The following is a 70,979-nucleotide window of genomic DNA, read 5'->3' as shown; positions in this document are numbered from 1 at the left end:
CAACGGACTGAGCCACCCAGGCACCCCTTAAAATATGACCTTTTAATGATAAAAATAATACCTCTGCTTTGGCAAATATAGACTATAAGGAAGAACAAAAAAAATGCCTTTTATCTGTTTTCAAAGATAAGCAGTTAACACTTTCCAGTCCTCTCATTAGCTTTTCATCAAGTGGTTTCCATCATGTGAGATATACCCAGTTGTCTATCCTGTCTTTTCATGAGATGTTCTAACACCATCACTTTTCAGATTACCCATTTTTTGTATCTATTTGCATAATTTTTTATCAAGAAGGGTGCTCTGGGTAACCATTCTCCTTTGATAGGGCATACTGTATTGTGTTTTACCTTGGTTGATGAACTTTGGCATAACATTTACTTCTGTATTTCTTACGTTTCCTTATGAGAGATTCTTTAGGCCTTGTTTTCCGTTGAGGGTCGACAACCCCCACTCCACACATGGAAGTCTGCTAAGCAAGCTAGCAAGTCCCCACCTCCTGGTGAGGCTAATGACCCGGCTCCCGCCAGCATCGGCCAGGATTCTAACTGTAGCTACTACTTTTGACTTTTTCATCCCCTGCACTATTCACTCCTCAAACCCTTCTGATCTTCAACCCCCTACATACCCTTCAGAGATCAGGTTATTCCATGCACAGCGCTGCCATAGAATCCCACATCTGCTAGGACTCCTTTACAGAGTCTCGAACACAAAGTGAGAGCTTGATGCTGACTGTGCCCAGTTACCATGTACGTTTCGTAGACATGAAAACAGACTGCATGAGGTTAAGTCATTTCAGCAGTGAGCAGTATGTGACAGAGTGAGGATTGATTCCAAACCTATCGAGCTCCAGAACTTGCCCTGCTAATTTATAAGTTATGTAGTAGCTATTAAGCTATGGAGGCTGGGTATCCCTGGCTAGAACTGAAAAACTGCCCCTGCTTCTTGCAAGGAGAAAGGAGTAGAGAAAGGTCATTTCCAAATATTTGGTCAGGTGTCTGCCCCGATTAATGCTGTGCCCTTGATCAAATGGTCTTTCTCCATAGGAGATGATTTAAATAACCAGAGCCCTTACCCTAGAGAGGCTCAACTTTCCCCTGGTACCCCTGGGCTTGATGAAACTTAAACAGCCAAACAATCATGGCACCAATGTCCCTCTTGTTACCCCCCAATGAAGGTGAGGATATGGAACCGCACCAAAGAAAATGCAGAGAAGTTTGCGGACACGGTTCAAGGAGAGGTACAGGTGTGTTCATCGGTCCAGGAGGCTGTGACAGGGGCAGATGTGATCATCACAGTCACCATGGCAACAGAGCCCATTTTGTTTGGTGAATGGGTGAAGCCAGGGGCTCACATCAATGGTAAGTAGAGTGGCTCCATGAGCATTGGTAGGTGGTGGCCAGAGTTGTCCCTAGGCTGGACCAAGTGGGTGCATCTGCAGGGCTGTTTTACCCATGCAAAATGACCAAACTTTTTAAGGTCCTCAGAAACATGTGAGCCCTGAAAAACAATATTCACTCAAAAATATGAAACAAAAGTCACAAACCTGAAACTTGTAATAAATTTAATTAAATCTCTATAAAATGTAACATTATGGCAAGTGGTCAGTCACAGATAAGTTCTTAAATGTAACGAAATTTAAATCACAAAAGCCAAATGATTCATTCTTTCTTTCTTTCTTTTTTTTTTTATTTGAGAGAGAGAGAATGAGACAGAGAGCACATGAGAGGGGGGAGTGTCTGAGGGAGAAGCAGACTCCCTGCCGAGCAGGGAGCCCGATGCGGGACTTGATCCAGGGACTCCAGGATCATGACCTGAGCCGAAGGCAGTCGCTTAACCAACTGAGCCACCCAGGCGCCCAATGATTCATTCTTAACAATACTTAGAATTAACCCCCCCCCCGCAAAAAAGTTTTTTAATTACGGCACAAAAGATATTCAATGTGACTTGTGGATGCTCTTTAGTATGTGTGCTCGGATGGGTGGGAATCCAAACATAAGAGTTCCTGGGGCTTCTGAAGATTCTCAAGTGGCTCTGGAGTTTACAGCAAGAACTGGTCTATATTAAATACTTACCATTGCAGGTGCTGTTCTAAATTCTTTATTTGTATTCTATCATTCAGTCCTTACAACAACCTTATGAGGTAGGAGCTATTATTATCATGACCCTCATTTTATAGGTGGGCAAACCAAGGCATGGAGAGATTAAGTAACTTGCCCAAAGTCAGAGGTTCTTAGTGGTAGAGCTGGGATTTGAACTGGGGCGATCTTACCCTCAGAGCCCAAGCTCTTAAATTATGTTCTATATTATCTTACAGTAAGAAGACTGGAATCTGATGCATAGGGAGGCAAATACTAGGGATTTAAACATGTTATTGGTGGCCTATGTTTTAGTGACAAGCATATGATGTGATCTCAAAAGCTAAGAATTCTGTACACACTGGCAGATGAGCAGGCAGGAGCCAAGTGTCATGATTACGCATCTAATCACAAACGTGTACTGAATTCCTACCATGTGCCAGGCACTGTTCTAGGTGCTGGGCAGACCAAAATAAGCCAGCACTCAAGGTCATTGCTTTCCTGGTACTTACATTCTAGGGAGGGGAAATAGGTAACAAACAGGTAAACAAGTAGATGAACAGATGGTTCCAGCGAAAGATTAAGTTCTGTGGAGGAGACAAAAGTGTGGCACGTCCCTGGAATGGGCCAAAATGAAGTGACAGTCTCAGCCCGTGTGGGCCTGGTGTTATGATGTGGGTCCAGGGGGTAAGTAGGCAAGAGATGGGTCAGTTCTGGCTTTATGGACAGTAACACCATTGTGGAAGGTCATCGGGAATCACGAGAAACCAGTTCTTGGTGAAACAGACAAGAGCTGAATCTTCAGCAAGACAGACTTGATTTTATTTTTTTCCAGCCTAAAGCAGCACGTATTTATTATTTTGCAGTTTCTGTGGTTTGGGGAGTCTGGGCAGGGTTCAGCTGGGTCCTCTGCTCACACAAGAGGGAAATCAAGGTGTTGTCCGTGCTTCGGTCTCATCTAGAGCCCAGAGAACCTCTTCCGGGCTCAGGTGGTTGTGGCAGATTCTTTACATTGTAGGATAAGAGTGCCCGTTTCCTGGGGGTGGTTCTCAGCTCCCAGAGGCCGCCCACGTTCCTTGTAATGTGGATGCTCCGTCTTCAAAGCCAACAACAGGGAATCTCTCACACTGTGAATCTCCAGGAAGAGCTGCCTTGATTGTGAGTCAAGGCATCTCTTCTGTTTCCCTAGCCTAAAGACAAAATTGGTTTATGTGTTTACAGAGGCATCAAATATACTTCAGGAAAGTATGTTACCAGTGCGGCTGACAGGGAAACACCAACAACAGATTTTACTTACTTTGCAACTTGGCTAAGACATAGGCCCAATTCCACCCTCGCTCGCATTTCCCTCATCCTGCCCCCGCAGCCCCCCTTCCCCAGCCAGGGTCTGACCCTCACCCATTCTAGCTCCCCTGAAGCAAGGCCAGGGCCCGGTCTAAGTCAGGCCCCTCCCTTTGCTGCCTGGCCCACCTCCATCTGCCCAAGTGGCCTCACACAACCCTTTGAGAACTCGCCCTGCTCAGAAGAACTGGGGCAGCGAGGGTTTGGGGGGAGACACAAGGGTAATGAGAAGAGGTGGCTTGAGAAGCTAGGGTTTTTCCCACCAGCTTATGATTTATTTACGAGCTTCATTTAGTTCATGCTTTTGTTCTATAGAACTCCCCACACAAATGACCTTCAAGAAGGACATTTTTACACCCCTCTCTTTGAAAATTAGAGTGAGGGACAACAGCGGGAGCAGGAACAAGCAGAGAAAACTGGATGCAGTGTGAGAAGGCACATAAATGCTGCCTTATGTTGGCGTAAGGCTTTATAGCGGTTTCCAAAGACTAGCTGGCCATGGCTGGATCCAACCAGCAGATGTGTTTTGTTTGGACCATAGTGTGCTCTAAAAATTGAGAAATAACACATGCAAATAGATTTCCTGCTTCTCTTTAAAAAAAAAAAAAAAAAAAGGAGGAAGGGGAGACTAACGGCAGCCCTGCATTCTCACATGGCCACAATTAGCCGGAGCTGAAGGATGATTGCCTTCTTGACAAGGGCCTGCTTTCTTCTGTGAACTTAGGTCTCCACCATTTCCAATGCAGTCCCTCTGACCAGCTTTGCCCCTGTCCATTAGCTTCCGGGCCCTGTAGGCATTTGGTGGCAGCCTCCACCTTATCTTATGTGCCAGGAGGCATGATTCCTTGGATTCATCATTATGCCCCGGGCTCTCAGCAAAGGATGTGAAATCTCGGGGCCAGGATGGAGCCAGTTTCCTCTTTATCAGGGCTTCTCCATGACCCTGGCACTGGGCTCTTTTGTCATGAGTTAACAGAGAAATGGTTGGGGGTGAGGAATGAGAATGATTCAAGAGCAAGCAGATCGGCAGAAGATGGAGGAGCATGGGGTAGGAATAAGCTGTAGGTGATGTCTCTGTTTCAGGGTTCTTATAAAGAAGTCACTGCCCCAGATAAATGGAAGAGGCGTGAAAGGCAGGGCTCCCTCTGAGCCGTTAGGTGCACTTATCAGATACAGAACCATGGCAAGCACCTTCACTTCTTTGAACCTCTGTGTGTGCATCTTTTAAGTGAGATTCAGACACGAAGCGTACTTGTGAGGACTATAAATAATATGTGTGAAACATCCCACGGCTAGTAGACAACCAATAAATGAATGTTAAGTTGACTCAAAATCTTTTAGAAAGATCGTGATATGAAATGCAAAAAAAAAAAAAAGGCAGGCATTCTTACTGATGAGTGTTCATTCTTGCTGATTGGAAGGGGTTGGCATGGGGAAATGGGGCATCCCAAATCTGAATGTTCCCGTGTCCTAGGTCACCTCCTTTCCCCCCACCCCTCTTCCATTCGTTGGCATGTGTAGTGTCCCTTGCCGCTGTTTCCGGGCTCACGGTCTGTTCTGCTGTCTCTTAGCCATCGGGGCCAGCAGACCCGACTGGAGAGAGCTGGACGACGAGCTGATGAAACAGGCTGTGCTTTATGTGGACTCCCAGGAGGCCGCCCTGAAAGAGTCTGGAGATGTCCTGTTGTCAGGGGTGAGCGCCTCCTCCTAGCGGACTGCTGCCCAGCTGGCCTCACAGGGATCCCAGGGTTTCATTAACCTCCCCTTCCATTGGACTGCTCCAGACCTCGGTCACCCCCACCTCATTGAAGGGGGGGGGGGCGGTGACAGCTCCTAAAACATCTCTCAACCCTTTCTGATCCCCTTCTGAAGTAATGTGGCCACTGTGGTATTGACATGTGTTTTCCTGTCCCCCTTGCCTGGAGAGAGCAGCTTGATGGACTTTTCCATCAGACTGAGCTGTCCCATGAGGCAGTAAGATTGGGAGATAAGTGCCTGCATACCTTTGCAATGTGGCCAACAAGATAGGACTGGGGTTGGCCACTTTCTGGCCTCATTCTTTTGTAATCAGAGCATAGGAGCAAGAAGAGGGCTGCCAAATTGAGTGTTTAGATAAGAACAGGCTGATTTTCTGACACACTGTCTTGGCTAGACATTCTGCCGGCCACAAACTTCTATCTCTACATTCATGGTATCATAAAGGCAGATGCTATGCAAAATGGGGTAGCCAGTTTACACATGGTCTTTTTGTCAGGTTTCTCCCTTACCCAGTTGTGGGTGCCCTCCCTGCCTTCCCTCAGAAGCTGGCTGGAGTGGACATGGGCTCCATGGCCTGGGTCAGTGTGTGTTCTTTTCACAGACCGAGATCTTCGCTGAGCTGGGAGAAGTGGTGAAGGGAGTGAAGCCAGCACACTGTGACAAGACCACAGTGTTCAAGTCTTTGGGTAAGGACTCTAGCTCCCAGAACATACATCCAGCCAGAGTACAGGGCAGGTTTGCCCATTGGCGGAAAGAGGAATGAGTCACCCACCTCCATAGCTGAGTCATGAAATACGTCATTTGGGTCAGTTATTTACATGTCTTAGAATAGTGGGTAAGCCCGTGAACTCTGGAACTGGGCGGTCCTGGGCTGGCTTTCCTTCTCTGCTACTCCCTGGACATGCATCCCTGGGCAAGGGACCTCACCTGTCTAAGCCACGGTCTCTTCACTGCCTGTTACCTCCAGTGTTTATGAGAATTCAGTGATGTGTGTAAAAGGATTTGCACATAGCAAGTGTCAGCAGTAAACCATTTAGACTTAATGAAAGGCAGAAAAATCAAATAAGATTAAAAACAGAGAGGGAGACAAACCATAAGAGACTCTTAATCATAAGAAACAAACTGAGGGTTGCTGGAGGGGTGGGGGGGGATGGGGTAACTGGGTGATGGGCATTAAGGAGAGCATCTGGTATAATGAGCACTGGGTGTTATATAAGACTGATGAATCACTAAACTCTACTCCTGAAGTTAATAATATACTAGGTAGTTAACTAATTTGAATTTAAATAAAACCAAAAAATAATAATAAAACAAGTGAAAGTCAGAAGAAGGTATCCTTCAGAGGTGGGGGTGGGGGAGAAAGTTGTTACAAGACAGGGAGCTTAAGGGAAATGGAAGGGAGACCCACTGGAAGAGACCCACGCAGAAAGTACAACCTGAGACCTCTTTTTTTCTGTCCGTCCCCACCCTCCTACTTGCTGATTTGAGAAGGGCTGCCATGGGAGCCCTCTTGCCACCAGAGTTGTGCAGGCAGAAGCCCAACCAAGGACGGGCTCCCAGTGGCGGGTCTGCCCCTCAGCCCCACCAGATCTAAGGAAATGGACACACATGGTAACGAGCTGATAGTCAGCTGTCACACCTAAAATATTGAAATTCTCCCAAACTGGTTGATAAATAGTTGCTTCCCCGAGCCCCTCAGAAATGTCTTCTGCCCTGCTCTCAAGATCTTCCCTATTTCCTATGATCAAGCACCCAAAGCTTTAATGCTTGGCAGAACATTAAGAGTGCTCTGGCCACCTAGCATCCATGTCAGTCAGTCAGTATCCATGCCTTGCCAGCTTTTAAATATTTTAAAAATCTCTCATGCACAGAGAGACAGGCCAAAGCAGGATAAACTTTACCCAGCGCCTGGTTCAAAGACATTATACTGATCCAGTTGTGACAGAAAGTTTCAGAGTTCAGAGCAGATCAGAAGTCAGCAACCCCTTCAGGAGACAACACTACAGGTCTGCTCTACCCTTTGTGAGCAATGTTTGTTTTCTTGCTTTGGGGATTGTTTTACTGGCACATCTTTTCATCTAGCAGATGCATATTAAACACCTATTATGTATCAGACTCTACTGGGTGCAGTGGTGGCTACGAAAATTAATAAAAATCAGCCCCTATCCTTTGAGAACATATACCCACTTGAGGTTAAGTTATGTATGCCAAACAAGACAAGTGGGGTTGCTGAAGGATGCACGGTTTGGACTAGACCAAGGGTCCACAAACGATAGCCTGTGGGCCATACTAAGCCCACCACCTCTTTTTGTCCTGCCTTCAAACTAGGAATGGTTTCTAATGAAATGACTGGGGGAAAAAAAAAAGAATATTTTATGACAGATAAAAATTATATAAAATTCAAACTTCAGTGTCCATAAAGAAAATTTTATTGGAACGTGGCCAGGCTCATTTGTTTACCTATCGTGTAGGACTGCTTTTGCAGTACAATGGCAGAGTTAATTGCAAGAGGCCATAGGGCCTGCAAAGCCTAAATATTTACCATCTGGCCCTTTACAGAAAGTTTTCTGATCCCTGAACTAAACTTTGAAGGACACTTAAAAAAATGTGTTTGGTGGGCATTGCTCACTTAGCATCTTTTCCCTGCCTCACCCTCTCCCATCACAGACCTTCCAAGCCTAAGCTCACCTCTGGATATCAGTCCATGTTACCCCCATGAGCATTAGCAGCACGGACCATGTATTGGGAAACTGCCAGTCACAGGGCCTGGACTGTTCCAGGAAAAGTTGTTCTGACAAAAAGTGAGCCACATTTCTGTCCATTCCAGGAATGGCGGTGGAAGACATGGTTGCAGCCAAACTAGTGTATGATTCCTGGTCGTCTGGTAAATAAAACGAAGGAACTTTGCATTGAGGTAGAAGCTACAGCTCAAGGGATGTTGTTACCAGCTGTCTTGCAATTTCTAGATCAAATGAGGGAGCCCAGTGCCTAGTGAGCTATAGTTTTGAGCTTATTGTGTCTTACCTTAAACAATGAGATCCCCATTTGTGTGTGTAGTTGGAAAGCAAAACTAGGTGGCCATTTCTTCTGTTTCACCTGACTATAGTAATACTCCCTTTCCCCTGTATTTCACTGCATTTTGTAATTCCTTGAAATAAAGCATTTTCCCATTCTGCAGTTCTTGCTTTGGTCATTTCTGTGCTTCATGGCAAAGAAAGTGAGGGGAGCATGTGCTTCCATTCACTCCCTGGGGGAGTTTCAAGGACTATAATTAAATTTATTTCTATTTTTTTAATTAGCATACAATTCATGTACCATAAAATTTACGAGTTTAAAGTACACAATTCAGTGCTTTTTAGCATGTTTACAGGGTGCAACCATTACCACTCTGTAGTTCCAGAACATTTCATCACCCCCAAAAAGAACCCTGGTACTCATTAGCAGTCACTCCCCTTTCTCCTTTCTTCCCAGCCCCTGCCAGCCACTGATCTACTTTCTATCTTTATGGACTTGCCTCTTCTGGACATATCACATAAATGGAATCATACATTATGTGGACTTTTGTTTCTGGCTTCTTATAATTTAAATCTCAAGGCACAGTGGACCTTCTGTATTGGTCAGGACTCCTTTGGTCACAAGTGGTAGAGACCACAACTCAAACTACCTTAGGCAGAATGAATGAATGAGGAATGGAATGTATTGGCTCTTGTAATTAAGAAGAACACAGCTACAGCTGTATCCAGGGCTCCAAGTGTCCGCAGGACCCAGTCTTGCTCTCTCCATCCCTCAGCTCTGTTTTCTTCAGTGTTGGCTCCATTACTAAGTAAGTTTTCCCCTGGCTGTTCTCTTCAGCAACCCTAGCAGAAATGGAGATTATCCCAGAATTGAGACTCAGGGGACCGTGTAGGTCATGTGCCCATTTCTGTGCCTAGCATTGTGGCTAAATGAGATGGAATACTCTGGCCCACGCCAGTGCCATGTTCATTCTATCCCTGAAGAAACATCATCCAGGGGAATCTGATATCCCTATGATCTAGGCCTGGATCACACGACCCCCTCTTGAAGTCAAGAGTAGACTTAGCCCACCTGACCACATGAGCTGATAGAAGGGAAGGGGTCTCTTAGCAAAAAGAGGGAGAAATGGGTATTGGGTAGGCAAATCTACAGATGTCTACTAAAGTATCAGTGTTGAGAGGGTCATTAGGAATCATCTAGTCCAACCTCTTCAACTTACAGATGGGGAAACTGAGGTGTGTTTTCCCCAGCTCCCCTGAATCACTAGCAGAGTTGTGTGGCCCTTGGCCTGTCAAAGACCCCATCCAAATCCAACCCCATTCCTAGGCTGGTGATCAGATAAGTCACCAGCAAAGAAAAGCATTTTCTATTGCTTTGTTTTCCTACCCAAACTCCTCCTAACAGGTCCTTTTTTCATGCTCTAGGTGACCTAGCCCCAAATTTATCATGTTTGCCAGGCTGTCTGGATGGGGGCCTTTGCACTGGAATAAAATATCCATGTGATCTGCTTCTGCATATCGCAAGTGACTGTGAAGTCTTTCTGGGGAACTTAATGGTCACAACCCTAAGGCATGTGTAGAGAAGGGTGTATGATAATGGGATTATTAAAATTGCCTTGATTACAGTAATTTCTCTGACACTGGCCATACCAACTTCTTTCTAGATGTGTCTCCTGAGGCAAGGGAAACAAAAGCAAGAATAAACTATTGAGACAGCATAAAAATAAAAAGCTTCTGCACAGCAACTGAAACAACCAACAAAACTAAATGACAACCTACTGAATAGGAGAAGATATTTGCAAGTGACATATTTAATAAAGGGTTAGGATCCAAAATATATAAAAAACTTACACAACTCAACACCAGAAAAACAAACAATCCAGTTAAAAAATGGGCAGAAGACCTGAACAGACATTTCTCCCAAGATGACATACAGGTGGCCAACAGACACATGAAAGGATGCTCAACATCACTAATCATCAGAGAAATGCAAATCAAAACCACAATGAGATATCACCTCATACCTGTCAGAATGGCTAGAATAAAAAACACAAGAAACAACAAGTGTTGGCGAGGATGTGGAGAAAAAGGAACCGTTGTGTACTGTTAGTGGGAATGCAAACCGGTGCAGCCACTGTGGAAGAGTATGGAGGTTCCTCAAAAAATTAAAAATAGAAAAAAAATTAAAAATAGCACTACCATATGATCCAGTAATTCCACTGCTGGGTATTGACCCAAAGAAAATGAAAACACTAATTCAAAAACACATATGCACCCCTGTGTTTATTGCAGCATTATTTAGAATAGCCAAATTATGGAAGCAGTGCAAGTATCCATCAATAGACAAATGGATAAAGAAGATGTGGTGTGTGTGTGTATTTAATGGAATATCACTCAGCTATAAAAAAGAATGAAATCTTGCCATTTGCAACAACATGGATGGATCTAGAAGATATAATGCTAAGTGAAGTAAGTCAGTCAAAGACAAATACCATATAACTTCACTCATATGTGGAATTTAAGAAACAAATGAACAGAGTTAAAAACAAAAAAGAAAGAAAGAAACCAAAAAAAACCAGACTCTTAACTATAGAGAATAAACTGGTGGTTACCAGAGGGGAGGTGAGCAGGAGGATGGATGAAAGAGGTGAAGGGGATTAAGAATACACTTATCCTGGGCGCCTGGGTGGCTCAGTTGGTTGAGCAACTGCCTTCGGCTCAGGTCATGGTCCTGGAGTCCCGGGATCGAGTCCCGGGATCGAGTCCCACATCGGGCTCCCTGCTCAGCAGGGAGTCTGCTTCTCCCTCTGACCCTCCCCCCTCTCATGTGCTCTCTCTCTCTCTCTCTCAAATAAATAAATAAAATCTTTAAAAAAAAAAAAAGAATACACTTATCCTGATGAGCACTGCGTAATGTATAGAATTGTTTAATCACTATATTGTATGCCTGAAACTAATATAACACTGTACATTAACTATACTGGAATTAAAATTTTTAAAAAATGCCTTAGTTCATAGATATCTTCTTTTGTTCTTTCTGAAGAGCCCTCACAATAACTCTGTTCTAGGCCACCAAGCTATAACAGAACGGAAACAGTCCTCATGAAGGTAATTAAGAGGTACAAACTTCTAGTTATAAATGTAAGTCATAGGGATGAAAAGTACAGCATAGGGAATATAGTCAATAATATTGTAATAAAGTTGTACAGTGACAGAGGGTGATGACACTCATCATGGTTGCACATTTCATAAAGTATATGATTGTCAAATTACTATGTTGTACACCTGAAACTAATATAATATTATATGTCAAGTATACATTAATAAAAAACAAAACAGTCCTCACCCCGAAAAGCACACAGTCTAGGAAAACAGAGATGTAAAAAGACGATTACAGTACCATGCTTCAGTGTTTTGTTTTGTTTTTTAAGATTTTATTTATTTATTTAACTGACACAGAGAGAGAGACAGCTAGAGAAAGAACACAAGCAGGGGGAGTGGGGGAGGGAAAAACAGGCTTCCCGCCAAGCAGGGAGTCCAATGCGGGGCTCGATCCCAGGACCCTGGGATCATGACCTGAGCTGAAGGCAGCCGCTTATCCAACTGAGCCACCCAGGTGCCCCCGCATGCTTCAGTGTTAACAGGAACATACAATCAGGGTCCCAGCAGGAAATCCATGCCACACTCAAAAGGGATGATTGGAGAGAATTTAATGAAGGGATTGTTAAGAAAGGAGAGAGGAGAGTTAGTTACAGGAAGGAGAAAGGGATGGTGAAGCATGCCAGGGCCAGCAACAGTAGGAAGCTGCTACCACCCCTCACTGACTTGGCATGAGCAGTTAGGGAACCCAGAAGTACTGGAGCTACAGCAGAGGGCTGCCAAACAGGGGCTGTGGGCTTAGATGAAGGGAGGCAGCTGCTGCCCCACAAGGAAGAAACAGGTGGAGCAAATGTCTCAATCTCTCTTTCCTCCAACCCTCTGGTCTTGTGATGGTGCCTCCCACTGGCCAAACCCAACCAGAAGTCCAAGGGCAGTCCACAGAGGTCACCACTGGGACCCAAAGGAGGGTGGAGAATAGCAGAGGGAGATTTTGGAGATTAAGCAGAAGATGGCCTGCACAGCTACGAAGAGTATCCAACCCAGACTAGGGGTGGGCGGTGAGGGTGAGTCTCCCAATGGGGTTGGCTACATGGAGGAAGGGTTTTCTAGGAAGACGGATGATGGTGTGCAGAGACACAGGCATACGAGAGGTATGCTATACTCAGGAAGCTACAGGAAACCTGGTGAGGCTGTAATTAGGGGACAGAGAGAGGAAGGGCCAGAGAGGAGATCAGAGGCTTGTTAAGTGAAACTTGCCGTTCCTCAGAAGAGGAGTAGATACAGCGCTGGGCTTCTCACTCGGTCTCTGCACTACCGACATTTGTTGAGGCGGGCTGTCCTATGCACTGTAGGATGTTTAGCATCCCTTGTTTCTACCCACTGGATACCTGTAACAACCCCCCTGCCCCCAACTCATGATAATGAAAAATGTCTCCCAACATTGCCAGATGTCCCTGGGGCAAAATTATCTCAGTTAAGAACCACTGACTTGGGAGAAGATGGGTTTACTTCTGGGCATGTTGAGTTTGAGGTAACTGTGAGACATTCTAGGGGAGGTGTCAGATAAGCACTCGGGCTTATGGATTTGGAGCCCAGAACAATGGTCTGGGCTGGTGACTCAGATTTAGGAATTGCAAGCATACAACTGACCTGTATAACAGGATGGCCTGACACATAAGCATGATATGCATTTGCACACTGTAACTTCTCAAACTCCTTCAGTGAAATGTTATTTCTTCTCTTTCTCATTGACTTTTATGTTAGACTACAGAGAGAGAGAGAGAGGGAGGGAGGAAGAGAGAGAGAGAGAGAAGCAAGGGGGATGGGGAGTTTGATAGCACTGGACTGAGCTAAGCTAAGCATCTAGCTTAAGGGATGGAGGTCTGAGTTCAGTGAATATTTAACCTCATCCTGGCTCATAATCCTCTAATCACTGTCTCTAGACAAGGTGTTTATATTGCTCTAGCTTCTTCTCTTAGGTCTCTTTTGTTTCATTTAGTTTGAAATATCTAGAATTCTTAGAACACTTATAACCTTTTATAATATGGGATAAGCCTTTTTTATAGCAATGCTGCATGAGAGGCTATGTCCTTGATGATGAGAAGTTGGGAGAACCCTCACTTACTGATTCTGTAAATAAATCACAAGAGGCCAAGAGCCCCACAAGAAGAGCATAAAGGTGCCTGGTGAGACCTCCCCCCATGGCAAATGTCTCCCCAAAAGAGGTGGGAATTTCATGTTCAGGCACAACCTGGCTTCTCTGATAGGGAGGTGGGCATAAGAGAGTTCCCAGTAGTGGGAACGTTTTAATTCACCTTCTTTGCTCCCTGATACATAAGACCCAAGGTAATTCTCACTGTTTCATTCATATATTTTGAGCCAATTTTTGTGACAATTGTACCTATGGTATTTACCCCTTAAATGAAGCAACAGGAGATGTTTGGGGAATGGTAGATGAGCCAATCGAGTCTAGAAGCTGGGTTACCTTAATAAAAATAAAATTCAGCTGTTGAAAAAAAAAATACAACTCTGACAACCCATTCTGGCCTCACAAAGGTTTATGATTATTCATTATGGTAACATAAAGGGATGATGTTTGGTCCCTTCTTTATAATCCAGGAATTTTTGATGGAATTTTTAGGTGATTTTTTACAATCCACATGTCCTTCAAATACACATCCCTTTCTCTCATCACAAAATTGACATGAAGGCCAAGGGGGTGGTCATGGTGAGAGCTTCCAGTTCTACTGGACAAACAAATGTTCCCCTTCCTGTATTTTCTGAGCCAAATGCTGCCCCTCCAATAGGACAGCATGGAAAATTCCAACTAGAAATGAGGCATTCCCACGAAGCACTTAGAACTAAATCCTTTAAAGCTAAGATCCAGCAACATTTCCACTGGCCTGCCTTTTCTCATTCTCCCAAAGAGGTATCTTTCCATTTCCATAACGTGATATTCTATCCTCCACACAGCAATGTTGGTTTCCAGCTCAAAATTCTTTGTACCAGAATGCATCACGAGGCTTTCTATATTACTTTTACCTCTGACAATGATGTACAAAGCACTACTAGAAAGCATCCTTTTTGTTAACAGCAGCACTCCCCTGGTGGCTTCTACTTCTCCTATATCCTAGGAACCAGGATCTTATTAGGCAGATTCTGGGAAACATGTGGAGAGAGGATCCTGGCGTCTAAAATAATGAAGTATGATACAGACAGGCTCAGACACAACAAACTTTTTCTGGGTGTCTTCTATACGCCAAATGCTTTTGTGCACATTTTTTGAAAGCAAACACAACCTCAGTTTATTCCAGACCAACAAAATGTGGTATTTGTAAACATAATCATCCCCTAGGGCAACATATTTATTCCATGACTGACAATCTTTCTGAATCAATCCATTGAGGAAGAATGAGCCAATTGTTCATCAGACGTAAACATCTGTATCCTCCTTAAGCTTATCCTCTCCATGGTGCCTCTTGAAGTAACCCAAACAGATGTGCATGGGAACCATGCTGAAGATGAACAGCTGTTTCTATATTATACATACAATCAATGGTAAATTCCACTTGATGTAAGTCCTGGCTATAAAAATCCAGTGAAGCTTAGCTATTCAGTAGGGCTTCAATTTGGATGTGGGATTGCCATTCAAAAATGTCAGCAGCAATGCTGCCAATTTATATTTTAGAACTTCCTTGTATTCAGACATGTGGTGATGGTGGCAGACAACAGTAAATAAAAGATATGCACATAATAAGCATGAAAATATAAAATTTCCTTTTACCATCAGCTTTCTCCTACAAATGACCTAGATTTTTCCCCCTTTTTGAAATTTCAGAAGCCACTCACCTTTAGAAAAATTATGAAGTAGGCCAGACTTTTTTCACTATCCTTCTTTTCTCACTCTTTTTTTTTTTTTAAGACTTTATTTATTTGACAGAGAGAGACACAGCGAGAGAGGGAACACAAGCAGGGGGAGTGGGAGAGGGAGAAGCAGGCTTCCTGTGGAGCAGAGAGCCCAATGCGGGGCTTGATCCCAGGACCTTGGGATCATGCCTGAGCTGAAGGCAGACGCCTAATGAATGAGCCACCCAGGTGTCCCTTTTCTCTCCATTCTTACCCTCTTGCTTCAGCACTATGTTAGACTGCTAAGACTGCCATAACAAAATACCAGAGACTGGGAGGCCTACACAACAGAAATTTATTTTCTTACAGCTCTGAAGGCTGGAAGTGCAAGATCAAGGTGTTGAAAGGTTTGGTTTTTCCTGAAGCCTCTCTCTTCGGCTTGCAGGTGGCTGTCTTCTTGCTGTATCCTCACATGACCTTTTCTCTGTGCATGTGCATCCCCGGTGACTCTTCCTCTTACAAGGACACCATCCATTTGTGTCCCTTATGACCCTTATAACATATTTAACCTTAATCACCTCTTTAAAGGTCCTACCTCCAAATACAGTTACGTTGGGGCTTAAGGTTTCAACATATGAATTTGGGGGAGATACAATTCAAATTATATAAAAGGTACCCCGTATTCTATTTCTTTCTTCACTCTCCCTACTTGCCACTCTATCTCAGTTCCCAGGCAGGAGTATTATAGACCCATGTCCATTACTTATAAACATGTAAACATCTGTTAAGGGGTTAGGCACATTTAAGTTGGGCATGAAGTCTCAGGCCAATGGAGGAACTCAAGTCTCCACCAACAGACAAAGTCATAGAGCTAAGGACAGAACTGGAGTTGGGTGTCCCTAGGCTTTGAGAATCAGAAGTACACAGCACACTTGTGTGACGAGAGATTATAATTTTTAAGTCCAGAGCTGGAAAAGTAAAGAAAGTTTTTCCTTTCTCTGTCATCCATTTAACCCTTTCTATATACAAAAATATCAAAAAGATAATTGAAGAGAAACACCATTTTCTTATTCCCAGGTCTCCTTGAGTTGCTCACTGGTGGTCAGAGTACACAGGTATAGAGTATTTCTCAGAGTACAGTTTGGGTCTCTTTCTTAGGAGGGTATCTCTGAATCCCTAGAAACCATTCCTGGTGGTCTGGCATTGGGCAGAGGGGGTGTTGCCTGAGTGTTTCCAGTGGGCCACAGCATCACCCCATTGCTGCAGGCTCACCCTGTGGACCCCAACATTCCATCAGAGGCTGGTGTCGACCAGTTGCCCAGCCTGCTGTAGCACCTGCTTCCTTCTGTTTATGGCATTAAGAACTTTCTTCCTGGGACCGAGCTGCATTTGTATACTCTGAAGGTCCTCATCAGAGCAAAGCAACAGAGCTTCTAGATCAATCTGCTCTCTCATGAAAATGGGAAGGAATTCTCCCAGATGATGAGACTGCAAAAATACTTCCAGAGGAGTAGCATCAACCACATCTTCCTCCCACTCCACTTCATCCTCATCCCAAGGCATCTCATCTTCATGGCTATTGTCCTCTTCCTCTTTATCAGCCTCAGCTTCATCAGCGTCTGCTGCTCCTTGTCTCTGTAGCAATTCACTGCTCATTTTAAGCCCTAACTCCCTCTTGCTGTCTGAGATGTCTTCGGAACTTGATATTTTGTTCCTTCTAAAAACAATATTTCCAAGACCTGGACGGTTGAGAATGGATTCATGTTGCACACATCCATTCTCCTCTTCTGAGAACTGGAGCTTATCTTGGAAGTTCCCTGAGAATGCGTCTTCTTCCTCTTCTCTGAATACTTCCATCACATTCCTCTGCCCACTTCTGCTCTCCTTTCCTACCTGCTCTGCTGTATCTTTGTTCTTCTTGAACTTTATCTTGAAGGTGTCTTTAATGCCCTTAGACAGTGACCCAAATGTACCAGAAGCAGAAGCATTTGAAAGGGATGACGTGGAGAAAGTGCCCTTGGAAGAAGAAAGAGTCCCAGATTCCTCCTTGCTATAGTTGCGAGCCATCTTATTTTGGTGCTTCTCCTGGAGCTTCTCACATTCTTTGATCTGCCTCCTAGCATTCTTCTGAGCCTGCTCCTTCAGCCTGATAACTTTTTTGGGGTTCATGATATTCTGGGCAGTGGCAGCCTTATCCAGGAGAGCAACACATTCATTTTGCTCTCTGCTGGCAGCAGCATCCAGTGGAGACTGTAAGTTGTTGTCCAGGGCAAAGATGTTGGCACCAAAGTTGACCAGGAATGAAACACAGTGGGTATGACCATTGGAGGCTGCATAATGCAGAGGAGTATTTCCCCAGATGTCGCATCTATTGGGGTCCCCTCTAGAAGAGAAAATATCAAAAATACATACAAAAAATAATTTTTCTTAGAACTGAGGTACAAAAAAATAAAAATAAAACAAAAATGAACAAAATACATGTTAATCCTGCCTTAGCGTTCTTAAAGTCCAACTATGTCACATCTAGACATCACATGACCAGACACAGAAAGAGCTCATCTCTACCTTTCGTCTCCTTTTTAGAAGCAAGGAAAGCTTTCCAAGAACTCTCCCAAAAAAGCAACTTTCATGTCTTGTTGTCCACAATTGGGTCACATGCCTATAGGAAGAGACAGAGGCTACCATTTTCAACTTAAGTTGATTAAAATCCACCCCCACCCCCACCCCCACTCCTGCTGCAGCTAGGGATAAGATTACCCAGTGGTGTGCTGGTAAATGTTTAACAACTGGTTTACCCAGGAAAAAAGATCAAAGCTCTGATCTATAGCATGTGCCAATTTTTGGTTATAAATACACCCACTATGGCAAAATCCAAGCTACTAAAGTGATATTACTGGACAGGGAGTTTGGAAGAGATGTATAGTAGCACACCTTTATAAATTATTCCCACCATATATGTAGATATAATAGACATGCAAAATCTTAAGAGCATAGATAATAGAATGTACTCAAATAATTAGGAAGTGTTAAGTTTTGAGTATTTAAAAATATAGTTTGTTAAATTATAAGTTTAAATACCTTTATTTTTAATAATGACTGTTTAACAGACTCTCAGACTTCTGAAAATTTAGCAATCATCTCTCATGAGCTGGTAAGAGCTGGTTCCCAGACGAACCATGAGAGACTGTGGACTCTGAAAAACAAACTGAGGGTTCTAGAGGGGAGGGGGGTGGGGGGATGGGTTAGTCTGGTGATGGGTATTAAAGAGGGCATGCTCTGCATGGAGCATTGGGTGTTATATGCGAACAATGAATCATGGAACACTACATCAAAAACTAATGATGTAATGTATGGTGATTAACATAACATAAAAAAAAAAAGAGCTGGTTCCCACTCTAACAGTGTTACCCCACCAGAGTCACATGTAGGAAAATAAATAACTGAACAAAACTGGGATCCCATCAGCAAAAAAGAAGAGTGGAATGGATGTTGGGTAGGTAGCAAACCGTGTCTGCTATAACCATTATTCATAAAAAGGGTAGAACATCTCCATTGATTCCCCAACTTACTTCCCTGTAATTACAGTGTCCTATACGTGAATAGTTCTGCAACAGTTTGTGGTAGAATTGGGGGCACTCTTAGATGGCCAGAGACCCCATGCCAGCATAGAAACAGGCACCTGGTCGATGCTCAGTCAACATTTGTGAGATGACTGAATGCCTAATGGAATCTTGCCCCAGGCTACAACCGCACCCCTCCTATGAGATGGTGAGTTACAAACAAGCAGAAACAGAAAGTAAAGTAAGTAGTAACTTACTGTTAATATGGCTCTGGCCTCAAGCCCAAGCCCCTGCTGAGAACTCTGGTAATACAGATTCTAAAGGGCATCTTCCCTCACCCTAGACTAGACCCCCAAATCAGGATCTCACTAAACTTCCCCCAGGCTGGCCCCATGGGAGGACAGGAAAGAGGGTCTGAGAAGGGTCTTGACATTCTTGGTGAGTAGGATCTGGAAACAGGAGAGACGATCTGTACCCTTGCAACTGTAGCATCAACGCTCTGCGACCCTTCCACTATTCTGTGCTACTCAAAGTTTGGTCCCTGGATTAAAAGTAGTGCGGCAGCTGCTAGTTTGCTACAAATGCGGAATCTTGGACCCCAGCCCAGACTTCCTGAGTCAGAATCTGAAGTTTAACAAGATCCCAAGGTGATATATAGGCTCACTGCAGATTGAGAAGAGTTGCACTGGTCAATGCAGCCCAATTGGTGTCCTGTAATTTGATGAATCAGATTTGTAACTCCTCTGTGGGAACCCTGATCTCCTCCCACTCTTCAGCTATGAGCATCTACACATTCAGTGCCATCACCACCAAAAACTGTCACCATCTCCTTCTTAGAGAAAGACCAGGATAATTATCAGAGGGGTAAAATAGGGCTCTGAGTGCCTAGCTTATTCGTCTGGTGTTACACAGGCAGCCCACTTGGGATCAGGCCTCCCTCCAAGCCTGATGGTCTCCAACACAACACAGTCCAACCTTAACACACCTCGCTTTTTCTACTTCACCAGCTACGAGGTCTCAAGCTGAACTTCCATAGGACTCAGTGTCCTCATCTGGATGAGGATAAGGATGAGGATAATTTTCATGGAGTTGTTACGTTAATAAGTTAACATAAATCATTAGAAAAGTGCTTGGTACATGGTGAATCTTCAATAAACATTATCATTTCCCTTGTCTCTACACTCATAATCCTTAATTTCATATATTTATTTTTTTCTCATACACTTCTAATAAAATCCCATAGCACTAGAGTTGCTCCTGCAACTTTTTAACACTTGAAATCTTACTTAATTTGCAACTTTTTAACACTTGAAATCTTACTTAATTTGTCCAACATTTATGCACCCATCTCCCTAATTAGATAATATGCCTCAGAGGCATATGCCCCAAGCCTGTGTCTTTCTCTCCTTTGTATGGTATCTCCTAGTAGAAGTCTCAGACTCAACCTAAAGAAACCAAGCAGGTAATGTAAGTAACTGCATGGAGCCAGGTTTCTTCTTTCGACAAAGTCATAGCTGAGTGCAAGCTCCAACGAGAAAGGACAGCTGCACTCAGCAGCCGCTGCCCGCCACCTCGAATAAAAGCAGACACAATATAGCCAGAGCTTCCATTTTCCAAACAGAGCCAGAAATCCAGAATTTCATGTGGGATTTTTGATTTTTAAATGTTGGCTCCAGTTTAAAAGAAAAATACAGTGAAGTCCAAATAAAACATATTTGTGGACGAGATCCAGCCCATAAGCTGTCAGTTGGCGACTTCCTTCTGAGCGGAGAACAGCAAGAACAGATGCACATATGGGCGATGTTAAACACGGCATATCTGGGGAACCAGGAGTACCTTTCAGCGTGACCAGAGTGCATGGAGATGGGGCAAGAGAAATCCAGGCAAAGAGGAAGGTAAGAAAATGAAATTTAATCTAAGGAAAGCAAATATTAAATAAGATAGTTCTGTTGGGCAGCCACTTCCAAGAGGTCTGGTCAGTACTCCTGATTTAATTGTTTTGGATCCAAGGAAGCCTCTTTCAGCCTCAGCACAGTTGTGTACCTTAGGGGGGCATAGTGCCTCACCCCCAAAGATGTAGTTTTACTTTTTATTTATTTTAACCAAGCACCATATTCAAAAGACTCCTTAAGTACTCTAGACATCAAAGAAGGATTGTAAAAACATCCAAGATGGTAGTATAAACCTAAACAAAAACATACTGGTTAAATTTGCCTGAAATTATTGTTGGATTGGGTAACTTAAAAAAGAAATTACTGAGAGTGAGCTATGGTGGGGATGTTAAGGGTATTAAGAACTTTAGGTTAAATCTACATGCTTTGGGACATATAAAGTAGTGGAATTTTCCTTTCTCAAGAGAACTTACATGATCCTTTCAAGATGGGAGGAAGAACGTGAAGAAAACCTTGAGATGACCCCAAAAATCGGTCTCATTTTAAGAAAATTTCAAATGCAAAATTCCAAATTTATAGATGAAACTGTTGGTAAGATGATTCAAGAGTTTCCCTCATACTTTTAAGCTATTTCCACTTGCAAAAATTGTACTTAAAGGCAACTTTCCAAGTTCGTGTATAACTTAAATCAAAATATTTTCTGACAAGTTTCATGAGGTCCTTCTAAATTCAATCTTTGTCTTTCAATCCTTGGTGTCTTTCATACTTCTTGATAGAACCATTACACATACCTGCCCAGGTATTCATGAACTGGTCCCCCCTCATTTGATGATCTGAGTCCTATATTGATGCTGTATGGTTTGCCTGGGCTAAATTCAGTCTAGCATTGATTTCTTTTCCATTTTTTTTCCCCCAAAGGTGAAACTCACTGAAGAGATTTTAAAATAATCCATATTTTGCCCTTGCTTTTTGGTAGGTCAGTGCATTTGGGCAATGATTTTTAAAGCTGGATTGGTATTGTCACTAAATAGGCAATTTGCTTATATTAACTTACTCTGAGCATTGGGTCCATTTCAATTTTTTCTTTTGGAGTTAATTTGATTTTTTTTTTTTTTTTTTGGTGAAGCTGTTCTCAGGAAAAAAAAATCAGTTTTTCAAAAATGTTTTTCTACATAAAGAATATTTGGACTTACTAGTAATCAAAGAAATGTTAATGAAAACAATGCACTACAATTTTCTTGCCCATCAGCTAGGCAAGGATTAAAAAGAATAGTAATACCCAGTTTTGACAAGAGTATGGGAAAATGAACAATGATGGAGGAATCGTAAAGTGGTTCAAATTTCCTGGCACAATGTGTGCCAAAAGCTGCTAAAACATAGCACCCTCTTGAGTCAACAATTCTGCCTTTAAGAATTTATCCTAAGGAAATATTAGACCTTTGTACAAAGATGAATAAGCAAGGATGTTCATTTCAACTTATTTACAAGTTAAAAGACAGGATTCAAATTTAAATGTCATAAACAAGCAACTGATTAAATTATGATGAAACCATAAAACAGAATACCATGTAGTCATTAAAAAACAGTGGCACAGATTTCTCCTTTAAAGTTACAAATGAAAAAAAAAAAGTGCAAACTGTCCATAATCTATTGTTAAATAATTAGAAGCAGGTTTCAGAATAGTTGAGGTTCCCTTTTATAGCTTGTAAAGTCAACTACTTCATCTAAGAATCATGGGCTTGCATTAGGATTGAATATTAATAAAAGGCTGTGGGATTATAATGGCACAGACAAAAAATAAAATAAAATAAAAACACATCATTTGTTCCAATCAAGATTGACATCTTAAAGTCAAGTAGAATAGTGATTCATTTTTAAAGAGTCAACCATTTACACTTCATGGAAAAGTTTTTAAAAGCACAGAATTAAAATATATCCCCCACCCCCAAGGCAGATAACAAAACCTTAAAGTTCAGAATCTTTCTATGTGTGGCTCATAAGGGATGAGCCATCCCCATGGTGCCAGTTCTTAGTGTGAAAAGAGCACCTCTAGGCAGTTTTCTCTCTTTCTCTAAAAAGACAATTATTTAGACAGTCTATAAAGGACAGAGTTTTCACTGACTTCCCTGTCTCTTGCTGCTGTCTGCAAAATCTTACCAGAAGCACCGTCTCCAATCAAAATTAGCAGATTGAACTTACCCTCGGCTGCAGATGATTTCTAGGGCTTCCAGATTCCCATGGTAGGCTGCCAGGAGTGTGGGAGTCATGCCATCTTCATCAGCAAGATTCAGATCTCTCTTGGTAGCCTCTTTCAAAAGTTCCAGGTAGCTATCACTAGCAGCTTGGTGGTAGCGAGTAGACATTTTTTCTGCTCGCCAAAGTCTGGCCAGGTATCACTCTCCAGGCAGAGCAGGTTGTCAGTGCAGCAGCCTTCCTACAAAGCTGGTTAATCAGTGACAAGGAAGAGTGTCACCCCAGGACAAAGCTCATTCCAGCCTCCCTCCATGGAAGTCAGCCAGAAAGGTTCATGGCACTGAACTTGGACCTTTCCTTTCTGGCATGGCCATGACATTGAGTATTAAGGACTGCTGTGTTCATCTTGAGTGTTGTAAGGCACATTTAATTTCTTTATATCTGTTAGCAATGTAATACTGGTCATCTAGGCACAGAATGTACAAAATAATTTCCAGACAATTCAGAACTAGTCTAGTTCACAGGGGAGGTCTATTGTTTAAAACTGTTTTATTGAGGTATAATTTATATACTATGAAATTCACCCATTTTAAGTGTTTAATTCAATGATTGTTAGCAAATTTACAGAGTGGCGCAAGTATCATCATAGTCCAATTTTAGAACATATCTATCACTCTCAAAATATCCCTCATGCTCATTTGTAGTCGATCCCCATTCCCATTCCCAACCCCAAGAAAGCATTAATCTGTGTCCTATCTCTATAGGTTTGCTTTATATGGGCATTTCATATAAGTGGAATCATAAAATATATAGTCTTTGTGTCTAGGGGGTTTTTTAGCTTCACATAATTTTTTGAGGTTCATTCATTTTTTAGTATGTAACAATACTTCCTTTTTATTGCTGAATAATATTCTATTATACCAATATACCAAATTTTCACTATTCATCCAGTAGCTGATGGACATTTAGATTGCTTCCTCTTTTTGGTTTTATGAATAATGCTGCTACGATCATTCACACACAAGTCTGTGTAGACATATATTTTTATGTCTCATTTTATGTCTCATGTTTATACCAAAGAGTGGAATGGCTGGGTTATATGGCAATTTATATTTAACTTTTTCAGAAATTGCCAAACTGTTTTTCAAAGTGACCATACTGTTTTACATTCCCACCAGCAATGGATGGTGAGAATTCCTCCATATCCTTGCAGCTTCTATTGTCTTTCTGTTTATGGCTATCCTTAGTGGGTGTGAAGTGGTATCATTCTGGTTTTAATTTGCATTTCCTAATGAATAATGATGTTGAGCACATCTTTATGTGCTTACTAGCCATTCTTACATCTTATATTTAAATTCTTTGCCCATTTTTCTCTTTGGGATATTACCTTATTAATGAGTTAAAAAAGTTCTTTATAGATTTTGGACAAAAATCCTTTATCAGATTTATTTTCAACTGAATGAAAATGAGAACACAACATCTCAAAATTTATAGGATACAGTTAAAACAGAGCTTGGGGAAGAAATGAGCAGTTTTTATACCTGATTCAGAAAAGGAGAAATAAATCAATAATTTAAGCTTCCACCCTAAGGAAAGGAGGAAACAATAGAAAAATTAGTGTAAATAAAGAGCACAATATTAGATCAAAAACATGGTCCAAATCTATCTGTAATAAAAATAAATGTAAATGGATCAAAGTCATCAGTCAGAAGACCCAGCCATATCTTATTTACAGTAGACACAGCTAAAATATAAAATTGCAGAAAAACTGAAAGCAAAAAATGGAAAAGTTTTATCAAGAAAATGCTGACAGGGGCACCTGGGTAGCTCAGCTGGTTAAGCGTCCAACTCTTGATCTCCTCTCAGGTCATGATTTCAGGATGGTGAGATCGAGCCCTGCTTCGGGTTCCGCACCTGTCATGGAGTCCGCTTAAATTCTCTCTCTCCCTCTCCCTCTGCCCCTACCCCCCACATGCATGCATGTGCACTGTCTCTCTCTTTCTCAATAAATAAATATAATCTTTAAAAAAAAGGAAAATACTGACAAAAGTGGTATGGCTATATTTACATCAGACAAAATATAGTTTAAGCCAAAAAAATTGCTAGGGATAAAGATAGATAATACGTAATGATAAAAGGAACAATTCATCAAGAAAATATGATAGAGCTAAACTTGTACGTACATAACAACATAGCCCCCAGATAGAAAAAACAAAAATTAATAGAATTGGAAGAGAAAGAACAAATCCACAATCACAGTAGGAGGTTTTAATACACTCTCTAAATGTTATATATCAATCAGACTAAAGATCAGTAAAAATACAAAAGACCTGAACACAATGAAAACTTGATTTAACAATCCTATGCAGAACTCTATACTCAATAGAAAATACATGTTCTTTTCAAGCACACAGAAAATATTTATAAAAACTGCCCACCTAATAGAACAAGGGCAGGCCTCAATAAACATCAGATGATAGGTTTCATGTAGACCCTGTCCTCTGAAGACACAACAATAAAATTAGAACCCATCAACCTACATAGCTGATGAACTATTAATATATTCTCTTGTGGTATATATTTTACATAGTTTTTACCATCAAATACATACCATTTTGCATTGTCTTTTCCTCTCTTTAATCCACCATAAGTTATTCCCCATATCGTTTCTTCTTTTTTCTTTTTAAGAAAGAAATCTTTCTTTCTTCTTTTTAAGAAAGAAATCTTTCTTTCTTCTTTTTAAGAAAGAAATCTTTCTTTCTTCTTTTTAAGAAAGAAATCTTTCTTAAAAAAGATTTTATTTATTTGGGACGCCTGGGTTGCTCAGTCGTTAAGCGTCTGCCTTCGGCTCAGGTCATGATCCCAGAGTCCTGGGATCGGGCCCCGCATCACGCTTCCTGCTCCAAGGGAAGCCTGCTTCTCCCTCTCCCTCTCCTCCCTGCTTGTGTTCCCTGTCTTGCTGTGTCTCTCTCTGTCAAATAAATAAAATCTTAAAAAAAAATATTTTATTTATTTATTTATTTATTTGACAGAGAGAGAGAACAAGCAGGGGGAGCAGCAGAGGGAGAGGGAGAAGCAGGCTCCCCGCCGAGCAGGGAGCCTGATGAGAGCTCGATCCCAGGATACTGGGATCATGACCTGAGCTGAAGGCAGATGCTTACCCAACTGAGCCACCCAGGCACCCCACAAAAATCTTTAATATGTTTGGGTAATAGTCCATGTAATTGAAGTGAGGAAGACCTATTTTCAAAGTCTGTAACGTTTATTCTTCTTATCTCTTTTTGTCTAAGCCTTTATTCCAAGATAAAGTATCTGTTCACTTTGAGAAAGTACAACGCTTTCATCTGCAAGCCCCTCACAATAATGAGCTCCAAGGGTCAACGTTTGTTCCTTTTTGTGGTTTCTATGAGAACACCAGTAGAAGCTGTATAAGCAACCTGGAGGGCAGCAGCATTATTTATTTGTAAAGGGGGAAAATAATTTTTTTTTAGCCCAGAGAGAGTGAAATATTCAAACATGATTGTGGATACTTTGAAAACAAGGTAATGTTCCTCAACTAATTTTTGCATGAGCCACTTTAAACATAATTGCATTCATTAATGCACTCTAAAATAGAAAATCATATGTAACCTGAGAGAGGGCTTCTCAAAGATGGATTATTTGTAGTAGAATGCTAAGTGCCATTAAACAAGGAGTCCATTACGAGATGAAGATGATGATAGTGATAATGTGATAACAATGATGGGGAGAAGGAGAATAAGGATGAGAATGGAAGCAAAGATAAAGGAGGACAGAGTAATTATAGACAAGAAGAAGAAGGGTTGAAAATGGAGGAGAAGGAAGAGTTTCTCAACTCCAGTAGTACTTATGACTTGGACTTAAACTCTTCTGTGAAATGGTAAGACATCTGAGCTGTTTTTTGTTTTTTGTTTTTTTTTAATGGTAAATCTCCTGGCACCCTTTGGCATTTCCTTGGAAAAACTTCTTCTTCAAAAGAATGGGTTGGCAGGAGGGGAAGAATGAAGGGGGGGGAATCGGAGGGGGAGACGAACCATGAGAGACGATGGACTCTGAAAAACAAACTGAGGGTTCTAGAGGGGAGGCGGGTGGGAGGATGGGTTAGCCTGGTGATGGGTATTAAAGAGGGCACGTTCTGCATGGAGCACTGGGTGTTATACACAATGAACCATGGAACACTACATCAAAAACTAATGGTGTAATGTATGGTGATTAACATAACATAATAAAAAAAAAAAGAAAAGAAAAAGAATGGGTTGGGAAGGGGAGGTAAAGCAGAAATAAATCCCAGACTTGAAGATCCTCCTTAACCCATTCCCTCAAGATGAGGTTGACAAAAGAGGGTTGGACCGAGAAGACCTGAAGTCCATTTGATCTAGAAGAACTTACAGCATCTACTTGAATCTCCATTTCTCTGTGGATAAAATCGGGGAATATTGTTCATGATCATATCATCATCTAAGCTTATAATAGTAAAGATGAAATGAGCTAAAATTCCTTACAAACTGTAAAGTATGGTTTTACAAATGTAAAGAAGCCATGTGATTGTGGCTAAGGGAGCAGAGAGAGAGAGAGAAGTAAAACTTAGTAATTTTTCTTATTTTCTACTGTACTTCTCAAAGTACAAAGGAAACAAAATTGGTAGAAGATGGTGAGGGCAGAGACTAATGAAAATAAGACAGATTTGCATATAATTTAGACACTAACTGCTCATGAGGGGTCTGGAGAATTGTGGGGCAACTGTGGCTTGTGACTTTGTTTTGATAGTAATTGGCCTTGTGGAAAGTAGGTGAGTCTGTTCCAACAGGATGCTGCTGGGCTCTTTGAAGGTCAGAGAAGAATATCTGCCCTACACACTGGTGGAGAGACTTAAGGGTCAGACTTAAATGTCCATGACCTCCTCAATTGTTCTATTACCGAGCAAGTCAAGGCCCTCATCAACTTTCTCTTGTAACCAAACCTGCCCTTCCCCCACCTGCCTATACTCCTGCCATATTAGTATAACTTTAGAGAAACATCCAGCTAGTGACTTCTATGTCCCTCTGGCTGCCACTTAGGTTCAAAGGGAGTAGGCTTTCTTTCCTCCTTTGTTTTCTTAAAAACTCACTTAATACCTGACATTTCAAGCATTTAACTATTTCACTTTTGAGAGGCCTGTTGACCCAAACACTTCATTTTGCCAATGACCCACAGAAAACAGGGATAATTGGGCCCTGAGGGAAAGCACTTGGAGAGTCTCTCACTAATGGATCTCCTCCTCCATGCAAAGCAAAGGCATTGTCCACTCTTCATTGTTGTGTTTATAATTTTACAGCCTCTCCTGCCACTGCCCAGCTACCTGAGAGCTGAGTGTTGTAAACAGTTGTCCTATTTACCCTGGAGTCCAATCCTGGCTAAGAGGAAGTAGCCCTTGAATGGAGAATTTACCTAGGATTCTGACTTATCTATAAAACAAAGTCCTGTGTGTTCCTTTGCCCAGGGAGAGAGATGGAAGGAACAAATATTAGTGGTAGTTGGTACCTCCAGTCTACCCCAAGGAAAACCAATGCCAGCAAAGTGGAAACCAAACTTCTCCTTTGTTCTGAAAAACCATTCACTGCTAATTGGGAAAGAAATTCAATGGCTTGTGCAATCCAGAAACACATATTTTTATTAATGAGATTGCCCCCTAAACCCCAAGAGATCTGGTTTTCACAAAAGCAGCCTGTATTTGTTCTCCAAAGCTATTCATGCCTAATTACAGAGGAAATTCACTTGTATGGTAGGGAAACACATTTTCACCTAATAAGGAAAAAGAAAAGATCTAAGCAAAACGTTTGCTTTTAACAAGATTACTTCAGCTAATGAGCATCTTATTATGAATTTTAATGAAAATAAAAGCAATAACAGAAAGTGAAAAAAATTAAAAGGGATTAAAAAAGTCCTGTTGTTACACAGAAAACTTAAAGGAATTAAGCAAGGGCATAAGAGGAATCATTAATACACGACTTTATGTGCTGAACTTGGGTTTGTGAGAAACCTACCTGTTGAGGTAAAGACATTTTCAAGTCCATTATCCAGAAAATGTCACTTACACATGTATTTTTTCCTCTTCAGCACAGCAATAAAACTCTTCAACATATTTGATGTGGATTTTTCCTATTCAAAAGAGATTGAACAACCCTGCTTCTCATTTAAACACATACATCACTCTTAAAATATGGAGAAACTTTCTTTCCCACGTTGAAGGTCATTGATGGTATTTTTCTTAGAAACATTGTTAAATACAAACATGAGGTGATCAAAGGAACCATTGTCTGCCCTTTTGGTTTTTTTCTTCTCCAAATGAAAACATTTATGAAAATATTTGGTGGGTAAGTCGACTATTGAAATTGTAATGTCCCTGAAGTATTGATTGGGCTTAATTTATTCACATAAGTTTCAAGCCATTCAAAGCCCCGTTTCTCTGCCAGAAAAACAGACAGAGCTGTTATTGTACCATCTGGTTTGCATGAGGAATCTCTTGGCATCTCTTAACTGCACATTTTATAAATGCTAAATCCCAGATGGCATTACATTGTAACAGTGGAGAGTTTTATAAAGGTTTCCAAAAACAAATTCTTTAAAATGTGAATGCTGGATAGTCTAAGCAGGGACCATGAATTTAAATTCTACATTTCAATCAACTGGTTCTGTTAGCTAGACGAATTTTCTTTTTCTTTTGCCTTTTCCCCTCTCCATTTAATTACTGGCTCTGTGAATTGAAGACGTCAATCAATAAAATCATACGACCTGAATCCTTACCCAAAGCTTAAGTTCTTACAAAAATTGCAAGAACAATGATCATTGGAAAACCTGTATTAGCTGCCATTTTGTTTCAAGATGGCAGAATTTACCACAAGGGAGGTATGGTATAGCACCCGTTAGCAGATCATCAAATACCATCAAAACCATTCAACTCTCTCAAAGCTGATAGTTGGACTGGAAACCAGGCAAATGTGAACACCATGCCTTGTGTTGAAACAAAACTCTAATACAGTATTCTTAAGTTAGATTAAGTAAGATTCTTAAGTTAGAGACTGATGGACACTAAACCAGAAATTAGATTCCATCATTAATTTTGGCAGATTACTTCTGAGCTTCAATTTCCTCACCAGTAAAATGAAAACTCCACAGAGTTATTGCACATAATATTATTTACAGATTATTTACAGGGTTGTTGCAAGTAACTAGGGTTAGTAGTTGTAAAATACTTCACATAGTGGTGTGGTGTGTAATCATTACTCAATGAATGTAAATTAGTAGTCATCCTACTGGAAATAGAAGCAGAAGTAGAGTAGAAGCAGTAGTAGGGGGAGCCTTCTTTAGGTCAATCATAGATGTATAATTACTGCATTTTCTTGAAACTTCTCTTTCCTCTGCATTTTTCTCCTCAGTAACAACAACAACTAGGACTTGGGTTTTTTGGTCCTATCCCTTACCATGGTACAGTAAAAAGAGTACATATTTTATAGTCACACAGAGTTGTATTTCAATCTGAGAATATGTATTTGTCTTCTAGTGGGCTACCACAACAAAGTGCCTCAAACTGGGTGGCTTAGCCAACAGAATTTTTTTCTTATAGTTCTGGAAGTTAGAAATCTGAAATCAAAGTGTCAGCAGGGTTGGGTCCTTCTGAGGGCTGTGGGGGACTATTCTGGGCGGCTCTCCTTCCCTTGTAGATGGCTATCTTCTCCCTGTGTCTTCACATTGTCTTTCCTCGGTGTAGGTCTCTGTCCAAATTTCCTCTTCTTCTAAGGACACCAGTCATACTGCATTATGGCCCACCCTAATGATCTCAGTTTAAGTTAAGTTAGAGGCTCTACCTCTAAATACAAAAACCTCCAAAGAGCGAGGCTCAGAACTGGCATATTGCCATTTCCACCACATTCAGTTGGTCAAACCAGCCAGATTCAAGGGGGAATGAAGGGCACAGGGAAGAAGCTGACCTGAAGGGGCGCCTGGGTGGCTTAGTCATTAAGCGTCTGCCTTCAGCTCGGGTCATGATCCCAGGGTCCTGGGATCGAGCCCTGCATTGGGCTCCCTGCTCCATGGGAAGCCTGCTTCTCCCTCTCCCACTCCCCCTGCTTGTGTTCCCTCTCTCACTGTGTCTCACTCTGTCAAATAAATAAATAAAATCTTTAAAAAAATAAGTAAATAAAAATTTTAAAAATAATAATAAAAATTAAAATTAAAAATAAGCTGACCTCAAAACATATTGTAAGGGATGGGAGTACAGGAAGAGGTGGAAGATTGTGACTTTTCCAACAGATCTCCACATCAGCTTCAGAATTTTAATATCAACTAAAAGGAATATGCTGCATTGCTAAGGAGATCTTTTCTCTTATTTCTGTGGTAACCACTGCCCTAGCTACTACCTATGGAGTAATCTGTGTTTATACTTGTATACAAATGGGTTTTTATTTAGAACTTCTGAGCCTTCTCTGTCACCCATTTCCCTAAGCTTCCCTATCTTTATATTTACAGGTCGATGAAGCTTCGTATGCCTTTGTCCTAGTTCTTTCTGAGCCCATGACTATCAGGAGGCTTATTCAACTTGGATCTGTCTAAAGAACCAAAGGGGAAAATGACATTAACACTGTATAGTTACACTGTTGAAGGAACTACCATATGATGTTCAAGAACATTCTCATTGACACAGTCTAACTTATTTTCCCAAGTTAAATTCATATCTGACATTTGAAAGCTATTTTAAGCTGTATTAGCATAGCTGGTAGAAGTTTCTACACTTCTTATTTATCTTACACTGCTAAATTCTAATTAATGCCATCTTGTTCTTCTAAAGCTAACTGAAACTGCAAGAGAAGCACGGAGTTTTAAAACACCCCCGTATACACACACACACACACAGAAAGAGAAAGAGAGACAGAAAGAGAATGAGAAAATCATAACGAATTAGAAAGAGCTTGGGAATGGACATCAGGACCTAGTTTATCACTGGAGCTCTGCTGCTAACTTTCTATATGATCTTGAGCAAGTTACCAAACCTCTTAGGCATCATTTCTTCATTTTACAATAGGGATATGGACTTTAGAAGCCTCATGAGCCAAATCCTCTCACTTGAGTGTTAATACCTTTATACCAGGAAGTTTGAACCCATGAGCCTTTGATCCTATGGCTTACACTGATCACTTAAATACAACTCAGATCTACTGTTACTGCTGTTATCACTTTATTTTAATTGTTATATTATCACCAAGACAATTCAATCAATACAGAAAAAAATAAAGTCAGAAAAACAGGAATTTCCCACCTCCCTATTCCTACGGATGATATAGTACATATATTTACAACCAGTAGTAGAACGAGAGCACAAATCAATCACAACCGACAACAGTTGTAAATGGCAAGCATAGCCTGACTGGCTGGACTGCCTGATTACTTGCACGGTCTCCTCCCCTGGGTAACATGGTTAGCTCTCTGGAAATGCCTTCCTGGATTTTCAATGCAAATACACATTTATATACCCATGCACAGACACATAAATATACAGATATACACGTATTTTTCCTTTTTTTAAGTAAAATATGAAAACATTAATTATACACCTCTAAAACTCCAATTTCATTGTGGACATCTTCAATATCAGCATCCACAGATCCACCTGAATCCACAGATTCATTTCAGTATCTGAAGATATTCATAGTTTATCTAACCATCTCCTGATGATAACATTTAGGTTGTCTTCAATTAATATGTTTATTTTGTAGAAAATAAGAAGCTTGGAATTTAAGAATCGTAAACTGTTGCTTATAAGAACTGTTTTCAGAAGTAAGGAGGGCACCTGCCCAAATAAGACAACAACACTGCTTTGTTCTTGTGCATAACAACCTAAAATTCCCTTCAAGAAATGCCTGGTGATTAGCAAGCGGTAAGTCACCTCAGGACCCTCTGGGAGAGACCCATCCAGAGAGAGGGAATACCTTGTAGTGATTAGCAAAGTGTGCTAATGAAATTAGTCTCTGGTGTGCTCACCACCTTCACCAGCGCCCACAGTGGTCCTCCTTCTCTCCATGCCTCCTGCTCAGGGCTTTTGTGCTGCCCCTTAGTCTCACAGAACCCCCAATTTGGGGCTGAGACCAGAGCTACCCTTTCTAAGGCAAGACCTAACACTCTAGAGAAAAAGCACAGTATGGGGGCCAGGAGGGAAAGAGAGCTTGGGGGCAGGGCCTCAGAAGGTGGAGCAACACATCAGCCTATTGCCTCTCTTACCACCTTCTTACCAGGTCTCAGCCCCACACTCCATCCTCTCCTGCCTTCCCATCACAGCCTTAACCCATCATGGTAGAATACCTTCACATCTGCAGAAAAGGTGTCACTTTTTGGAAACTATACTTCAGAGGAAAGGAGTAACTATTGCTATCGTGCCTCTGCTCAGAATCTAAATCCTGTCACCATCTCTACTCCCAGAGACTTGCTTGTCCTGACTTTTGCTCCAGCTCCCCAATTCCATATAACATAATGGGTTAATTCCCACGAAGAAGTTAACTGCTAGCAACCACTCATTTTCTTGCCTCCCTCCCTCCAGGTATTTGCCAAATTTCCTTGATCTTAAGACTCACCTGTGGTGCTTGTTAAACAATACATCCACTCAGGACCCTCCCCTGGAGAGCCTGATTCCACAGCTTTTGGGTGAGACCCGGGAATTTGTGCTGTTAATGAGAGCCCCATGTGATGTTTTAATCAAGGAAGTTGGGGAAATACTACTCTAACCTACAATTGTATTTCAGACACCTGTAACAGGCAGTGGAAATTACTCCTAGGGTTACACCACAAAGACAACACATAAATCAATAATTGCAAATGTGACCCCATGACTTGCACAGAATTTGAACACTAATCACCTATTAATAGAACATGGGTATTAAGGAGGGCACGTACTGCATGGAGCACTGGGTGTTATACGAAAACAATGAATCGTGGATCACTACATCAAAAACTAATGATGTATGGTTACTAACATAACATAATAAAATTAAATTAAAAAAAGAACATGGGTTGCAGACATCTAGGTGTCTCAAATTGCAGTGAAAGATGCTGAAAAGATATGTTGATTAGGCCTTAGAAAATCTGAGTTCTCAACATGGCTCTGACAGTCAGTTGCCAACAGGCTGGGGCAAGTTGCTTTGCCTCAGTTTCCCCATGTGTAAACTCCCAACTGGTACATAATATGACATTCTTATTTAGATCACTACTCTCTTTGACCCAGAATTTCTACCTCCAGGAATTCATCCCAAGGGTTAAGCAGGGAAATATACAAGAATGTCCATCATATTATGGTTTATGATGATGAAAAATTGGAAGCTTTTGTAATGTCTATCATTAGGAACAGTTAAACACTGATTTGTCTAGACATTGAACATGATGCAACCTTAAAAATGGTAATGGAGATCTTTATGTTTGATATAGAAAATGTCCATGACACGTAAAATAATAAAAGCAGGTTACGAAACAGAACTTAAACTTTGATCCCAGGTTGTTGGTTTTAAGTGTGTGTGGTGTTTGTATAAAAAGTCCGTAAAGTTACATATCTAAATATTAGCAGTGGCAAGATTACAGGTGACTTTTTTCCTTTTCTCTATATCGTTCTGTAATTGTCTGCATTTTTTGCAGTACGCTTCAAGTTTATACTTGGGGGAAATAATATATCATCTATTTTCTGTAGAGGTACTGCATGCACATTGCCAGGGTAATGTCCACCATAGCTCGAAGGCTAGGGGTTACATAAAGGAAAGGTGATATGAACAAGAGAGATTCTCTCCTCAATAAAACCCACCGCCTTCTTTCTCTCTACATTGGAGTTGTAAATACTTCGCCCAGAGAAACTAATTTTGCCCAGTGTTATGGAGAAAAACACCAACTCATTCACCTGGAGCCAATTTCAGGGAACTCTGGTTTCATGGCAGGCCCGCGGAGCACCTGGTAGAATAACAGAAACGCAAGTGTCAGAAAAGGCAGAACTATGCTTCCTTCAGGCCTTCCAGAAAGCCTCTCCTGTCCCAAATCCCTCCCTCTCAGCTGGGAGGGCTGGGGAAAACTCAGGTGTCTCCAATGGGAGAGGGCAGGGTCACATCCTGTTTTCTGCTATAAAAAAAAAGCACAGAGGCACCCACCCACCTACCTGATTGATTTGGTGATACATTTGGCCATGGCGTGCAGACGGAAAGGAGATGGTGGGAGTCCCTCAAGCTGGTTTAGTGCAGATTGGAGGTGAGTAATCCTGGCAGCAGAGGGAGGGGACACAATGGCCTTATCTGCTGAAATTCATTCCTCCTTAACTCTCTCCAATCCCCTTTTAGCACCTACAGGTCACTTTCTTTATTCTTCATCCTTGTGACTTCAGTGAACTCAATAGGTGTTATTCAATTGGGGAATCCTGCCTTCCCAGGTATGCCTGTTGGGAGAGGGGAAATGCCCTTAGCATCTCTAAAACAGGTTGCAACTAGATAGCCAGGAAACCTAAACATGGCTCAGACAATCTCCACTCACCCCCTTTCTTACCTTGACCAAGTCAATAGATTTTTCCATTGCTTACCTAGGGCTTGCTATACTAGCTAAACAAAAGATCTTGCAATACACCTGTACTACTTTCTACTCCCTCATTGCTCAAGCGTTATGGTATCCAAAGAACAGCAAAACACAATGCTAAGCGCCCATCTTCAGGAGCAATCATTTTCAAATACAAACTTGTGCTTAAGGAAAGCATCAGCATAACAGACAAAATTGGAGCTGTTCCACTTATAAGAGCTTTTCAAACTTTCACCTGAGCGAGAGGATGTAGAGTAGCAGATTATAGGTAGAATTTAGCTTTTAAAAAGTGTCCTTTGGCTTATGTGGGGCATTTTATTTGAAGTTTAAGTAATCTCTACACTCAACAAGGGGCTCAAACTCATGACCCTAAGATCAAGAGTCTCTCATGCTCTCCCGACTGAGCCAGCCAGGTGCTCCACTTAGGGCATTTTTTTTTAAACTTCAAGTTGAAAAGTCTTTAGACAGAACATTTGTTCTCCAATTCTTCACAGACCTACCATTCCCACCTCCATCAGCTTCACTGTCAAGGTTCTAGCCTGGTCCCTGTATGCATGGTTAAACCTAGACTAGAACTTCAGAAAGCCCCAGGCATTTAATTGGGACCTTTCTTACAGCTTCTTGCACAGTAGTTATATCTTTTTCCACCAATCTGTGAGCTCCTTGAGGGTGGGGGTCAAGCTTTGCCTCTCTCAAATGGTATCCTTCCTTGATGCCTATTGGAGAAGAAGTGCCTCCATACACTTCTGTAGGAATCCTGCCTCCTGCTGCTCAGAGATACCCTAAATGCTTCCTTTGCTCTTCAGGTACTGTCATTTGCTATGAAAATAGAATGGTAGTGGAATTTCCAAGGAATCTGGGCACCAAAAAATGGCATGCATCTGTGGTGGGTAGGTAATGTGTATATTCTTATCTTAGTCTTAGTAGAAAGCCCTTGGCTCAAGGCTAGCCCCATTTTTCAGGTGAACAGAATACATACTTGGGAGCAACTCGCAACCAATTCCCATGATGCCCTAGGGGTCCCTGATTTGCATGATGCCACCAAGAGTGGAAGACCTTGTCTTTCCTTAGAAACTTGTCTTATCTCAGAATCCCCTGGGAAATTTTTAGTTGCAAATCACAGCATCTCTCAAAGCTAGGGTTGTGTCACCCACATGGGACAATAAAAAGGGAAGTGATTTCAAGTAGCTTAGAAATGGATTGGCAGTCTTGGCTATGTAGCTTTGGTTTACTTTGTACTGAAATGTACTTTTTGGCCCTTTGCTCTGGCTTCTGTAGATCCCTTTAGTTTTGAATTGTTGAACTGCACTTCTATCCTGGACCCAGAAAAGCTCACCCTGAAGGCCCCATTTGAGACCTGTGCCAGGAGAGTAGTAAGTAATCGCTTTGAGGAGTGATTTGGGAGGTAGTATCCTAGTAGTTACTACTAGTCACCCTACTAGCTAAGGATATAGGCTTGAGGGTAGAGCATTTATTCTCAACCAGGGGTGGTTAATGTGCCTGGTGGTGGTGGTTGGTTGTTTTTGTTGTGTTTTTTGTTTGTTTTTCTTTTTGTTTTTGCTTTGTTTTGTCTGCCCAGGGGATATTTGGCAATGTTTGGAGACCTTTTAAAGACCTTATTGGCTGCCACAGCTGGAGTGGGGGGGCTGTCTATACAAGCTGAAGTTGCTGCTAAATAGCCTACATTGTACAGGGCGGCCCCCTTTAAATGCCAATAATGCTGAGGTTGAGAAACCCTGAAGGTGGGGCCTTGGTGGGAGTCCTGGCCTTACCACTATCTAGTTGAGATCTCTAGCAAGAGAGCTAACCTTTCTAAGCCTTTGCTTGTTTGCTGGAAAAGGGGGATTATGGTACCCTCTCCAAAGGGTATCTAAAGATGAATGATAAGATGCAGATGAAGAACTGTCACAGCAACAAGATACAACAAATGCTCAAAATGAGCTATTTTTGATCTGTAACCTCCATGGGAAATGGAAGGCTATTTTGGTGCTGGCAAACAGAGCTGTTATGCTATAAAAACAGGTGTGGGAAGGCAAGCAGCAGCTGAGCAATAGGGTTTTCTCTATTGCCAAGCAACAGTACTGCCTAATCGGGGTTATTGGGAGCAGTAAAAAGAAACCCGCCAAGCAGTTCTCAAGCTTGTAGTGCACAAAGAATCACTTGGGGAATTTGGAAAGTATAGACTTAGTTCATTTAGTTCATGACTTAGGTCTGAGGTACATGGTAGAAATCTGTTTAACTGGCCACTTCATCTAATTCTATGGTACAGATCTTCAGTAATTTTTTCCTTTCTCAAATAGCCCTTACCAACTTTTAGAGAGCTTAGAGTTGCTTTCCTGTAGAAGAGTGGTCTGCAAACTAAAACCTGTGGATGGCCCCATGTAGCCCATGGTATGCACGGGTGCATGTGTGTGATGGTCCTTGAGCTAAGAATGGTTAGGTTTTAAAGGGTTTAAAATAAAAATATATGCTAGAAATAATGTGGCCTAAAAAAGCCTAAGATATTAATATTTTAGAGAAAAAGGGTGGCTGTCCCTTGAAACTATAAGTTCCCTAAACCAAGGGAAATATCAAAGTTGGCTCTGCCCAGCACCCAGAACAATGGCTGCTACATAGGTACTTAATACATGTTTGAATGACTTGGGTAGAGGCCCCAAATTAGCCAGAACCATGATATTCAGACAAAGGTAAATGTCAAGAAGAACTCAAATAGAACTCCAGTCCCTGAAGCTCAAGGAGCTATTTGTTGCCAAGACAGGAATCTTCCTGGGATATCTAAAAGGGTTAGCGTAGAGTCTGTTGATAGAGGAATGAGGTACCTTCCAGAACCTGTGGTACTGGTAACCTCAAGAATTTTGCCACTCAGCTGGGTCCAATGGTATTATGGAATTGCCTTTCCCACAGAGGTCCCAGCACTTAACTCTTCTTACCATGCCATTTACACAGTTTGGCCAGCACCAGGTGACCATCAGTCTCACAGACAACAGTACTGCTTCAAGACATACGGCTTTCATATATCCGATCAGCTGTCCAGTTGTGCAAGCAGAAGAAACCCATGAGCATGCAGGATCCACTATCTGCACAAAGGATTCCATGTCTGTGAGTGAAGCAGGCTGACTGCTTCTCATGGCTACTGTAGGGGAAATGTGGTCTACACAGAGCTGGGGTTAGGAACAGGATCAGGATTACAATCCTGTATTCACTATTAATTGGTTGAGTGGCTTTGGATTGATTTCTTAACCACACTGAGCCTTTGTTTCCAAGCCTAAAATAGGGGGAAATAATCTCATAGGTGGCCCTGAGAATTGAGAAGGTATATACAGTGCTCAGCACATCATACCTAGCAGTAGAAAAGATTCCATTGGTAGCTGCAATCACATTAATAATCATTTGACAAACTGAATAGCTGTCATGCCCCAGGTTCTATGCCAGATGATAGGATATAGTAAAACAAAACATTCCATTCACATATTCAGGAATTTTGTAGTCTAACATAACTAATATTGATAATGGACAAATAAAATATATTCATACTTTGTTATAACAATGATAGAACTGCATGGCTTGACCTAAATCTTGATTCCTATGGACAAAGGTAAAAAATTTGCATCTAAGAATCCATTGTCTTAACTTAAAACTGGAAGGGAGCTTAGATCTTCCAATTGCCTTATGGCATCAGAAGCTCAGAGATGAAATGATACCTAAGGGCACAGCTAGTTTTCATGACTGGGCCTGTGCCTTTTCTTAGTATACACCACAACCAGGCCTTTTGGTGTAAGAACTACACAGCAGTTCCTCTGGGCGTTTTGCACATACTGTCAGGTAGCGTGATTTCAGAAACTTGCTCCTCCAATTCAAAGCCTCACATCATGGTTTCTTTTCTTCCAGTTTACCTTTAATGTTATTCCTGGCATGGCTGATGAAAATGCGGTATGGAAGTAACTTTTTAAATTACAGACCTAAGTAACCTTTAGTTTATAGTAAAGGTAACCTAACTTCAATCCTGACTTAAAATATTGAATGTGGGATGTCTGGGTGGCTCAGTTGGTTAAGCGTCTGCCTTCGGCTCAGGTCATGATCCCAGAGTCCTGGGATCAAGTCCTGCATCGGGCTCCTTGCTCAGCGGGGAGCCTCCTTCTCCCTCTGCCTGCGGTTCCCCCTGCTTGTGTGTGCTCTCTCTCTCTGACAAAATATTAAAAATAAAAAATAAAATATTAAAATGACAAATAGTCTTAGGGTTAAGGTGAGCACCAGCCCTCTAAATGAAACTTCTGTCTTTAGGAACACAAGACTCTGAGATGGATCATGGAGGTTAGTGATGGTGTAAAAGTCCAAACTCTGACTTTTAAGGAGGCCATGACACAAGGATATAATTTCTTCTTTGATAAGAACAAGCTAAGCATCCAAATGTCATTCAGTGCCACTGGAGTGACTCACTATGTGGTAGGTGTGAATCTTCTTGTACCACCACCCAAGCACAGACCAGTATTTCTAAGTCCAAGTGTCCTCTCAACCATGTCTTCAAATGAACTGAGAATACAATTGATTTCACAGGTATCTTAATGCCTGCCATGTGCTAAGCCCTGCATTAAGGACTAAAGATACAAGGGTGAACAAAACAGATCCGTTCTTCCCGTTGATGTATAATTATTCTATAATATGATAGAGGGTGGTACTAAATTCTTCTATGAATTAAGGTGTTCTGTTTTATCATTTTCCTATAATATGGTTCTCCTGTAGGAATTGGTGCTTTTGGGGCCAACAATCAAGACATGAAATTAATGAATTAATGAACCGGTCCTGGCACCTAAGCAAGCTTACATGTCAGCCATTTTAACAAGAACAGTCCTGTTACACATTGAGTATAAACTGCACGCAGAGTCCTGTAAACCTTTTCTGAGTGCTGTTACCACAGCTTTTGCTCACATCTGCCTAGAAATCACCTACAGGTCCTACCATTAGACAACGCTAACTGGCCAGGTGTTCTAGTTTTAAAATCTTGTAATCGTAACACCTGATGAACGGTATCTGGACAAAATGCTTAAATTCTACTCAGGCCAAAATAGTGCCCGATACTTGAGAATATGTTTGCCCTGACAATTCTAGCATTGGTTAGAAATTCAAGTCAACGGTTGTCTTTAAAAATGTTTCTCCCTCCACCCCACCCTCAGCAAGGTAACAGTCACCTCTACACAGCACCTGTGAAATTGATACAAGAATCTCTTGGGCAGAAGCTCATCTTAACAACACAAATGCTTTGTTTGTCAGGTAAGGCCCTAGGAAAGGGCGGCTCCAGTTGTGGGAGACACTGTTCCGGGGACGAAAGCTGATCATAGGCATTGTGTCGGCCATTCCTTCTAGATCCCGTGACCTGTAATGCCACACACGTGACGCTCACCATACCAGAGTTTCCTGGGAAGTTAACATCCGTGAGCTTTGAAAACAGGAACTTTGCCGTAAGCCAGCTGCACGACCATGGGATCGAGAAGGAAGAATCCAAGGGCTTGAGATTGCACTTCAGCAAAACTCTTCTCAAAATGAAAGTATGTTCCTATCATGAACCACTGAGCTTTATGGAAGCCTGGCTTGAAGCACAGTCTTTAGGATACAGCTGATGACTTGACCATAAATTCTAACTGTCCATATAATGGATTCAAACTCGGAAAGGCCTCAGTTGATCACTTTGCCTAAGTGAATTCTTGACAGATGCAATTGCCAGGGACAGCAGAGTAATCTTATGTCGGGGTATGTGTGTTTTGCAGTAACATCTGACAACATTTGTAGAGTCCTTTTTACTCAGACCTGGCTTGGCAGAGGACTCGGCTCTTTGGAATCAGATCTGTTAATTCAGGCTTTAGTGTCTAGTACAAAGAGCATGCAGAGCTGGGTGTTTCAGGGCATGGGTTTAAAGCAATAAATTTCCTGCCTAGGACAGCATCCTGATCTGGAGAAGTGATAGGCTCTCTTGTTCTGGTTTAAAGGGAAACCTGATCAATTCTGGAGCGTGCCCTATAGGTATATAGTGTACTAACTTCCTGCCTCACTGTGGGCTATTCTGGGCCCCCAGGGCTGTGGCTGCTAATCGAAATTCTTGTCTCATTTCAGTCCTCTGAAAAATGCCTACCCAATCAGTTCTACTTAGCTTCACTCAAGCTGACCTTTGCCTTTAAACTGGAGACTGTTTCCATGGTGGTTTATCCCGAGTGTGTCTGTGAGTCACCGGTTTCTATAGGTAAGAAACATTTTGTCCCTTAGCTCTTGTGTATATGGGAAAACAGAGGTTCAGACCCTGTTTTACTTATACTCTGAGGAAACTGATCAGATCAGAAATCTCCGTGTAGCTGCTATAACAGAGCCCAAAGAAAACACCTTCAAAATATACATACGGGTAGATCTCGCTATAACGGATCCATGTTTAAGTAGCCTGGATATGTTCTGCATTAGGAGCCCGAGCCCACCACCTAAATAAGATTGATTCCAACCTGTAACTAGAAGAACTACAAAAGTTTAAAAGACTGCCCACAAATGCCTACAGATTCCTCAAGGACATGGAGTAGGTATTTTTGGTTCAGTCTTGGCTCTGCCCCTGTGCTTCTCTTACTTAACCTGTATCCAATCAAGCCAATGGGAAAAACTAGTTCCTTCATCAACTACCCTCCCACCCCACACTCCCTTCCCCAAACCACTCAGGATTTGTGAGTCTTGTAAGAAGGGACATAATGACACAAGGCATTACACCTGAAGCCATAATCTGACCCTCAACTCACTTTAGCCCCTCAGAGTTTTCTTACAGGTCTCTTCATCCATACTTGAAGGTTGGTAGATGACCATTAACATGGCAGACATGTTTCTTTAAACTCTTACCACCATCTAGTTATAGGTGACCTGTGCACCCAGGATGGGTTTATGGATGTCAAGGTCTACAGCCACCAAACAAAACCAGCTCTAAACTTGGATACCCTCAGGGTGGGAGACTCGTCCTGCCGACCTACCTTCAAGGTTCCATCTCAAGGGCTGACACTGTTTCACATCCCCCTGAACGGATGCGGAACAAGATATAAGGTGAGTGCCAGCAGACTGCGAGGTGTTAAGACTAGACTGTAAGATCACTGGTCACCCACTTCTAACCTTTCTCTAATTTTAAGTTCAAGGATGACAAAGTCATTTATGAAAATGAAATACATGCTCTCTGGGCGGATCTCCCTCCACGCACAATTTCCAGAGATAGTGAATTCAGGTGTGATGCAATTGCTACTTAAGCTCCACATTAAATTAAAGCCGTCTTCTAACCTAAAATTCATCTTACCACCTCCCCCCTCCCCCCATTTGTTACAGAATGACTGTGAAGTGCCGTTACAGCAGAGATGACCTGCTAATAAAGACCGATGTCCAAAGTCTTCCTCCTCCAATGGCCTCAGTGAGGCCAGGTCCACTTGCCTTGAGCCTGAAAACCTACCCAGGTGAGACCTCACAACCTAAGAAATCCTGCTTAAAGACTTTCAGGGAAATCTTGCCTGGACTTTCTGATGCTGCCAGACTAATGGAGCACTAGTGATGCTTTAGCTCCTACTGCCACCATCAACAACTTGAGTAGTGAGGATGTTTCCATTCCATTTCAGATAAATCCTACCTTCGACCTTATGGGGACAGGGAGTACCCCGTGGTGAGATACCTCCGCCAACCAATTTACCTGGAACTAAGAGTCCTTAATAGGGCTGACCCCAACATCAAGCTGGTCTTAGATGATTGCTGGGCAACACCCACCATGGACCCAGACTCACTCCCCCAGTGGAATATTATCATGGATGGGTAGGTATTCTCAACCCATAAGGTAGCTCAGCTAATCAAAAATTGTCAGTGAAGGGGCACCTGGCTGGCTCAGTCAGTAGAGCATGTGACTCTTGATCTTGGGGTTGTAAGTTCGAGCCCCATGTTGGGGGTAAAGATTATTTTAAAAAAACAAACAAAAACGAACACAAACACTTTTAGAAACAAAATTGACAAGAGCTAAAACCCTCTTGGGTTTCAGAAGAGCACTCTGTCACAAAGGCCCTGATCTTTGTGTTCATTAGTAACCAGTCCTTAGTCCAATAACATGATTCATGCTTTCCTCTTACCCTTGAACTTGAAAGAATCAGATCCTCCCCAAGGATGTCTGGCTCCAACACTCTTGATCTGGAGAGAATAGATCTCCAGTTCCTATTCTACCACGTGCCAGGCATGGTGCTATGTACTCCACATGCATTATTTGAACCTCACCACTCTGTGAAATATACTAGCCACCTCACTTCATGAAGAAACCCATGCTTGCTGCTTAAATAACTAGCCCAAAGTAATATTTAGTAAATGGTGGGATTTGAAAGCCTATCTGACTCTAGCCTGAAGACCATAATGCTATTAAATTGTAACTACACACACTCAGTAATTGGTATTTGTCCTGGGAGCTCTGCCTGCAGGCATTTGCACCTGGATGGAAATTGCACATTACCTTCCTTGAAGCTGTTGTAATCTGTTGCTAAGCCCTTAAATTCCAGGTACACTACTGTGCCAGGATTATGTGTAGCCCCACCTAATATGCAATTTTCCTTATAGCTATCATCTTCAACTGTCATCAAGGAGATAAAGTAGCAGGAGTTCTCTACCTTTGTCACGGACCTATACTAACTGCCTGGGACATACTAGGCACTCAGATGAGTAGGAAGAATTTAAGCCAGTGAGAAAAACTACATACAGCACTTTAGTAGCTCCTGATGGGTTTAGCTGGCAAACAAATAGATACTTAAATTGTATTACTATAGGCTAGAAAAATAGAACTGGCATGTATAACTCATGACTTGATATTGTTGGATAGGCCACGTCAGAAAGTATATTAAATAAAAGGCACAGGTAGAAGGTAGAACAGTTTGGATGGTGTTAGAATATATATGTATGAATTTGGGCAAGTGTTGAGTCAAAGTTGGGGCAGGGGGCTGGGGGGAGGGTGGATAATGTGGCTGATGTTCTTCCTTTGTGTGTGCTTCCCAGCTGTGAATACAACCTGGACAACTACAGAACCACCTTCCATCCGGTTGGTTCCTCTGTGACATATCCTAATCACTATCAGAGGTTTGATGTGAAGACCTTTGCCTTTGTATCAGAGGCCCAAGTGCTCTCTAGCCTGGTAAGCAATTAAGCCACCCGGGACAGGTTGAATGTGAGTGCATCGGTTCTACTTCACTCTTGTTCTATTTCCAGGTCTACTTCCACTGCAGTGCATTAATCTGCAGTCAACTCTCTCCTGATTCCCCTCTGTGTTCTGTGACTTGCCCTGTGTCATCCAGACAGCGGCGAGGTAAAATTTCAAGTCCTTGTTACTGTGAGTCCTCAAAGCAAGCCTTATCCTTTCAGAATTGGAAGCTTTAAGAATGAGGGCTGTGGGGTACCTGGCTGGCTCAGTCAGTAGAGACTATGACTCTTGATCTTGGACTGGTGGGTTTGAGCCCCATGTGTGGTGTAGAGTTCACATAAAATAAAAAAGAACTGAGGGCTTCGTTAGGACTCTTCACGTGTTCCAAGAAACCTTCTCAGCCCAGTTCACCCTGCCCATATGATAAGGCTGAGATGGCAAGTTCTTGATCAGACTATGGGCAAGTTTGGTTTTGCACATGGACTGGAGCCTGATCTTTTGCAGAGGTGACTCTGAAAAGTTTCTATTGTGGAGTCTAGGTGAACTGGGAACTTAATCTTCTTGGGATATTCTTGGAGAGTTTATCCTGTTTTTACAGTAAAGTATATGCCCTCTCCTGCAAAGGTGGGGGAAACCCACATAGAGCCGGGGACTCGGCGGAGATGTGCTCTAAGAAGTCCATCGACACCTCTCTCCACTGGTCACTATTCCAGAGGTCAGACACTAACTCCGTTTTCTGTCCCCAGCCACAGGCGCCACTGAAGAGAAAATGATAGTAAGTCTCCCAGGACCCATCCTCCTGTTGTCAGATGGCTCTTCACTCAGAGGTATGGATTTAAAGCCTAGGGTACTTCCTGGATTCAAGATCTTAGATTTGTTTAAATTTAACTATGCACAAATACTACATGCTTACAGTAATCCTAAGTAATAAAACAACGAGTCTCTCTTCCTAGCCATACCTTTAAGTCTCTTGTGTACTCGTCCAAAAATCCCTCTTTAAAAAAAAAAATCTTTTAACGCAAGTGGAATCCTCATATGTTCTACCTACTTGCTGTATGTTTTTTTTTTAACTTGTTAGAACCACTTAATCTGTACGGAGAACTACCTCACTGCTAATAGCTATATCGGATTCCATCTACATGGCTCTATCTTAGCCACAGTCCTCATTCTCGGGTATCTAGTTACTTCCAGTTTTGTCACTAATGCCACAGTAGAATGCTCTTAAATCTTAGCCTACTACACAAATTCGGGATTTTTTTTTTTTTAAGATTTTAGAACACTAACTGGAAGGGCAGGGAGATTGCAGGGAGAGAATCTCAAGCAGACTTTGGCTGAGCACGGAGCCCAAACTGGGGGCTCAAACTCAAAACCCTGAGATCACAACCTGAGCCAAAACCAAGAGTCAGACCCTTAACCAACTGAAACACACAGGTGCCCCCGGGGGATATCTTTCTAGAAGTGAAACTATTAGGTCAGAAGGCATGTGCCTTACTACTGCCAAACTTCAGTCTGTACTAGATTGTGTTCCTGTTAATATCCCATATCTTCATCCCAGGCCTACAATTTGAAAGTAAGCTGTCTTAAATCCCTAACAACCTGCAAGAAATCATGCACTCGGGACCATCTCTATTAGTGCCATAATGTTAAATAGGCTGAAACAGGTTCTTTCCTGGTGTTGACTCATCTGATTTTTAGATTAATAAAAGCAAGTAGGAATTGGGAACAGCCGCAGGAGCAGAGCAGAGAGGAGGAGCTTGGCTCCAAGAGTAGACTATATTCCAGGTTGTAAGCTTCCCAAATGAATCCTTTGAGGCTTAATCTCACTTCTCTGGGGACCCTCAGGCTTTGATTAGGCCTTTTGATTTAAATGATCTTAAGACTTGGGGGCGCCTGGGTGGCTCAGTTGGTTAAGCGACTGCCTTCGGCTCAGGTCATGATCCTGGAGTCCCGGGATCGAGTCCCGCATTGGGCTCCCTGCTTGGCGGGGAGTCTGCTTCTCCCTCTGACCCTCCCCCCTCTCATGCTCTCTGTCTCCCATTCTCTGAGATAAAAAAAAAAAAAAAAAAAAAAATCTTTAAATGATCTTAAGACTTGAATGTCTGCTTCCTTCCCAGATGCTGCGGACTCGAAAGGGCACGGGGCTGCCGGATATGTTGCTTTTAAGACTGTGGTGGCTGTGGGTGCCTTAGCAGGACTGTTGGCAACTCTAGGCCTCATTAGCTACCTGCACAAGAAAAGAACCATGATGTTAAATCACTAAGGATTTTCAAATAAAGTGGTTGAAGTAAGCTGCCTGCTTTTACCTCATTAAACTTACATGGAGTTCAAGGATGGCTTCTTGCGGTCACACTTGTAGAAGGAAGGTAGAACCTTTCCACAATCCTAATGGGCTTTGGCTGTGTAGATGCGAATAAGGAAATTCAGGACTTAATTGCTTCCTGTCCTTCAGTTTTCTCTGACCTCCACTCCCCAAACTGGCAGTGCCAGAAAATTCAACCAGCAGTGGGTCTTAGCTACAGCCCAGCTCTGGGGCTGCCTTTAGATGACTAGTCTTTCACCCCTCCATCATATATGCAAGATGTGGAGACAAGAGGTCACCCTTAGTCACTAGAAGGGCAGAGTAACCAGGTGTTCCCAAGGAATTTAGTGTTCTGCTTCACTGTTTCCTAACTCAAATTACTCTTTGAAAGAAACTTTCCCTGAGAACTTGAAGGTATTCAGTTATTGTTCCCTGTATTCATCATGCAATCTGAGAGCAGCAATCTCCCTTGGGGGACAAAAGAATGTAAGGTTCTGGTTTTCTTAGGGGCAATTACAACAGTCCTAGTCTCATTAAGCCTCCACAGCTGTACACCAGCCCCTTAGCTGAGCCTGAAAAGCTGCTTTCCCACTACCTACACTTGATTATTCCCTCCTCCTGAGCCCTTTTCCCCTGAAGGTCCCCCTAGCTTTTCCACTGCAATTATATCAATATGACTAGTGTTTGCTTCACACTGTAGCTCTAACAGACTATCTTCAAGATAACGAATACAGAAATGAAATCGATTGTATCCTTCAACTAGAAAAACCTAGATCTAAATAAGAATTTTGCTAGGGAAGAAGTCCTAAAGCTTTTAAATATCTGGACAGGGCTGGGAGGTGAAAACAAAGTCCTCAATGTGTTAGACTTTTTCAACCCTCAATTGGGAGTAGTCATTCTGACTTTTAATATTCTTTCCTCAAGAAGGAAAGAATATTACATATACTGCAGCTCTTTAATGGTGGATTCCTCCTTTTCTTCCAATATACCTTCTCATTCTAAATCCTTTGAGATTAATATGGTAGAACTCAGCCCTGGTGTGGGGAAGATCTGTGCGAGAGATCTGGTCTTTCTAGAGTAACAAGGGTCAAAAGTTCAAATGATCTCATTAAAGCCGTTCTTTGGATATAGCTTTAGAAGGGAGTAAGGCCTTAATCTGCTAATGGTAAATGGTCTTGGAGTCAAGCTTTTCTGTAACTGACAAGGTGAAGTGTTACACATTAGAACCAGAAACCTTGCATGTGCTTGCATGTACTTTTTTAAATGGCATTTAAAAGTTGGCCACTTAAGGGGTTTCCTGTTCCCTGGTGGTAGGCTGAATAATGACCATCCCAACAGGTCCACCTCCTACTCCCCAGAATCTGAATATTCTCTACATGGTCCCAAAGGGACTTTGCAGATGTGGCTAAGGGTCCTGACACGGGGATATTACCTAATAAGGCCCCCATCACACAGGTCCTTATAAAAAGGGCAGAAGGATCAGAGTCAGAAGACGTCCCAATGGAAGCAGAAATCAGTGGGGGGCCACAATCCACAGAATGTGGGCAGCCAATATTAGCAAGGATGGCAAGGAAATGGATCTCCACTAGAGCCTCAAGGAACACAGCCCTGCTGCCCCATTTTGGATTTCTGAATCCCAGAGTTGTAAAATCACCGGTATTTTAGGCTACTAAGTTTGTATTAATTTGTTGCACCAGCAATAGGAAACAAATACATGAGTCCCTACCAACAATACTTTGCTAGAAATGCACACATTTTACAGAAGAGCAACTTAGGCCCTAGGGTAGCTGGTCCAAGATATACTATCTTGATGAAGGAGCTGGAGCCTCTCTTCTCCAAGTTGGCTTGTTTGTGTAGTGCCGCGGGTCAGGATCGTGGTGACCCGGCCCCCAGGCTGCCCCCACAGCAGGGCTTAGCTCTGACATTTGCCACAGCGCTGGAGCAAACTCAGAGAAAAGCAAAGCTCGCTGTGGAGCAGCTGCTGGGATGAACACTTGTTGCCATGGTAGCCTGGAACAAGTACAATGAGTGATTCAAGTTATGTTCTCAACTTCTGAAGGTTCACATCCTACCGTACATGGGGGAGGCAGCCTAGCACTGTGGGGAAAAAGTGAGCTCAAGTCGCAGGAGGCTGCTCCTTCACCCAGACTCGTGGTGGCAATCTCGCCTATGCAGTAGGGATGAGCTGTAATTATCACAAAGGTCCCAGGAGGTAGATGAGGGGCATGTGGAGTCTAACACTCTACCAAACAGTTCGGATAGTAGAGGTTACGGGGGCTGGGAATGGACCCGCATGCCTTGGGAAGTCCCCTCTAATGTTGAACTTTCCTTCCCTGCCCCATTCTGCTGACTCAGGCGGTTTTATGAAATTTCTCAGGTTCTAGAATAAGAGCTGGGCTTGGGTTCTGGATCTATGTCTCTCTTGCTGTGTGACCTTAGGCAGGTAGAACAATCTCTGAGCCTATTTCCACATCTGTAAAATGAGAATAAAACCTATTTTGGTAAAAACGAGACAAAAATCAAAAAAACTATTTTGGGGGTACCTGGATGGCTCAGTCAGTAGGACATGTGACTCGATCTTGGGGTTGTCGGTCTGAGCCCCATGTTGGGTGTAGAGATCACACAAAATCTTAAAAATGAAAAACAAAACCTACTTTGAAAGCATGTGAGGGTTCAGTGAGATAGTCAGTAGTCAAAGTCTTGGCGTATGTGCTGCCCAGTCAGCACTGGAATCAACTAAATAAAACCTCAGAAATAAAATTATAAGCAACTGACGGTTGGAAAAAGCTATGTGCTAGATGAGAGATTCTTAATCAGGCACATATTTTGAAGAATATACATGTCCTGACCCCACCTACTAAACTAGAATCTTCAAGGAGGGGGGGTCTAAGAATGTTTAGACTCTGTGGGAGGCCAAATAATGGCCCCCAAATATCCATGTCCTAATCTCAGAAACCTGTGAATGTTCCCTTCCTTGGGAAAAGGGACTCTATGTACAAGATTCATTTAAGGGTCCCGGATGGGGAGATTATCTGGATCATCCAGCTGGGCTCTAACTGCAATCACAGGGATCCCTCTAAGAGAGAGGCAGGGAGAGATCTGACGACAGGAAGGAAAAGGCAATGTGACGATGGAAGCGGGGACTTGAGTGATGCACCATGAGGACGAGGGAGGGGCTACCAGCTGAGGAAAACAGGTGGACAGCTCTTCAGCTAAAGGAGTTCAGGAAAAGGGCTTTCCTCTGGAGCCTCTAGAAGGAACCTGCCTCACTGGCACCTTGACTTTAGCCCAGTGAAACCAATTTTAAACTTCTGACCTCCAGAGTAAATTGGTTATTTTTAAGCCACTGGCCCTGTGGTAAGTTGTTACAGCAGCAAGAGGAAAATAATACAAACTCCTCTGGTGATCCTGACATACACCCCTGGGTAAGAATCGCTGTATCAGACAAAGGCAGAGGCCGGCAAACTTTGTCACAGACAACGTGTTACAAACTCACATTGTTGCTCACACACAGGGATTAAGAACACGGGAGCAGTTTATTGTTTCAAGGATGTGGCAGATTCAAGTTGCAATCAGCTTCATTTCTAAACTATAGTATATCCTGGTGGAATTGAAGAATTGCTGAGGACACAAGTCCATCCTGAGATGGGAATTGAAGTTGTAACCCACTGAGGTACCAGAATGAGAATTACCTTTTATGGCGCTCTCTGCTGTGCCGATAAGCAGGAAATCCACGGGGTTACATTCCTTTTGGCTTGAAGGTGGTGGTGAGCGGGGTGGGAAGTTACCTCACTGTGGGCAGGACAGGGGGTCCGCAGAAGGTAGAACATGCAGTGCCTGGCATATCCGTAGCAGCTTCCGCCTGATGAGTTGATGGACTCCAGTGTGTGTAGGCTGGGCTATTAGGTAGCATAAGTACCACTTCTTCTCTTGGAGTAGGTTTCCCTGCCAGAGGTTAGAGTTCTGGCTAACCTCTCCTTGGTCTCGACCTTTGATCACACAACACCCCAGGAATCTTGCTTTGTGAAAAAACACAACTAAAACACTCATGAGTGTGCTGGGACTGATACTGTAGGCTGCTTAATCAAAAAGGGTTTCCTTCCCCCTTTCTTTTCCTGTGATATTGTGATTTATAGTAAGAAATATATATTTGGTCTTTGTCCCCATTTAGCACAGAGCTCCTAAAACACTTGGAATTTCCTAAGTGTTGAGAGCAGTTAAGGAGCCTTTTGTTCCATTAATAGACGACTTTGGGAAAGCCCCTAGATAACCTAGAGAAGGGGGCTGCTTGCCAGGGAAACCAATCTTGAGTAGAGGGTAGAAACTTTCAGTCTTACCCCCTTGATTTCTGGGACTTGGCCAGTGACTTAACTGATCACACCTACATAATGAAGCTTCCATTAAAACCCCAAAGCAGAGGATTCAAAGAGCTTCCAGGTTGGAGAACACGTGGAGATTTGGGGAGAATGGTGCTTTCTCCCCATGACATGGAAGTTCCTTGTCCTTTCTCCAACCCTATGCATCTCTTCCATCTGGCTGTTCCTGAGTTACATCCTTTAATAATAAACCAGTAAACCAGTAATCTAGTAAGTAAACTGTTTCTCTGAGCAAATCAATCAAACCCAAGGAGGGTGACATCAGAACCTCCCATCTGTAGCCAGACCCATCAGAAACACAGGTAACCACCTGGACTTGTGACTGGCATCTGAAGCAAGGTGGGGTGGGTGGGGACAGTCTTGTAGGACTGAGCCCTTAACGTGTGGGATCTGATGCTATCTCCAGGTAGACAGTGACAGAATTGAGTTGAATTGTAGGACACCCAAATGGCACCAGAGAATTGCTTGGTGGTGTGGAGAAACCCCCATACGCATTGAATTGGGTCCCAGAAACCCCTTCTTCCCTAAAAAGAGAACTTTGACTGTGTTCTGGAATGGCATAGTATATCCCTAGGGGATATACCCTGATGGTGCTAAATAATCAAGATAAAGTCTCATTCCCCTTGCAGATCAGCTACCAGCAGGCATATGGTTCTGTTCAATGAGATTTAAAGGGATATTAGAAGGGAGGCATCTGTCTTTTTCTTACTGGTTTAAAAAAAAAAAAAAGGTATGTAAGGCTAACCCCTTTTCTTCCTATCTGTGGATGTGGTTGTGTGACATTGTGATTCTTTGAGCTGTGGCAGCCATCTTGTGACCATGAGGAAACAAGCCTAATGACACTGAGAATGGTGGAGTAAAAACATGGAAAACCTCGATTCCTGATTACTTCATTGTGTTACCTGAATCAACCCTGCAATCACTTGTATCTTGTTAAAAAGAAAGCCACAGGCCCCCCAAAGGAGGAACTCGTGCTAGGCCAAGTCACCAAACCAGAGCTTAATATCTAATCTCATTGCAGTTTTAACCTCCCCCAGAAATGAAGTCTTAACTGGTCAGTCAGGACTTTTCTAGTCAGCACCAATGAGGTAATCTATCACATGGGCCCTCTCCATTCCCCAAAGGAAGATGAGGTCACCCAGCCCTTCCCTCTAAGGGAAAGTGACCTTGCCTAAAGCAATATATTCTTTTGCTAATAACATCTCTGCTCCACCTTCCTTCCTATTTAAAAACCTTCCATTTTCTACAACTCCTCGGAGCTCCCCTCTACATGCTATATGGGATTCATGACTCGCTTCATAAAACCAATTAGATCTTCAGGTTTACTCAGTTGAAATTTTGTTCTTCAACAATCTTTCATGTTTAGTGAGATGCTAAGGATTCCTATTTTTTTAAGGGAGGCAGTTTGTTTCTTGTAGGTAAAAGTATTCAAAATGATTCAGGATTAAAGAAGCTTTATTTTTAGAAGAATGACTATGGCTATAATTTGCATCTATAAGAACACACCAAGTTACATGTAAGCTTTCTTTTGGCTTAATAGCCAAATTTGCATAAACCACAAATAAGAACACCTTCTGTTAACAAATTTACTTTGCTTTGGCTCCCTCAAGGCACAAGAAGACCAGAGTCTTATTCTATTCATCTTTGGATTCCCATGGTCCTTATGGGAGGGAAGTGATTTAACCAAAAATATAGTACAAAGAAGCTCGATTCTGTGAAAATTAATAAAGGGAAACCCCACTAAATGAAGTCAGGAGATTTTGGCAGGGGAAGCTCCCACGCCCTACCACCCCAACTCAATTGCAGACCCAACAGGAAGAGACTGACGTGACTGTGAACATAGATACCGCTCTTCTACTTCAGCCAGAGGAAGAGCTACTTTCCTCATTCCCCACCCCCACCCACCAGGCAACAGCCAATGAGAAGCCACTATACTTCCAACTCCCAGTTCCTCTAATGGACTTCTAGTTCATAACAGTCTTCCCAACTTACCCCTTCTCTCCTTAAAAAAGCGAGCCTTGGGGCGCCTGGGTGGTGCCATGGTTAAGTGTCGGACTCTTGATTTCAGCTCAGGTCATGATCTCAGGGTCATGAGATCAAGCCCCACATTGGGCTCTGCGCTCAGCATGGAGTCTGCTTGAGATTCTCTCTCTCCCTCTCCTTCTACCTCCCCCAACTCGTGCACTCTTGTTCTCTCTCTCTCTCTCTCTCAAATAAATAAATAAATAAGCCTGTCTCTCCTTTATTTCCTGGACTTGCCTACAGTTTTGCCGCAGCTTGTTTGTCAAAGATTGCAATTCTCTTTTATTCCCAAATAAACGCATCTTCTGCTGGTAAAATAACCGTCAGTGCCTATTTTTGAGGTTAAACATTCAAAGCAGACAATATGGTCTCTTCACTTCCATACCTAGGGATGGGTCCTCCCCCCACCTTAATGCTGTTAGGGTCAGAGGAGCAGGGAAGATGCCGTGAAGCAAGCACTGGATGCAGGAAACATGGGTTCCAGCCCAGGCACTGCAGACTAACAGTGGCCGTGGGTAAAGCAGTGGCCCGTCTCTGGCCTCAGGTGTGACATCTTCAGGAAGACAGGATTGAAGAGGGCTTCTATGACCTTGCTACCCAAGGACAGGCTTCACCTGGGAGCTGATAAGCAACATAGAAACTCAGGTCCTGCTCCAGACCTACGGACTCAGGATCTGCCTTTTAGCAGGACCCTTGTACGGATGCACATTAACGTTTACGATGCACAAGTCCAGTTTCTTCCAGTTCTCAGTGCTGTTCTCTGCTGAGCCAGCTTCAGATTGCTGGATATGAGCTCCCTCTTCTGGCTCAACAATTAAGCACTTTCTTTAGGAAACATTTGTTCCATTTCCACCTGCTGTTTTTGTTTTGTTTTGTTTTGTTTTGTTTTAAGGGTTTCAAATGGGGCTTGAAGCTCCAGCACCGACATAGGGGCATAAGGTCTCCTACACATGTGTATGGGGGGGGCCTTGAGTCTCCTCCCAAGTTTTGGAAAGCCAAATGACACCCACTGCCCTCTCCAACCTGGATGGCTCTCCGATTCCCAACTGCCAAGTAGTCCACCTTCCCCGTGTCTCATCCTTGTCACTTCTGTTTAACAAAAAAGCAGGGAGAGGGAAGCAAACTGAGCCTGAGCCGGCAGCCGATAATGGTGTTCTTGTGACCTAGTCACCAGCCAGCTCTGAGACCTTTGGCAAATGGTTACCTGTTGGCTCAGTTTCCTCTCCTGCCAGTTGATGAATATGGCAGGAAGATGGAACAGAGGGAACTTGCAAAACTGTTGTGAAAGGTCAAAATGGTAATGGGTATGAAAGGTCTTTGGAAACCTGACATCCTTCACAAATGTGAAGGTGTTTTCCTGATGCCATTACTGTAATTGACTGCTTTAGTGCAGACCTGGCCGATTCCAGCCTCATCCCAGACGAGCTCAGGTATTGCTGAGCCTAACGCTCTTTTTTTATTATTATTATTATGTTACATTAGTCACCATACATTACACCATTAGTTTTTGATGTAGTGTTCCATGATTCATTGTTTGCATATAACACCCAGTGCTCCATGCAGAACGTGCCCTCCTCAATACCCATCACCAGGCTAACCCATCCTCCCACCCCCCTCCCCTCTAGAACCCTCAGTTTGTTTTTCAGAGTCCATCGTCTCTCATGGTTCGTCTCACCCTCCGATTCCCCCCCTTCATTCTTCCCCTCCTGCTATCTTTTTTTTTTTTTAACACATAATGTATTATTCGTTTCAGAGGTACAGATCTGTGATTCAACAGTCTTGCACAATTCACAGCACTTACCATAGCACATACCCTTCCCAGTGTCTATCACCCAGTCACCACATCCCTCCCACCCCCCACCACTCCAGCAACCCTCAGTTTGTTTCCTGAGATTAAGAATTCCTCATATCAGTGAGGTCATATGATACATGTCTTTCTCTAATTGACTTATTTCGCTCAGCCTAACACCCTCCAGTTCCATCCACGTAGTTGCAAATGGCAAGATCTCGTTCCTTTTGATGGCTGCATAATATTCCATTGTGTGTGTGTGTGTGTGTGTGTGTGTGTGTGTGTGTGTGTATATACACCAAATCTTCTTTATCCATTCATCTGTTGATGGACATCTTGGCTCTTTCCACAGTGTGGCTATTGTGGACACTGCTGCTATGAACATTGGGGTGCACGTACCCCTTTGGATCCCTACATTGGTATCTTTGGGGTAAATACCCAGTAGTGCAATTGCTGGGTCGTAGGGTAGCTCTATTTTTAACTTTTTGAGGAACCTCCATACTGTTTTCCAGAGTGGCTGCACCAGCTTGCATTCCCACCAACAGTGTAGGAGGGTTCCCCTTTCTCCACATCCCCGCCAACATGTGTCGTTTCCTGACTTGTTAATTTTAGCCATTCTGACTGGTGTGAGGTGATATCTCATTGAGGTTTTGATTTGGATTTCCCTGATGCCGAGCGATGTTGAACACTTTTTCATGTATCTGTTGGCCATTTGGATGTCTTCTTTGGAAAAATGTCTGTTCATGTCTTCTGCCCATTTCTTGATTGGATCATTTGTTCTTTGGGTGTTGAGTTTCATAAGTTCTTTATAGATTTTGGATACTAGCCCTTTATCTGATATGTCATTTGCAAATATCTTCTCCCATTCTGTCGGTTGTCTTTTGGTTTTGTTGACTGTTTCTTTTGCTGTGCAAAAGCTTTTTATCTTGATGAGGTCCCAATAGTTCATTTTTGCCCTTGCTTCCCTTGCCTTTGGCGATGTTTCTAGGAAGAAGTTTCTGCGGCTGAGGTTGAAGAGGTTGCTGCCTGTGTTCTCCTTTAGGATTTTGATGGACTCCTGTCTCACATTGAGGTTTTTCAACCATTTGGAGTCTATTTTTGTGTGTGGTGTAAGGAAATGGTCCAGTTTCATTCTTCTGCATGTGGCTGTCCAATTTTCCCAACACTGAGCCTAACGCTCTTAATTCTTGTTTGTCTCCATCAAGATTTCTCAGCCTCGGCACTGACATTTGGGCCTAGATAATTCTTTTTGTAAGGGGCTGTCATGTGCATTGTAGGATGGTTAGCAGCACCCCTGGCCTCAAGCCCCCAAAAGCCAGCAGCAGCCCCTCTCCCAAACACACACACAGTTGTGACAATCAAAAATGCCTCTGCATGCTGCCAAATGTCCCGGGAAATAGGATCTGGATTCACACTTCTCGGTCTTTTCCGGTCAGTGGAAAATGTTGTTCAGGGATTTCTATGTATAAAGTTCTAGGCTACCCAAAGTGAATATGCAGACATTGTTCCCATCCCCAGAGTGCTGGTGGAGAGGGGGCAGGTAGGGAGGGTAGAAAGAAGGACAAATAGAAGAGAATAGCAGCAAACAAGAGACAATTTAGTCGAGCAAGGGTATAATTATTCCACGGTGTTGTAGCCCTTTTATAATCTAGAGATCACTTGCCTCAGTCTCCCAAAGACTCCGGTTGGGCGGCATTCTCTTTACAGACTAAGGAAGTCAATGCACAGAGAGAAAGGTTGTCATTTGCTCACCATGCCTGTTCCACAAGGGCTGTAAGTATAAAGAGAATGCACATAGCAAGACATGACTTCACGGAGGTATGAACCTGGAGCTGGGTTGTGGAAGGTGGAAATCTTTTGAAGTGGGAGGTTTGGAAGGGGGATGCTCCAGCATCATTGATTTTCAACTTTTCTGCCACACATGTGGATACTATCCACCATAACGACATACTCAAGAGGCACACCAGATTTGTATATAATCCCCAAGAAGGGATTATACACCTTTCCCCCAAGAAGGCAAAGAAAGCACTTCATTAATTCATAATTGTCACAACTCTTACCAACCAATCAGGATGTGTGTGTGTGTGTGTGTGTGCATGCCTATTTAATCACTCACGATATGTGTATGCACACATGCACATGTGTTTTGGGGGATACCATGGCATAGGTAAGGGAATGTAGGTTATTCTCAAATTCTACCCCCTCTCTCTAGCTCCACCTTTTCTCTCCTGCTCAAGGAAGCACAGCAAAACCTATGTGAAAGTACTCAACCCTCTTGTGACAACTCACACCTGATCATGCCTTTGCCAGAGTGTTGCAACTCTGCGCTGAATCTCCTGGGTTTTTTTAAACATTTTATTTTTTTAAGTAATCTCTATACCCAACATGGGGCTCAAACTCACAACCCCAAGATCCAGAGTCGCATACTCTACCGACTAAGCCAGCCAGCACCCCTGAATCCTGTTCTATGCAGAGCAGACAATAGAAGCCATGCACAGGTGCTAGTTGAAATGGTCTTGGGGGACCATTGTCTATGGGGACAACTCTAGGGGGAGCCAACCATTCACATTCCATTTTATGAAACTGGCAATCCCTGGAGTTATTTGACACAGCAGCGAAGGTATGGGTACTGTTAGAGACAGCATATATTAGGGCATGAGTCCAAATCTCAGAAGGCCACAAAGGCAGGTGACGGAGTTGACATTGAACCGCATGCTGGGTACAAGGGTGGGTTTTGCAGTCAGGCAAACTGGGCTTGAATCCCACTTGTTTCCGAGTGCCCTTGACAACTTAACCTCTCAGTCTTCCAGGTTTTTCATCTCTAAAATGGGTGGTAGTGAGGACTCACTGAAAATGTGTATTGATTTGCAGAGGGTTTAAGATAGTGCCAAACACATGGCAAAAACAGGCTCCTGGACAAACTGATAAATTAACATTCTGGCTGTATAAAGTCACGGTTTTCATGCTCTAAGGATAAATTACCTTTCCCAATGAGTCACACATTGAACTATGCCTAAAAGGCAGGCACCTTTTGAATAATCGGGGAGACCTAACATTCCTCCAAGCTTGGTTAACAATAGGCCTTTCACATGTTCCTGTTCCACTCAGTTTTAAATGATGGTGCACTGTGTGTTTTGACAACTATGCTTTATGGTTCTATTCTGGGGCAGGCTCTCTGCTGGGTTCTGTACATTATTTTACTTTGATCAGCAAAGGCCTTGGGCTCCAGGCAATGTGATGGAGAGCCTGAACTGCAAAACCAAGATTTAGATGCCACATTTCCTGGCCGAATTAGTGAGTCAGTTCTGCTCTAAATCTTAGTTTCACGCCTAAAATCCGAGGCTGATGGATATAAAGAAAGAGAAGCCAGCAGGGGCAGCTTGTGATGGGTCTTACCCAAGTGCAGTGGGAAAGCACCTTGCACTTTGCCGAGTTTGAAGCAAGGATGTTCATGTAATCAGAAATATGTTTTAAAACGATCTCTTGGCCACTTCTAGGAGAGCATTCCATAAGATGGCTGTGTAAAGCTCTCAGCACTGAAAACACTTCCAAATCTTGTATCCCCAGCCCAGACCTACACTCTAAGCTGTCTACCTCACACCCCCAATTAGTGTTAAAAAGGCCTATCTAACTTAATATGAGCAAAGGAGATTTTGAATATTCACCCAGCCCCCATCTCAGAAAAGTGTCTCTATCTACCCACTGGCTCAAGTTAAAAAACCTAGATGCCATCCAATGTCCTCCCTTCCTTCATCACCCACATGCAATCCCATCACCAAACGCTGCCGGCTCTCCAAATTAGGAAGGTCTCCATCACCTCCACCCCCGTGTGGCACCACAACCATCCTCTGCAGACCTACCTGGCCTTCATCTCCTGATCCACTGCCATGGAGTTATCTTTAAAAATCCAAGTCTGATTGTGTCCCTTTAAAATGCATGGTCTTCCCTTTGCTCTTTGATGTAAATTTCTTATTCTATGGGGCCCTGCATGATGGGCTCCTGGCTCTCTTTCATCTGCCCTTTGCTCACCAGGCCCAGCCACACTGACATCATTTCTTTTCCAGTCTTTGGGCCTTTGTGTCCCTGTGCCCTCTGCTGGGAACACCCACCCCCAGCTCTTGGCATGGCAGTAACTTCTCATTCTTTGGTTCAGAGAAGAAGTCCTTGCTTGCTGTGATCAATGTGGCCTCCCCTGGTTATTTGTCACCTTTTTACTTTCTTCTGATACACTTATCACAATCTAATATTTTGTTTACTGGTTGTAGCAGGTAGACCCTAGGGTGGAGTCCTTGATCCCGACCTCTGGTACACATGCCTTTGTGTGATTCCCCTCTCGAGCATGGTTGGGACCCGTGATTGCTTCTAACCCACAGAATATGGTGAAAGTGACAAGATACATGTGATTACACATACGTGATTACGCTACATAAGAATGTAATGCCTGCCTTGCTAAGAGAATCTCTTGGTGGCTTCAAAGATGCAAGTTGCCATGTGTGAGGTGCCATATAGCCTGAAAAGAACTGGATGCTGCCAATGACCATGTGGGCTTGGATGTGGATCCTTCCCAGGTTGAACCTCAAATGAGAACCCAGCCCTGGCAACACTGCGCTTGTAGTCTTGCAAAGGACCCAGCTAAGCCAGGACTCCTAACACACTGAAAATGTGAGATAACATATATTCTTTTAAGTCTACAGTTTGTCGTAAACTATTCTACAGCAACCGTTAATACACTTGTTAAGCGACTCGTGTTAGAAAGTAAACGGCTGGAGGCCAGAGACCTTTTCATTTTTCATTACAGCCCAGCTGGGTAGATGGCACAGACAGATGAGAGCAGACACTTGCATGAAGAAAAGACAAATTTAATAAACACCAATTATTAATACTCCATGTGCTGGCAGGAGTACGCAGTTCTTTTTCTCTAAGAGGTAAAGCCACCTTTAGGGACACGCGTGGCTGTCATGGGATTCAGAAGTTTCCAGATTAAGGCTTTTATGTCCTGTAAGTGGGACAAGTAGCAGGCTTTTTATTTTGTCTGCCCAGCAAATATTTCCTCTCCGTCTCCTATTCCTTTGGGAATATGCACCCCACCCTACGCAAAATCAGTGGGGCTGACGTAAACCATCCCCTGGCTCCGGCATGAACCTATGGCGCGGCCCTGACCCATTGGCATAGTCCACCCTCCCGACCACTGTGATTGGTTCAGGATTGCTCACATGACTCAAGTCTGTCCAATCAGAGCCAAACCCAGAAGCTGACGTATTAAAGCCAGAGCTGCTGGGACCTCCACGTATGCAGGGCCTGACTGGAAAAGCCCCTCACACGAGGAAAGCAATGCTGAGGGATGAAGAGAGAGAGATGCCTCAAGATGCCGCTTGGGCCCCTGGATCCAGCAGTGTCTGAAAATCTACCCCCTGGCTTTTTAGTTGAGTGAAAGGAACTCCCCCCTTCTGCCCACCCCCCCAATGCCACTTTGGGTGGAGGGTCTATCACGAGCCCTATTACCCGGGATCTGCCATGAAATCAACGGAGAAGGAATAAGGGGGGTCTGATGTCTAGGGGGTGAAATAAAGAGTAAAGAAAAAAAGCTCATCTATATAAATAGTTAATAAAATGCCACAGCAGACCACTGAAGGGGAAATCCCACAGGATTTTAAAAGCTTGTTTAGTCCTTTAGCATTTTCATAGGATTTTTACAGAAATGGCTTAACAAGCCAAGTTCTTTCAAACAATACAGAAGTATCAAGTGCAAATATTTTAAAGAGTAACGACACCTAACAGTACTCAACATGGAAACTCTTTAGATTTTTTTCAAAAGTGCCCTTGGCCATAAAGTTAACTTTGGACTTTATTTTTTATCCAACTCTGTCTGAGAAGCCATTATTGCCAAATGTTGCTGGTTTTTCTGATAAAAAGCTAATAAGGCAGAAGAGCTTGATCTGTTTTGCTCTTTCCCCACTTTGTTTCAAATAAGTGAAGATATAAACAGGTTCTCTCATTTCTGGAAAAAAAAAAAAAGAAAAAAAAATCCACAGTTGCCCCAAACTGGGCCCTTGGACACAAGACTGAGTCTTTGGGGTCAAGCTGCTAGGCTGTAGAGGCTCAGGACTGGGCCAAGGTCAAGTCTGCACATTGGGGAGGAAGGGTGAAAGGCAAGGAGGTGCTGAGCCACTGCAGTTCTCTGCTAATTCTCATGTGAGGGTGGATCAGCCAACGGAACCACAGGACTCATGCAAAAGCAACAAGATCCCCAAAGTGGACCCTGTGGGATCCTAGGAATATGTGAAAAAGCTAGAGGACACTTCCAAGGAGTGCTTGACCACCCAGTCCCCTTCTGAGTCATAATCCCAAGGGCTGAGTATGATCTACAGCCTTCGAGAAGTGCTTGGAAAAAGCTCTGGCTCCGCTGGGCCGGTCATTCCTGGCAGAGCCCCTCTAAGTCTGCGGACTTCATTGCCAGCTGACAGTCGCCACTGGAGTTTTGTTGTGTCAGAGGTCTGTTTGGTAACAAGAGGAAATGGTTAGCTCTAGGGCCTCTTTGAAGAGCTTTAATGTTGAGAGTGCACAAAGCTGAATATATGATATTCTTTGTTGGTTTATTTTTAGCTGATTCTTGCAACCACACCAGATTTAGATTTAAGGCTATACCTATTTTATAGATGAGGAAACTCAGAGCACAAGAGGTTAAAATGACTGAGTTAGGGGTAGGGATTATGCCCCTTCCCCCTATTCTAATTTGGGTATTGCAAATGAGCAGTGCATGAAGTTACAAAAACATGCACGGTAAAAGATCTAAAAAAAGTACAAGGCAGACAAGGGGATTTTAATACAACAAAGTAAAAACGGTCACATTTCAATTAACCTTTAAGAAACTACCACTTATTGAGTTTTGGTGTACTATCAAAGAAGAACATCCATAGTGGTCTGAAAAAGCTTTTCCTCCCTTTGCCAGCCACACATTTGTGAGGCTGGGTCTTCAAAACCCAGCTGACGTCTATTAAGGCAGACATTAAAGATATTTGTGAAATGCAGGGGCGCCTGGGTGGCTCAGTTGGTTAATCATCTGCCTTCGACCCAGGTCATGATCCCAGAGTCTTGGGATTGAGCCCCGAGTCGGGATCCCTGCCCAGTGGGGAGCCTGCTTCTCCCTCTCCCTCTACTCCTCCAGCCCCCGGGCTTGTGTGCACTCTTTCTCCAACAAATGAATAAAATCTTAAATAAAAAAAAGATATTTGTGAAATGTAAAACTCAGTCATTTCATTTTGTATTGGAAAATATAGTTACTTTTCATAGAGATGTTATTTATATCAACAGGTAATGCTGTCCCTTTTAAATGAGTATTTTTCAAATTTGTTGTTAATTTCTACTACAGTAATTATTGATCCATTTAAACCACATGAACAAAACCTTGGGAAGACTCAGTAATTTTAAGAAGGCAAAATGTGTCCAGAGAACAAAAAGCTTGAGAATCACCGCCCTAGTGAAAACAATGGGTCCAGGTGCCTCAGTTGGGAGGAGGAGGGGCGTATAAGGAGATCAAGGGCAAATCTTGGAAATCTTTTTAATCTCTTCATTGACAAACAGGTGGTATTCAGCTTTTGTTACTCCTTGTGGTATAACAGAGCAGGGTTCAGAGGCAGGGAGAGATTTTTGGCTCAGAAGCATCAGCTTCAATAAGCCAAATTCTCCTTTTAACCCCTTTAAGACTGATAGTGATCAAAAAACAATTTATAAGAAGCTGGATGTAATTCCAGGGATATCAACCAGGCAATCCTGTGACAACCAGCCCTGAGCTATTTTAAATTATACCCACTTCACATTTTATTTTCTAATCTGAGTAACAACAGGATAACATTTTGGTAAGAAGTTCAAGGGCTACTCTATAGAAAAACAAAATTCAGGATATTGGTTCTTTTAGAGCAAGGGTTGGCAAATTCTTGGGCCTGTCTTTGTAAATAAAGTTTTATTGGAACACAGCCATGCTCACTTGTTTTCTTATTGACTATGTTGCTTTTTGGCTACAGCAGCAGAGTTGAGGTGTTGCAATATGGACCACATGGCCCGCAACGCCTAAAATATTTATCATCTGGCCCCTTACAGAAATTGTCTGCTGACTCCTGTTTTGGAATCACTTGGAATCTTGGTTAAGAAGTTTTGGAGTTAACTGACCTGCATTTAAGTCCCTTCTCTGTTACACTTTGCTTTGGGATTTGGTTTCATTTCCCTGGTCACAGGATGGAGCTAGAACCTGTCTCACAGGGTGGTTGTGAGGATTACATGAGCTAAGGCCTGGAAAGTGCATAACAGAGTCCCTGGCCGGAGCAAGTACTTGATGGGTATTAGCCACTCTCATCAATTAAGCAAGAGCTTAAAGGAAGCACAGTGGAGTCACGTCCTACTTGAGACTTAGATTCTAAATTCAACAAAGAGAAAAAGATAAAAATCAAGCATTAAAAAAAAATCATCACTGAAAATCCCTTAGGAGGGTGGCCCATTATAGACAAACAGACTGTCTTACAGTAATTCCAGCATAGCTGGTTTTCCCTCTAGCATTTAAATAGATCACTGTTCCTTCAGCTGAGGCTCCAGATGAAGGGTAGCTGGCATTTAGGAGCCATAATGTAGGAACAAAATCCATACCATCAAACACAAGATCACACTCAGTATGGTGACACACTCACATTCTGAAGAGCAAAGAGAATGAAGATAGACATTGGGAACAGCAGATTCACAGCCCCCTGTATCATCCTGAGATATGTGCATGGTGAGTGGAATGGTGGCTCATTATTCTTGTAGCCCCCCCCGCAAAAAACACCTTATTTTGAAGTTTTGTAAATTTAATGGCGTCTTTTAAAAGGAATCAATAACAATTACTTCATAGTGTTGCCGCAACAAAAAGTGAGTAATTGTGTGTGGTGGATGATGACAGCATTTTTTTTTGTTTGAAACTCCACTGTCAATTCTCATTTGATGTCTGATGTGTATGGGAAACTATACAGAACACCGGCCTCTCACAACTTTACTTCTAGACATCCAACTAGGGTTAGGGTAGTATTTGTGAAAATCCCCCAAATGGTAAAGATTAAATTACTGCATTAACATGTATTTACCTGGGAGGAAACCAGTAGTTGACAAGGCTGGAGACCACGACGTAGGACACTATGATTGTCCCCGACATGGCGAGTGATACGAAGCTCAAGCCACAGAGGACACAAAGCAGTGAGAGGCCGCCCACAGAGATGACCAGTCCTAGAGGAGAGCATAGTTAGAAGCATTCAGCTAAAACAAACTGAAAGTTGCCAGACCCCAAGCCACTGTGTTTATGACAGTTAACTCAGATTTTTTAAGTGAGGAGATTTCTCATAAAAATCCAGATTTCCAGCATCACTTAAAAAGGAGGTAATCTAACAACCCGAGGGGGCCTCACTGCAAGGCAAACATCCTTTTCCTTGCCTTGGGAAGGGTCAAACAGCTCAGAACTCCAACCTCATGGCTACAGTGATATAATTTCAGGGACGGACCCTGCAAAGGAAGGAAATCAGAGAATATAAATGGATGTGCTGCCTTTTCACAAAGATTTACAAAATCCTCGATCTGTGTTTTTCCAAGTGTGGTGGACAACCACTTTATCAGAACCCGATGCTTCAGGAAGGCTTGTGTAAAATTCTGATTTCTGGACCCCACTCCAGAACTACTAAATAACCATCTCTGGATGAGGCCTGGAAGTATGCATTTTCAAAAAACAAGTAAACTTATGCACACTCAAGTTCTAGACTATTGTTCTAAAGGTTTTGTATGTGCTATTCCTGTTTAGAAAGTCTTTTCTTCCCCAAAGGAAACAAAATTTGTTACAGGTCTTTAAATCCTGTCCTCTGTAGAGCTTTGCACAACAGGACCAAAAGTGGCTCCCTTCTCCTAAATTTGCTTTTGCTACAATCCTCATTCACTCCTCCACCCATTCATTCATCCATCCATCTATCCATCACTATTTACTCAGCAGCTTCTCTGCCAGGCTGTATTTTGCCCATCCGTCGACGATGCCCACCTTCTCCTTCAGGGGTAAATTGCCTTATCCACAGTCCCCTGGGCAGGGAAACAACTCTGGGTGCTCTTAGCTCTGGGAAGCCCTAGGATAAACCAATGACCCAATGGCAACCAGCTCTATGGCCAGCATCTTGTGGTTTGTGATCTGACACGAAAAAGCAAACTGAGCCAATCAGATCTCCCTTCTCAGTAATTTTACCTTAGCAACAGAGGGAGAAGGTGACAGTTAGCAATGTGACCTCAGGAGGAAAGGTGGAGAAGGGGGAACATTAGTGCCTAGCAAGACACCTGGCATGCAACAGGTGTTCAATAACGAGGTGTGGAATAAATTGGACTCTGTTACCATTCGTGCCGAAGCCACTCTGTACCATGGGCTCTGCTAAGCATTTTATGGGACTCTAACTTTCAATCCCTACCACAACCCTTTGAGACAGTTTTATTATTTCCCCAGTTTACATATGAGGAGTTTGAGGTTCAGAGAGGGTAAGTAACTTGTCCAAAATCTCATTGGTGGAGGTAGGATTCTAATGTGGACTCCAAAGTCCATCTTGTAACTACTCTGACAATCCGCCTTGGTCACTGTGACCTTTTCAGGAACAGGAACATTGGATGAGAGTGGCAGCTACCCAATAAATACCCGTACCCCCAGCTGACTCATTTTCCGAAGGGGTTGAACAGATGAGCAGGATACCTTCCAGTAAAATGACTCCCACAAAAGCAGCCAGGGAGGTAAGCACCACGATGAGCAGGAAGAACCCGACAGGAACGGCTGACATGACCACAAACACCAGCACGGTGAGGGCCATGAAAGGGTGCCTGTCCAGGTACTGCCCCACCGGAGACTTCATGAAGGCAACCATCTGCGGGCAAGACAGAAAGAGCCAGGACTGAACGCCATGTCTGAAGCACAGGCTGATGGATCCACCTGGGCTGCAGGAAGTATGACTAGAGGCTGGAAAGTTGGAGGGCTCGTAAGGAACCTAACAAGTCAACACTAACAATTCTCCCAAGGCATGAGTCACCCTGGCAACAACTTAAGGAAGCTGTAGACAGATGGCAAATTTGCGGGTCCCACCCAACCTCAAGTCTTGTGAAAGGAGGAAAGACCTGGTCATGGTTCTACCACTTCACACACACCCTCCCAAGGGGCCCTCGGCACGTGTGCGCATGGATGTAACGTCCACACGATTTATCTCCTGCTGCATAGCTGAGGTTTCAGAGCCACGGCCACTGAGGCACATAGAGGTTAAGTCCTCGCTACTTGGCATCACTTGGGAGCTTGTTAGAAGCTCAGCATCTCAAGCTCTGCCCCAGACCAGCTAAATCAGGTGCTGATTTTTAATGAGAGCCCCAAGTGACCTGTATACACATGAAAGTCTGAGAAAGCAATGGGACTTGCCTAGAGTCACACAGTTTCCAAGTGGCAAAATCTAGGCCCTCAAAGATGAATTTTTCACTCTAAATGTCAAGTGCTTGCAATGGCTGCCACCTTGTTAGGAAAAAATGCATGCATGTCATCAACGTGGATACCACAGTCAGGCCACAGCCTGATGGCTACTGCAGGCTTATGCTGTGTTAATGAACAAGCTATCTTCCTTCATCAGGCAAGAGAGTTTGTGGATCTGGCTCAGTGGAGGAGGGCTGCTTTAATGCAGAACTGACCCTAGAAAATCCACAAGGATGGGCTCCCCCCGTCTTCTTAAGCCCCATTCCATTTCTCTCCTCACTACTGACATTAGTTCCTGTTCTCTTACAAGGTTCCATCATTCCAGAACTTTTCCCCATCAAAACCTTCATAGACCTTGGGGAGGGTATGTGCTATGGTGAGTGCTGGGTATTGTGCAAGACTGTGGAATCACAGACCTGTACCTCTGAAACACATAATACATTGTATGTTAAAATTAAAAAAAAAAAGAAGATAGCAGGAGGGGAAGAATGAAGGGGGAGAAATCAGAGGGGGAGACCACCCATGAGAGACTATGGACTCTGAAAAGCAAACTGAGGGTTCTAGAGGGGAGGGGGGTGGGAGGATGGGTTAGCCTGGTGATGGGTATTAAGGAGGGCACGTTCTGCGTGGAGCACTGTGTGTTATACGCAAACAATGAATCATGGAACACTGCATCAAAAACTAATGATGTAATGTATGGTGATTAACATAACATAATAAAAAAAATACTCTTAAAAAAAAAAAACACCTTCCCAGGTCTCATTCCTTAAGGCCTTATGGCAGCTGAAATGAGGAGGAAATTCAAGCTATGGCAATCATTGTTACCACTACCCAAACACACGTGCCTCCTAGTGACTCCAATGGTGGGAATCTGGGGGCCAGCTGGAAGACAGGAGGGTTTTGTAGCTCAAGGTGATGGTGATCAAAGTGCAGGGTTCATGCTGCTTAACTAGAAAAGGCTGTTGTTCCAAGAAGCCACTGCCATCGGTCTTGGGGCTTCAGCATTGCCTCCTTAGGAGAATCTCCAGGACTGACAAATTTCACTTCCAGTCAGGCCACAAAAACAAAACAAAACAAAACACAGCACAACGCCCACCGGCTATACTGTCTCTAGCTACTCCTGAGAAAAGCTACCGGACTTGGCTATTCCACTTCTCTCGCCAGAGGTGACTATACTAGGAATGCCTGGCTCAGATAATCAGAACCCAGTGAGACTCTCCAGTTAAGGCAGCTGAAGGAGAGCGAGGAGGGGTCACGGGAGCGGGGCTGGTCCCTGGAGCTGTCGAAAGTCTTGATTGCTTTCCGGCTCTAAAGTCCACATACATTCTTAGTAAAACCACCCAGGCATCCTCTGACAGACTGAACTGTTCTCTCTGGTCCTTACCATCAAGAGACCCAGTAACCACAGTGGGGAGCAGATGAGGCTGGAACACTCGAAGGCCAGGCTTATGAATTTACACCTGGACCCCCCAGCATAGCAACCACATGTGGCCACTGCACACGTGAAATGTGGCTAGTGTCACTGATGAACGGGATTTTTAACTTTAATTTCTATTTAAAAACTGAGAGATGCTTCAGTCACTGGAATATTTTGAATTACATTTCAAATAAGTTGGGTACGTGTCAAATAAATTTTTCAAATGTAAATTTTATGAAATCTGAATAGAGAGCGAGTATTTTCAATGGAAATTTAGTATCTGAATTGAGACTTGCACTAAGTGTATTAAAAAATGTAAACTATCTCATCGCTAATTTTTTATATTATTACATGTTGAAATTATATTGTTCTGGATATACTGGGTTATATAAAATATATTGCTAAAATTAATTTTTCATCTTTCTTTTCATGCTTTTTAATATGACTACTAGCAAATTTAAAAATCTCTATACGGGTTACATAATATTTCCATTGTAAAGCACTAAAGTTTAACTTTAAATTTTAAGTTTTAACTAAAGTTTAATCTTTATCTTGGAAAAAACAGGAAGCAAACTGTTGGCATTCGAGGATTACGATATAATCAAAGGACTAATTTAAGAAATAAGAACATGGCCGTAATGTGCAAAAGGCAATTATGAAGATTTGCAGGAAGTCAGGCAAGAGACACTGATGGTGAAATCTAGGCTGCTGGCAATATGAAAATGTAATGACAAAAGAAACATCAATAGGACTTGGGGACAGTTTGGCATGGGGATCCAAAAGGAGAAAAGCAGAACTGTTCTTCCAGACCCTAAGGAATCTATTTTTCTCTTAGCCTCTTCTGAGTCTGGGCCCTATAACCAAAAAATAGAAAGTCATTCAGATATGCAGAGAGACCATTTAAGATGCAGTTAAGTCCAGAAATTGTCTTCCCTCAGGACGGATGGCCCTGATCAGGCCAGTCTGTCACAGAAGGGGAGGACAGGATTCAGTCACACCTAATAATAGAGAATGTTCATTAAACACTCAGGGGCCAAGCACTGTTTTAAGTGTTTTCAATGTATTTCCTCACTTATTTCTCCCTTCAATGCCCAGGAGCAGGTAATGAGGAACATTATTTAAATCCAGGGAATTAGAACACAGCAATTCACTTCTCATTCTCATGGCAACAGAGAGGGGTTCAATGGGAGGATGGAAAGGTAGACGGCTTAGTTCACAGTAACATGAACTGCAATTTTCCATCTCTCTCCTGGAAGCAGACACATGTCATCCAACCTGGATTTTTCAGGCATGGTGCTGTGCTGAAGAACTCAGGAATGCCAGGCTGGGACAGACTACCACCATTAGGTGCCAGGCTCTGTGCTACAGCCCTCTCCAACAGCTTCTGAGATTATCCTCACAACAAACCGATGAGCCTGCCATTGCTTATTTTAGAGAAGAGGTGATGGAGATTCAGTGGCCTAAGCAACTCACCCAAGGTCAGAAAAGGCAATTTATTTTAAAATTCACACAAGTATGGCAAGTTCCAAAGTAGGGGTAATGTGGCCAGTATTTAAGGACCTGAAGGTTCCATCTGGAACTATTCAGGAGACAGGCCAATTCCCTGGTGACAGAATGCAAAACACAGGATGCAAAAGACAATCAGTGTCCACTGTCCCTTGCTACCAGAGAGGAGGAGGATGAAGGCGTCAGGATTATTTAAAACCACTGGTAAGATAGAACACATGAATAAGAGGAGGGAGAAGAACCATATGGTCCTCTCAGTTGATGCAGAAAAAGCATTTGAGAAAATACAACACCCTTTCCTGATTAAAACTCTTCAGAGTATAGGGATAGAGGGAACATTCCTCAAGTTCATAAAATCCATCTATGAGAAAAACCCACAGCGAATATCATCCTCAATGGGGAAAAGCTGAGGGCCTTTCCCTTAAGATCAGGAACACATCAAAGATGCCTACTCTCGCCACTATTGTTCAACATAGTACTAGAAGTCCTAGCAACAGCAATCAGACAACAGAAAGAAATCAAAGGTATTCAAATTGGCAAAGAAGAAGTCAAACTCTCTCTTTTTGCAGACGACATGATACTTTATGTGGAAAATCCAAAAGACTCCACCCCCACATTACTAGAACTCATACAGCAATTCAGTAATGTGGCAGGATACAAAATCAATGCACAGAAATCAGTTGCTTTCTTATACACTAACAACGCAACTGTAGAAAGAGAAATTAGAGAAACGATTCCATTTACAATAGCACCAAAAACCATAAGATACCTCGGAATAAACCTAACCAAAGAGGTAAAGGATCTACACTCTAGGAACTACAGAACACTCATGAAAGAAATTGAAGGAGACAAAAAAAAGATGGAAAAATATTCCATGCTCATAGATCGGAAGAATAAACATTTGTTAAAATGTCTATGCTGCCCAGAGCAATCGATACCTTCAATGCCACCCCGATCAAAATTCCAATGACATTTTTCAAAGTGCTGGAACAAACAATCCTAAAATTTGTATGGAATCAGAAAAGACCCCGAATCGCCAAGGAAATGTTGAAAAAGAAAAACAAAGCTGGCGGCATCACGTTGCCTGATTTCAAGCTATATTACAAAGCTGTGATCACCAAGACAGTATGGTACTGGCACAAAAAAAGACATACAGACCAACAGAACAGAACAGAGAACCCAGATATGGACCCTCAACTTTATGGTCAAATAATCTTCGACAAAGCAGGAAAAAACATGCAACGGAAAAAAGACAGTCTCTTCAATAAATGGTGCTGGGAAAATTGGACAGCCACATGCAGAAGAATGAAACTCAACCATTCTCTAACACCATACACAAAGATAAACTCAAAATGGATGAAAGACCTCAATGTGAGACGGGAATCCATCAAAATCCTAGAGGAGAACATAGGCAGTAACCTCTTTGACATCGCCCACAGCAATTTCTTTCAAGATACATCTCCAGAGGCTAGTGAAACAAAAGCAAAAATGAACTTTTGGGACTTCATCAAGATAAAAAGCTTCTGCACAGCAAAGGAAACAGTCAACAAAAC

General features: G+C 42.7%; 4 protein-coding genes and 1 long non-coding RNA gene across 8 annotated transcripts in view; 2 read left to right on the top strand and 3 right to left on the bottom strand.

Annotated features, from left to right (window-relative positions):
* CRYM (crystallin mu) overlaps positions 1–8,413 on the top strand; it is a 16,202-nt gene extending 7,789 nt beyond the window's left edge. The window contains exons 5-8 of the mRNA XM_021692222.1: positions 1,175–1,358; positions 4,988–5,109; positions 5,776–5,860; positions 8,002–8,413. Coding sequence (XP_021547897.1) covers positions 1,175–1,358; positions 4,988–5,109; positions 5,776–5,860; positions 8,002–8,066 — 456 coding nt within the window. The 3' untranslated portion in view covers positions 8,067–8,413. The remainder of the gene's footprint in view (positions 1–1,174; positions 1,359–4,987; positions 5,110–5,775; positions 5,861–8,001) is intronic.
* Positions 8,414–16,164: 7,751 nt separating this feature from the next.
* Positions 16,165–22,978, bottom strand: ANKS4B (ankyrin repeat and sterile alpha motif domain containing 4B). Its single transcript, XM_021692217.1, has 2 exons — positions 22,785–22,978; positions 16,165–17,516 (listed from the first exon to the last, which is right to left on the bottom strand). Exons 1-2 carry the CDS (start codon positions 22,946–22,948, stop codon positions 16,427–16,429), a joined length of 1,254 nt encoding a protein of 417 aa, XP_021547892.1. The 5' UTR covers positions 22,949–22,978; the 3' UTR covers positions 16,165–16,426.
* A 1,372-nt stretch (positions 22,979–24,350) lies between these two features.
* On the bottom strand, positions 24,351–34,992 carry LOC110582260. The gene is made up of 3 exons (XR_002480436.1): positions 34,957–34,992; positions 34,705–34,754; positions 24,351–24,364 (listed from the first exon to the last, which is right to left on the bottom strand). It is a non-coding gene; the product is annotated as an uncharacterized LOC110582260 (long non-coding RNA).
* ZP2 (zona pellucida glycoprotein 2) lies at positions 34,941–46,815 on the top strand. The gene is made up of 18 exons (XM_021692216.1): positions 34,941–35,045; positions 35,135–35,223; positions 36,170–36,253; positions 36,642–36,736; positions 38,310–38,462; positions 39,252–39,293; positions 39,645–39,806; positions 40,535–40,631; positions 40,725–40,906; positions 41,469–41,595; positions 42,238–42,425; positions 42,509–42,600; positions 42,699–42,823; positions 42,983–43,172; positions 44,388–44,523; positions 44,598–44,694; positions 45,276–45,356; positions 46,644–46,815. Exons 1-18 carry the CDS (start codon positions 34,984–34,986, stop codon positions 46,787–46,789), a joined length of 2,148 nt encoding a protein of 715 aa, XP_021547891.1. The 5' UTR covers positions 34,941–34,983; the 3' UTR covers positions 46,790–46,815.
* A 13,047-nt stretch (positions 46,816–59,862) lies between these two features.
* The window catches only part of LDAF1 (lipid droplet assembly factor 1), an 18,617-nt gene continuing 7,500 nt past the window's right edge, over positions 59,863–70,979 (bottom strand). For 3 of the 4 annotated variants that reach the window (XM_021692220.1, XM_021692218.1, XM_021692219.1), the window contains exons 3-5: positions 65,748–65,916; positions 64,123–64,261; positions 59,863–61,509 (exon numbers count right to left, since the gene is read on the bottom strand). In XM_021692220.1, coding sequence (XP_021547895.1) covers positions 61,428–61,509; positions 64,123–64,261; positions 65,748–65,916 — 390 coding nt within the window. In that variant the 3' untranslated portion in view covers positions 59,863–61,427. Of the gene's footprint in view, positions 61,510–64,122; positions 64,262–64,465; positions 64,535–65,747; positions 65,917–70,979 lie in introns of those variants that run through there. The other variant, XM_021692221.1, reaches the window with a different exon arrangement.

This window comes from Neomonachus schauinslandi, chromosome 5, assembly GCF_002201575.2.
Source record: "Neomonachus schauinslandi chromosome 5, ASM220157v2, whole genome shotgun sequence".
Taxonomy (NCBI): Eukaryota; Metazoa; Chordata; class Mammalia; order Carnivora; family Phocidae; genus Neomonachus; species Neomonachus schauinslandi.
This window is presented reverse-complemented; position numbering and strand designations above follow the sequence as displayed.

Coding starts and splice junctions, on each gene's coding strand:
- ANKS4B (XM_021692217.1), bottom strand. CDS start 22,948: ATGTCTACTCGCTACCACCAAGCTGCTAGTGATAGCTACCTGGAACTT. Junction 17,517..22,784: donor GAAATCATCTGCAGCCGAGG/GTAAGTTCAATC, acceptor TTTCTCTTCTAG/AGGGGACCCCAATAGATGCG.
- ZP2 (XM_021692216.1), top strand. CDS start 34,984: ATGGCGTGCAGACGGAAAGGAGATGGTGGGAGTCCCTCAAGCTGGTTT. Junction 35,046..35,134: donor TGGTTTAGTGCAGATTGGAG/GTGAGTAATCCT, acceptor ATCCCCTTTTAG/CACCTACAGGTCACTTTCTT. Junction 43,173..44,387: donor TGGAATATTATCATGGATGG/GTAGGTATTCTC, acceptor TGTGCTTCCCAG/CTGTGAATACAACCTGGACA.